This window comes from Cricetulus griseus, chromosome 5 (assembly GCF_003668045.3).
Source record: "Cricetulus griseus strain 17A/GY chromosome 5, alternate assembly CriGri-PICRH-1.0, whole genome shotgun sequence".
In the NCBI taxonomy this organism is placed as follows: domain Eukaryota; kingdom Metazoa; phylum Chordata; class Mammalia; order Rodentia; family Cricetidae; genus Cricetulus; species Cricetulus griseus.
In genome coordinates, this window is record NC_048598.1 from 180,237,896 (window position 1) to 180,288,364 (window position 50,469).

The following is a 50,469-nucleotide window of genomic DNA, read 5'->3' on the forward strand; positions in this document are numbered from 1 at the left end:
AAATACAGGGGATTTTATTAGGGAAAAGCCTTACTTACAGAGAGACCTAGCCAGCCGGCATGGCAGCAGTCCGTACAGCAATCCGAAAGTGAAACCGAAAGCAAAACCTGAATGTCCCTCACTCTATGTCACCATGTCCATGCCATCGCAGGCACACCTGTAGCCAGCCCCTAAGCAGGCATGTCTCAGCATGCCCTACAAGTGGGTGTGCCAACAGCTAGGTCATGTGGTCAAGATGTTTGTCTCTGTAAAAATATTCCCAAGCTAGCCCACATGGCCAAGTTGGTTGCCTCCAAACTAGGCAACATTGCCCAGACGGCAGCTGCTATAAGTATGTTTTGGTTTGGCAGCACAATGGCTTTCTTTTCCTCCAAGAGTGAGGCAGAAAGATGTGTGCACAAGAGACCACCATAGGTCTGAAAAAACGAATTTGCCCTTCTGTGAATGATTCTAGTGTACAAAACCCAAGAGAGTCCTATTAGGTCTGGGAAATGAATGCACAAAACCCAAAAAGCTCAGTCGTGGGGATCAAAAGAAGTCTAAAAATCTCTCAGAGCAGCCTGGCATTGGTGGTACATGCCTTTAATCCCAGCTCTCGGGAGGCAGAAGCAGGTGGATTTCTGAAAGTTCAAAGTCAGTCTGGTCTACAGAGGGAGTTCCAGGACAGGCTCCAAAGAAATATAGAGAAACCATCTCTTGACCCCCCCCCAAAAAAAAACCCTCTCAGAGCATCGCCAGCAGATGCTGACCCAGGCTAGCTTACTGTGAGTAGCCAGAATCAGCTTGGAGAAGAAGCACCGTGGAAGGGCAGCAGAGATAGAATAAACAGGAGAGTGAGAGACATTTTGCACAGGAGCATAAGAGTTGTAGTGAAACAGGACATTCCCAGGTGAAAGTTTCCACTGTGGCTGGTGAGAGTCTTAGCATGTAGGGAAGCAAAGAGAACAGATACGTAAAAAAGAGTAGAGGCCACTTTCCCAACCATGGATATGGGCAGAGTGTAGGGTGCCGATAAGGGGGCACATAGTTTGATATGGGGGACCAGCTTCCACGAGAGAGGCAGAGAAGACCCCAAGCCTATAATCTCCAGTGTCCGAGACCAAGGGATGATCAGATATGAAAGACATCAGCTGAATTTGTATTCCCTCAAGCTCAAATCTGACCCGGACTGGGGGAAACTTATCAATGCAGGAACCTGTGTGGGGGAGAAAATGAAAAACAGGAGGCACGAAGAATGAGAGCGAGTTGGAAAAGCTGATCAAGCTCTGAATTTATTAAAACGAAGGGAAGGGTTTTTATAGCAGTGGGGGCGGCACTGCTTTCTAGGGTGGGATGGCAGGAAAGGACCGCCAAGTCAGGCAGGAACTGTAAGGAAATATGCTACCTCTGTCCTGCCTGCCTAACTGCAGGTGTTCATTTGAGAAACAGCTCTAAGAAGAGGAAGCAGATATTTAAGCTTAGTTGTTCTCACAATTACTCAGGCATTACTCAGGCTCATTACCTGTTAATTAGGTTTGGTCCCGGCACAAATCAGGAGCCAGAACTCTGGGACCCCTGAGACACGGTCATCCGTACTGGGATTTTTGACTGGTCCAAAATCTCGAGAGACTATGGTCTCGATAAAGTCCTGACTTATGGAAGCAAGGAAGGTGCAGGCTTGCCAGATATTGCTGTGGTGGATGGAAGAATCCACAGATCCTTATTAGGAAAAGTGACCTGGTTGAAGTTCACAGGGTCCTGGTACATCTCAAGAGTGCCAAAAGCAGGAGAAAATGCCTGGGAACCCGGACAAGTCCCCTTTCACCAAAAACGTTGTTATTTCATAAAAGTTTAAAAATTAGAAAGGAGCTGTGAGACGTGCCAGCACAGTAGAACATGAACGATAGAGAGTAAATTAACCAGTTTATTACAGCACAGGAGAGCAAGAGAGGGAGAGACGGAGTGGGGGAGAGGAGACAGAAAGGTAAGAGAGACAGTGTAAGTCTAAGAGAGCAAAGAGGGACAGAGAGGTAAGAGAGCACGGGTGCAGGAGAAGAGAGTGTAAGTGGCCGGGTCTGTCTTTAAAGGGGTCCTTTACAGCTGCAGTCAGACTCAGTTCCCATGGAACCCTGGGCTGACCAGGGTACTTCCTGAGTGGATTCTGCCAGGTGACTGGGGCAGGCTAGCATAAGGCCTGAACCTTTCACTGCCTTTTAGTGTTGTTGACCGTGTCTTTTGCTTCTCAGTTTCAGGAGGTCCCATTTATTAATTGTCAATATTAGTGTCTGTGCCACTGGTGTAATGTTCAGGAAGTGGACTCCTGTGCCAGTTCATTCAAGGGTACTTCCCACTCTCTCTTCTAAGAGTTCCGTGTGCCTGGATTTTGTTGAGATCTTCGATCCATTTGGACTTAAGTTTTGTGCATGGTGATAGACATGGATCTATCTTCAGTCTTCTACATGCCAGAATCCAGTTATGCCAGCACCATTTGTTGAAGATGATTTCTTTTTTCTATTGTATAATTTTAGGTTCATTGTCAAAGTTCAGATGTTCATGGAGTGTGGGTGTAGGGGAAGCTGTAGCCACGCCTAAGGGATAGCTTCTTATGGTTTGTGGTTGGGATTGGTAGGAGGTGTTCAGGATTGGACACCTCTTTCAGATGACTTTAGGGTTTAGTTAAAATAGTTAGTTAGGATGTGACATAAGCAGATTGTTATATCTTCTTATATTTTACCTTTATGATTGTTAATTTTGGATACTTTATACTGTTGAGTTTTAATCCTCTTTTAGACTAAAAGGCGAATTGTGGGGGAAGCTGCAGCCACGCCTATGTTTTCTCTTTCGGTTTCACTTTTGTACTTGCTAGACACACTGCGGCCACGCTGGCTGGCTAGGTTGCTCTGTAAGTAAGGCTTTTCCCTATTAAATACCCTTATATTTCTACCTGAGTCCGTATTGGTAATTTCCCACTATATGTGGGTTAATATCATGGTCCTCAGTTTGATTCCATTTGTCCACCTGTCTGTTTTTATGCCAATACAAAGCTTTTCTCAGGATTATAGCTCTAAATTAGAGCTTGAATTCAGGGATGAGGACGCCTCCTGAACTTCCTTTATTGAACAGGGTTGTTTTGACTCTGCTGGGTCTTTTGTTTTTCCATATAGAGTTGAGGATTTTCCTGTCAAAGTTTGTGAATAATTGTGCTTGGATATTGATAGGAATTGCATTGAATCTGCAGATTACTTTTGGCAAGACTGCCATTTTTACTTTGTTGATCCTACTTACACATGAGCATGGGAGATCTTTCCATTTTCTGTTATCTTCTTTAATTTCTTTTCTTAATGACTTAAAGTTCTTGTCATGGAGGACTTTCATCTGTTTGTTTAGAATTACCTCAAGATATTTTATGTTGTTTGTGGCTATTGTAAAGGGTGATGTTTCTCCAATTTTTTCTCAGCCAATTTATTGTCTATATATAGTAGGGCTAATGATTTTTTTGAGTTAATCTTGTTTGCTGACAGTCTGCTGAACATGTTTATCAGATTTAGCAGTTACCTGGTAGAATTGTTTGGGTCACAGACCTTAAGAGAACAATTCCTAGATCAGATGGAAAAACAAAAGACCCAGGATAGCCAAGGAAGACAAAATAATTTGTTCTCACTTATAAGTGGATATTAGACATATTTTGATAACCAATATACAGTCTACAACCCCAGAAAACCTAAGTAGCAAAGGGGACACTAAGAGTGACATACATGTGTCTGCCTATGAAAGGGAAAAAGGACAAGGTTAATGGAGTAAAGTGGGAGCTTGAGGGGCGTGGGGGAGGGTGGAATTGGTGAGGGGAAGAGTGGGGGGAAATGTATATATAGTTCAATGAAAACAAGTCCAAAAAAGAAAAGAAGAAATAGAGGAAAACATCTTACCATGGAAGCTGTAATGTGCCATAGTGAGTTGTGCAGTGAACTCTTGTTTTCCACATATCTTTACTTGCAAGTGTTCATAGCGGGGTCATTAGTCTGGATCAAACTTCTGGTTTCGTCTACACAGGTGATGCTAGAAGTCCTCTTGGTTATCCTGCTGTTGCCTCATGCTGTGAGATCCTGCATCTTTTGGTCTGCAGTGGCAGTCTCTACGGTGCTCCAGGAGGTAACATATGGGGTGGATCTTGGGGTGTACCAATACATAATCCTGGTTCATGGCCTGGATAATGGCACGATGGTCAGTCTGCCAGGTCTCCCCTGTCCTTACCACCAGGGTGAGCTCTCCTGCCTTGTCCTGGTCAGTTCTTCCCTTGCAGAGATTAGCAAGGGCTGAGCCAGTTCTCCTGCTTTCATGTCCTCAGGGTCAGATGTTCCATATCAACACCTTCAGGGTCAGCTCTACCTGGTGTAGAGGCCATTTTCCAGAGTACTGTAGCTGATGAGGGGCAGGACCACCTCTCCTGCTCTTATGACTTCAGGGCCAGCTCTCCCACCTGCCCTATGCACTGATGAGTTGGGGTGGATGTAGCAGGGTGTGGAGGTCTCTCCCTTGCCCATATGGAGGTCATTCTTTGTCAAACAGCAACAGCTAGTAACAACAGCCATATCACAACAGAGATAATGAGATCCAGGATCTGTGTCTTACAGCCTTGGGAATCAATAGCCAGAGTAGTTCCAGAATAGCCATCTCTCACTGTGAGGTAAAGACCTATAGTCACTCAGTTTAAAAGGGGGTGCCCCAGTCATCCCTCTCTGGAGCCCGAGATCTTCCTGGAGAGCATCTGGCCTTTATTCCATGAAGAAGGCTTGCAAACTCTTGCTCCACTGTCAGTGAAGGAGTGGGCAGTAGCAACAGCAGCAGTAACAATTGTAGCTTGAGGAAATGTCAGGAGAGCAAACAGTGAGAAACCTTCACCTCCACAGACTCATACAGTGGCCTTTCGCAAGGTCTTGGAATGGACTCTTTCTCTGTTAACATTGTTTGTCCTTAGTAGTTCTCTGAAACCATGGAGGAGGATTTTCTTCAATGATGTTAAACTCTTTAACAGTTACATTTCCTTCCTCAGCATCAGTCTGAATGCTCTCCTGGCCTGAATTTTCCTTTGATAAACATATTAATCTATTATCTTTAAATTCAGTGTCACACAAGCATATACAAAGAATGAAGACAGATTCTTGCTCAGTTTATCACACAACTGGACCCTCTCCTAGGTCCCCATGGAGTTCATATTAATCTCTGTAAGTTCATGAGCTGGACAATGATTTTCCTCATTTCTTTCATTATTCTTTTTTTTCAAGCCATTTTTAATTTATATAGAAATCAATATCATTTTACACACCAATTCCAGTTCCCTCATCCTGCTGTCCTCCCAATTCCCCCACTATCTCCCCATCCCTCTCCTCATCCACTCTTCAGAGAGGTTGAGGCTTCCCATGCAGCATCATTAAAGGCTATTACATCATTTCGGGTAACATTGAGGCCCTCCCCACTGTATCTATACTGAGAGAGTATCCCTCCATAGTGAATGGGTTTCGAAAAGCCAGTTTATGAACTAGGGATAAATACTAGTTCCACTTCCCATAGACTGCTCAAACCCCACAACTGACACCCACGTTCATGGGGCCTAGTTCGGTTTTATGCAGCTTCCCCAGCTTACATTCTGGAGCCTGCAGTTCAGCTATGTCTCTGGTTTATCCAACATAGTGCTGACACCTTTACTGGTCACTCTTCCCGCTCTACAATTGGACTCCAGGAGTTAGGCTCTGTGTTTATGCAGTGAATCTCTGCTTCTGCTTCCACCAGCTACTGGATGAAGTCTCAGACATTTGAGGTAGTCATCAATCTCATTATAGGGGAAGGGCATTTAAGGTGGCCTCTCCACTATTGTTTAGATTCTTAGTTGCTGTCATCTTTGTGGCTTCCCGGGAATTTCTCTAGTGCGAGGTTCAAGATTAACCCAATAGTGGCTCCCTCTATCAATGTATGTCTTTCCTTGCTCTTCTTCTCTGTCCTCCCCCCACCCAACTCTCCTGATTCCTCATGTTCTCCTCACTCATTTCTTCTCTCCATGCTCAGTTGACTCAGGAGATCTTGTCCATTTCCCTTTTTGAGGGGTCCATGGATGTCTTTCTTAGGGTCCTCCTTGTTTGCTTGCTTCCTCTTAATATTGTCTTCCAAGCTTCCCACGGGACAACCCATTAAGATCTTTTTCCAGCATTGAAGGTCTTTTCTAACTTATAGCTCCAAATCCTCCTACAGAAACAATGTCAGTGTCCTCCAGGAACCTAACCACAGGTTTATTTCTGCAATGGCTCTCAATTCTTGGTACCAATGTTTGTCGTCATTACTTTTGTGATTCTGACAAAATGCCCAACAAATGCAAGTCAAGGAAGGATGGGTTTCTGTCTGCCAGCAGGACAAGATACTGTCTATAATTTTGGGGTAGACAAGGCAGCAGAGCTTGAAGTAGCTGGTCACAATGCATCTGCTGTCAGAGACAGACATGCCTAGGATTGGAGGAAGCCTTGAAGAGTGAAATCCTGAGTGATTGTGAATTGTAGCCATGTACACAAGCATGTTGGGAACTCCAAAGTTTTGGACCCATGGGACACTAGTAAACCATTACCCATATGAGCCAGGCTGAAGACAGATGAAAAAATTTTCTTTAAGAATCTGAGTTTCATTGTTTATGAATAATAGACCTCCATGTGCAAAGACTAGTGTAGGCTTCTTCCTCCACCCAGATGTTTACATCCAGATACTACTCACCTAGGGATCCATCCTATTGAGACTATCCAATTCGGTCTTCTGTGCTGTACCTAATAAATACCCTGCAGTTCCAGACTCTGACATAGTGGTTAGATAACTCTGCTTTGTCTCAGTTTCTATGCATGTATATTAGCCTTTTCTCTATTCCCTCACCTCCATACCACTGGCACAAAAGAAAGAACAACCAAACAAGTGAAGGAAGCACTCGAAACAGTTCAAGGCATGAAAGCTGAAATAGATACAATAAAGAAAATGCAGAATGAGGGGATGCTGGAAATAGAAAGGCTGGGTAAACTATCAGGATCTAAAGATGTGAGGATAACTAATAGATTTCAAGAGCTGGAAGAGAGAATCTCAGTTACTGAAGACTCGCTAGAGGATATACATTCATCGACCAAAGAAAATCTCAAGTCCAACAAATCCCTAACACAAAATATCCTGGAAATATGGGACACCGTGAAAAGACCAAACCTAAGAATAATAGGTATAGAAGAAGATGAAGAAATACTTCTCAAAGGTACAGAAAACATATTCAACAAAATCATAGAAGAAAATTTCCCCAACCTGAAGTAGGATATGCCTATGAAAGTACAAGAAGTTACAGAACACCAAACAGACTGGACCACAAAAAGAAGTCCCCCCCTTTGACACATAATAATCAAAACACCAAATCTACAGAATAAAGAGAAAATATTAAGAGTAGCAAAGGAAAAAGGCCAAGTAACATATAAAGGCAAACCTATCAGAATCACACCCGAGTTCTCAATGGAAACTCTGAAAGCCAGAAGGTCCCGGATAAATATCCTACAAACACTAAGGGAGCATGGATGCCAACCCAGACTACTGTGTCCAGCCAAGCTTTCAATCACTATAGTTGGAGAAAACAAGATGTTCCATGACAAAAACAGAGATTAAACAATACATATTCACAAATCCAGCACTACAGAGAGTTCTGGAAGAAAAACTCAAACCCAACAAAGATAAAACTCACTCACAAAAACATAGGCAATAGATAATCCAATTCTACCAAACACCAAAAGAAACAGGAAGGCAAAATACAAACACAATGACACCACCAACAATAAATCCAAAACAAACATGAACCAACAATCAATGGACATTAATAGCCCTCAATGTCAACTGTCTTAACCTGCCTATAAAAAGATACAGGATAACAGACTGGATATGAAGACAGAATCCTTCCTTCTGATGTATACAAGAAACATACCTCAACTTCAAAGACAGGCTTTACCTCAGAGTAAAGGGTTGGGAAAAGATTTTCCAATCAAATGGGCCTAAGAAACAAACTGATGTAGCAGTCCTAATATCTAACAAATTAGACTTCAAACTAATATCAATCAAAAGAGATGAAGAAGAGAATTTCATACTCATCACAGGAAAAATCCATCAAGATGAAGTCTCAGTCCTGAACATCTATGCCCCAAATACGAAGGCAGCCACGTTTGTAAAAGAAACATTACTAAAGCTCAAACCACACATTAAACCCCACACACTTGTAGTAGAAGACTTCAACACCCCCTGACACCACTAGACAGGACCATCAGACAGAAACTTAACAAAGAAACAAAGATCTAATAGAAGTTATGACCCAATTTGGTTTAACAGATATCTATACAACATTCCATCCAAACACAAAAGAATATAGCTTCTTCTCAGTGCCACATGGATCCTTCTATAAAATTGACCACATAGTTGGCAAAAAAGCAAACCTCCACAGTTACAAAAGAATTGAAATAACATCATGTATCTTATCAGATCACCATGCATTAAAGCTAGAATTCAACAGCAATACGAATTGCAGAAAATGTACATATTAGTGGAAAATGAATAACACCCAATTGCACCATTCCTGGGTAGAGGAAGAAATAAAAAAAGAAATTAAAGACTTCCTAGAATTTAATGAGAATGTGGACACAACATACCCAAACATATGGGACACTCTGAAAGCAGTGCTAAGAGGAAAGTTCATAGCACTAAGTGCCCACATGAAGAAACTGGAGAATAGTCACACTAGAGAACTGACAGAAAAACTGAAAGCTTTAGAACACAAAGAAGCTAAGTCACTACAGAGGAGTAGATGCCAGGGAATAATCAAACTGAAGGCTGAAATCAATAACGTAGAAAGTAGGAAAACATTACAAAGAATAAATGAAACACAGAGTTGGTTCTTTGAGAAGATCAACAAGATAGACAAACCTCTATCCAAACTAACCAAAAGGCAGAGAGAGAGCATGCTAATTAACAATATCAGAAATGAAATGGGGGATATAACAGACATTGAGGAAATCCAGAGAATCTTCAGGTCATACTTGAAAACCTGTACTCCACAAAATTCGAAAATCTAAAGGATATGGACAGTTTTATGGATAGATATAATTTACCAAAAATAAACCAAGAACAGATAAACAGTTTAAATCGACCTCTAATCCCTAATGAAATAGAAGCAGTCATCAAAAGCCTCCCAACCAAAGAAAGCCCAGGGCCAGATGGCTTCACTACAGAATTCTACCAGAAAATCAAACAAGTGCTAATTCCAGTACTCCTCAAACTGTTACGCACAGTAGAAGCAAAAGGGACATGGCCAAACTCTTTTTACCAGCCTACAAACACTTTGATACCCAAGCCACAAAATGATACAACTATAAGGGAGAACTACAGACCAATATCCCTTATGAACATCGATGCAAAAATAATAAAATATTGGTGAATGGAATCCAAGAACACACCAGAAAATCATCCACCATGATCAAATAGGATTTGTCCCAGGGATGCAAGGATGGGTCAACATATGGAAATCCAGTAATGTAATCCACCATATAAACAAACTGAAAAAGAAAAACCACATGATCATCTCACAAGATGCTGAAAAAGCCTTTGACAAAATCCAACATCCCTTCATGATAAAGATCTTGGAGAGAACAGGAATAACAGGAACATATCTAAACATGATAAAGAAATATACACCAAACCAACAGCCAACATCAAACTAAATGGAAAGAAACTCCAAGTGATTCCTCTAAAATATGGAACAAGACAAGGCTGTCCAATCTCTCCATATCTCTTCAAAATTGTACTTGAACTTCTAGATAGAGCAATAAGATAAAAGGGGATCAAAGGGATACAAATTGGAAAGGAAGAAGCCACACTTTCACTATTTGCAGATGATATGATTGTCTACGTTAGTGACCCAAAAAACATTACTAGGGAACTCCTACAGCTGATAAACACCTTCAGTAAAGTAGCAGGATACAAAATTAACTAAAAAAATTAGCCATATTATATACAGATGAAAAATACAATGAGAAAGAATTCAGAGAAACATCACCCTTCACAATATCCACAAGCAACATAAAATATCTTGGGGTAACACTAACAAAAAAGTGAAAGACATGTACAGTAAGAACTTTGAGTCTGTAAAGAAAGAAATTAAAGAAGATACCAGAAAATGGAAAGATCTCCCATGCTCTTGGATAGGTAGAATCAACAGAGTAAAAATGACAGCCTTGCCAAAAGCAATGTATAGATTCAATGGAATCCCCATCAAAATCTCAACACAGTTCTTCACAGACCTTGAAAGAACAATACTCAACTTTATATGGAATAATAAAAACCCAGTATAGCCAAAACAACTCTGTACAATAAAGGATCTTCTAGAGGCATCACCATCCCTTACTTCAAGCTCTATTATAGACTCATAGTTATGAATACAGCTTGAAATTGGCACAAAAATAGAAAGATAGATGAATGGAATTGAATTGAAAAACCCTGATATTAACCCACACATCTAGGAACACCTTATTTTTGACAAAGATTCTAAATCTATACAATGGAAAAAGAAAACATCTTCAACAAATGGTGCTGGCACAATTGGATTCGGCCATGCAGAAGATTACAGATAGATCCATATCTTTCACCATGCACAAAACTTAAGTGCAAATGGATCAAAGATCTCAACATAAATCCAGTAACACTGAATCTTCTAGAAAAGAAAGTGGGAGGTAACTTTGAACAAATTGACACAGGAGACGGCTTCCTGAACATTACACCTTTAGCACAGACATTGAGATCTGCAATTAATAAATGGGACCTCCTGAAACTGAGAAGGTTCTGTAAGGCAAAGGACACAGTCAGTAAGATAAAACGACAGCCCACAGAATGGGAAAAGGTCTTCCCCAACCCCACATCTGACAGAGGACTGATTTCCAAAATATATAATGAACACAAGAAGCTAGGCACCAAAACACCCATCATTGAAATTAAAAAGTGGGGTGCAGGAATAAATAGAGAATTCTCAACAGAGGAATCTAAAATGGCTTAAAGACATTTAAGAAAGTGCTCAAAATCCTTGGCCATCAAAGAAATGCAACTCAAAACAACTCTGAGATACCATTTTACACCAGCCAGAATGGCTAAAATCAAAAACAACAAAGACAATTTATGCTGGAAAGGATGTGGAGAAAAAAGAGCACTCCTCCATTGTTGGTGGGAGTGCGAACTTGTAAGACCACTTTGGAAATCAGTATGGCGGTTGCTCAGAAAATTACAAATCAGTCTACTTCAAGATCCAGCAATTCCTCTCTTTGTATATACCCAAATATGCACGTTCATACATGAAGGACATACGTTCAACCATGTTCAAAGCAGCATTGGTTGTAATAGCCAGAATCTGGAAACAACTTAGATGCTAGATGCACCTCAACTGAAGAATGGAAAGAGAAAATGTGGTCCATGAATACAACGGAGTACACTCAGCGGAAAAAAGCAATGGAATCTTGAAATTCACAGAAATGGAAGGAATAGAAGAAACCATCCTGAGTGAGGTAACCCAGTCAAAAAAGACAAACATGGTATGTACTCACTCATTTATGAATTTTAGGAATAGAGGAAAGGATTACCAGCCTACATTCCTATTTACCAAAGGAACTAGGAAACAAGAAGGACTCTAAGATAAAAATGCATGGACCCCAGGAATGGGAAGGGGCAGGATCTCCTGAGATAATTGGAAGCATGTGGGTAGGGGAAAGGGAGCTGGCAGAATGAGAGGAGGAGAAGGGGAGGGAAAAGGAGGAAATCGAGGAGCAGAAATGTTGTGTGGGGGGAAGAAAAGAGGAGAGCATGAATAGAGATACTGTATCAGAGGGAGCCATTATAGGTCTGAGGAGAGATCTGGCACTAGGGAGATTTCCAGAGATCTACAAGGATGACATGAACTGACAATCTAGGCAATGATGGAGAGGATAACCTAAATGCCCTTCCCCTATAATGAGACTGATGACTAATGTTTATGCCATCCTAGAGCCGTCATCAGGTGGCTGATGGAAGCAGAGGCAGACACCCACAGATATACACTGAACTGAACTCTGGAAACCAGCTGCAATGAGGGAGGAATGAAGATCAAAGGGGTCGGGACCAGGCTGGTGAAACCCACAGAATGAGCTGACCTGAACAAGGGGGAGCACGTGGACCCCAGACTGGTGTCTGGGAGGCCAGCACAGGACTGATCCTGACTCCTGAACGTGGATGTCATTGAGGAGGCCTCTCCACTCTAGGGGGCCCCTGGTAGTAGATCAGTATTTATCCCTGGTGTAAGAAAGGACTTTGAGAGCCCATCCCACGTAAAGGGATGCTCTCTTGGCCTGGACACATGGTCGAGGGCCTAAGCCCCTCCCTGGATGATGTGGTGGACTTTGGGGAGCCCCCATCAAGGGTCATACCTACCAGGGGAGTGGAGGGGGTTGGGTGGGGGCAGGAGGGAGTTTGGGGGGAAGGTTGGGAGGATGAGGGAGAGGGAGAAGGGATTGACATGTGAAGCAAGTTTTTCTGTATTTGAAATAATAAATCAAAACAAAAAAATCAGCAGCTTGGGCTTCCAACATAGACAGCATACCAAGAGCTCTTGAAGTATCTTCAAACCATCAGCATCAGATTAGGAGTACTGAAATATCCAGTCTAGTGAAACGAGCAACTGCTATATCCTTAGCATCTCTGTATGAGGCCTGAGACCATATCATGTAAGCCAATTTAATATGCCCCTTTTAAGACATTTTCATCCCACCTATTCTGTTCCCCTAGAAAGGTATGGCTAACATAGTCATCCTCACACAGAGTACTTCTATAAATCTAGGATAACATTTTCTAAAAACATATTATTAAAGCTATTCAGCTTGATGCTGAACAACTTTTCACATTCTGGTTTGTCATTTGTTGCCTTCATTGAGGAAGGTATTCAATCATCTCTTTGACCATTTTTTAAGTAAGTTATGTGACTTGGTACTGTGGTATAAATTCCTAACTTGGGACTGCACTCTGCTATGTGTTGGATATGAAATCTTATTCTTAGCACTCAGAGTTTCATATGCATTATCACCTGGGTCCAAGTTTTGGAATGATATAGAAGTTTTCAGACATGGCTTATCTAGCAGGTGTAGGGCCTCAGGACTATACATGGGGGCTTCAGGTTGTCATCCTGACTTCTCTCTATGACCTGGTCAGAACCTTAGAGCAAGGAAAAACCATAAGCTCAAATGAATGACTCCTCTCTTTTGTGGCTAGAGTGAGAGGTTTTGGAACTTCTGGGACGTGGAGACTTGGTAGAAGAAATGCATCCCTAGAGGCATCTTTAAGAGTTTATAGCCTATTGCACTTCCGGTTCCTCTCGATGCCTCCTGTATGTGGTTACAATGTTAGCTCTCAGCTTCCTCCTCAAGCTCCTTGACCGCCTCCTTCCCCACCATTACAGACTTTTCCCTTGAAGCCCTAAGCTAAAATTAACCTTTGGTCCCGTAAATTGGTTTGGTTAAGATATCTTATTCCAGCAAAAGAAAGGCAAATAACAGACTCCATGAGTAAAATCTTTCAGGTATTTTATCATGGTCCAAAGAATAACTAACAAAATTCTCCGTGGGGTGTGTGGTCTCTGTACACTTCCTTCCTCTTAAGTTTCTCCACACTTTGTTGCTTTCTCTGTTTTAGAAGCATTTCAGTTTTCAGGAAGTGTATTTGCAAACTTTTGCTTTTGTACTCTGAGCTTCGAGTGCAACATCTAAAACAGTGATGTGTCCTTTCAAAGGCCAAGGTCAAAAGGCTTTTCTAGAAGTGCTAACAGACTATGTAAGTAGCTTTGAGGCTTGAGTCATGTCAAGGGCTCTGAGCTTCTGTTGTTTGAGAATCTCATGTTAAGAGAAAATTATAAAAAACAGACTTATTTCTTCAAATGCATTTACACACATCTATTCTATATTTTTATTATAAATAGCTATGCATCAATTCATCCTTTCAGACTCAAGCTCTTTCCTCTAGAGAAATCCATTTTCTTTTTGGGATCTGTGGTAGAATCAACATTTTCTCAGACACCAAAGATTCAAATCTACTTCTGTAAAACCAAATACTTTTAAACACTAATTAAATTGTATTTGTCATTTTTATATTTATCTTTCTGGTTAATTCATAACTTGACAAAAATAAATGTATTGCTGATTTAAAAAAGGAAAAGAAACATATCTCTGTCTGAGAAGAACGAGTGTCAGGGTGTTCTCACATGGTGGAGAGCGCCCTGATCATCCTGATGACCCCCATCCCAGCAGTGAGGCCACTTTTCCTCCAATCATCAGATGAGAGCCTGAGTTGTCCATGTTGCCTTCCTTCCTCTGATGGGATGAGATCCCCTGAAGCAGGGCTGTCTTCACTGCACACTGGAGTCAGTGATGGGGTGAGATCCCCTGAAGCAGGGCTTGTCTTCACTGCACACTTGACTCAGATTCATGTCTGTCAGTTCTTTTAGGACAAATGTGTACTGAATAACCATTTTGCTGCTATCTTTCAGTGAGCTAAGCTCTATAGCGACACTGGAGCAGACACAGGACTGGGAGGCTGGGCTGCTTTGGGACACCTGTGCCTCAAAGACTCCTTCTTCTCCTTGCTGAACTTCTTTATAAATAACTGCAAGAGCAGAGAATCAATCAATTCTCCCTGACATCCCCTGAACCAGCCAGTCTTCCATTACCCAATATCCTCTTCTCTTCCGTTTCTCTCAAAGGACGCAAATTTTTATTGCAGAAGACACACTTGTAATACATTTTTTTTTTTACAATTTCATCCTTCCAAATATCCTACCAAAATGAAACTTAACAAAGTTACTGAAAATGAGAACCACTTTCTATTGGTGAACATGAAGTAACCAGGCCCTTTCCAGGCCACTTCCCCAGAACTCACAGGACACCACTGTGTTCTGTCCACCATCACAGCAACACCACTCCATCACAATCCTACAGACCTAGATCAGTACCCAGTTGACATGGTGCTTTCATTGAACAAACATTTTCTCCTGTCTTCCAGTGCCCAGCACCCTTCATAATGACTATGTATGCGATCCCACAACACTTGAGGAAAATGCTACATTCTGGTTCCTGTAAGAGCCACAACTTGAGTGGTCTGAGCTTCAGATAAAGAACCTGAGCTCAGAATTAGCCAGAGGTCCTACACATGGTGTTTCTTCTACAGCAGCCTATGTAAGACACCTAGAAGCTTGTAGGAAAGAAAAGTGAATAATAGATTAAAAGAAAATTCATCACACACATTTTTTGTGGAACTGTACAAGCTAACCACTAAGAAAAAAATGGAAAAGAAACAAAAAGTTACACATTACCCATGAGTGGGTTAGGAGCTGTTTGCAGAGAACTGATACCCAGAGTGTCACTAGCATCAGTGACCTCATGACTCAGTGCTGGGGCCTCATGCCCATGTTATTACTGACACCACAGCTGGGGCAGCACTGGGTCTGTTGCCCATAGCCTGTGTGACGATGACATAGAGACTGAAGGTCATCGGGTCATGGATCTCTGCACCTGCCTGGTTTGCTTGTTTTACCTAAGTTGAACCAACACAGTGCTGTAACCCAGACTCTTACTGAGTCTCTGCGATGAGTCTAGGGCTCCACAATCTCAAGGGGCCTTTGTTTCTCAGGATATGACCCTGGTCCCCATACAGAATCATCTGCCCTGTGTGACTCTAGGCCTGGTGTTCAAGTCAGAGACATCCTTCATGAAAAACTTGTGTAATGTGGCTGTAGAGATAGCTCTGTGTTTCAAGTTCTAATCACACAAGAACAAGGACCTGTGTTTAGTCCTCGGTAACTATAAAGAGAGGTAGGTTTGGTAGGGAACCAGTAAGCCCACCTCTGAGGCATATATCATTGTGATGACTGGCACTCACTGGGCAACCAGTCTACGCAAGTTGTGAGATTCAGAGCCAGTGATGAAACTTGTCTCAAACACATGATGCAGAGTGATAGAGGAAGTCACCTCCTACCAATATGTACACAAACACAAAGATACACACACACACAAACACACCAACCATATATATAGAGAGAGGGGGGGAGGGAGGGGGAAGGAGGGAGACCAGAAGGAAGGAAGGGAAAGAAAGACAGAGAGAGAGACAGCAACAGAGGGAAGGGTTATAATAGACACACATATCCACAGATAACTGAAATTTGAGTAAATAAACCTGTGGACCCTTCAAGGATTCTGGGACACCACGCCTGTAGAAAGAATCCCCGACTGTGACATGGAGCAGCAGCCCAGACACAGAGGAGTCCAGTCCTTTATACCCTTCTCTACAGGTTCTTCTTGACCCAGAGGAACCTGTGCTCTCTGCGCCCCCTGCTGGTCCTGAGCATCCTGCAGGGAGGTTTGTGTTTGAGCTCACAGCAGCTTTCACTCACTGTGCCTCTTGCACAGTAATATGTGGCAGTGTCCTCAGACTTCACACTGTTCATTTGTAGGAACAGTGTGTTCTTGGCATTGTCTCTGGAGATGGTGAATCGGCCCTTCACAGCGTTGGCATAATAGTTATTACTACCATCATTACTAATGGATGCGACCCACTCCAGCTCCTTCCCTGTAGCCTGGCGGACCCAGTTCACGCCAAAGCTACTGAAGGTGAATCCAGAGGCCTCACAGGAGAGTTTCAGGGACTTTCCAGGCTGTACTAAGCCTCCCCCAGACTCCACCAACTGCACCTCACACTGGACACCTGCAAACACAGAAAATTCTAGTCAGAAAACTGTCACAGAAGCTAATTATTTTTTTCTTTCTCTCTTGTGAACAGAACACACAGCTGTCTGTCTCCATAAGTTACCTTTTAGAATAAGGACAAAGAAAACTAATTTGAGTCCTGAGTTCATGGCAAGTGGCCTGTGTTCAGTGCTGATCACAGAAGGGGAGGATCTGAGAATCCCGGGCTGGGCTACTGTGTCAGAGCTGCAGGTTCAGGGCAGGGCTGGTTTTCATGGGCACAGAGAAGCCTCATTTGCATGTCTTCCTGCTATAGCAGGCTCTAAAGACGGACCTGGGATGATCAGAGCAGATAAAGGAATCAGTTGCACTGATGACAGACACAGAAATTGACAGAGTAACGTTTCTCTGTGCACACATTTTCCATGTGAAGAATTCACCACACTTAATTTAGTTCCTTTTTAGGATACACACAGCACACACTGTGTTTGCACACTGTCATGTCTCCTAATTATTAGTGAGAATTTGAAACGCTGCAACCAGTGTTGTATTTTTAGATATGTGCTCAGTCTCTCCCTCTGTCTGTGTTGGACACGGCTTCTCCCTGAGGTGGAGAGTGGACAGGTTCATTGCTGCCTCTAACAGAACTCCTTCCCTTCGACAGGAACACTTGAGACTTTCTGGATTTTACTCTTTTCTGACAGAATGCTGTCCTAAGGCCTCAGGAAGTCTACATGTGGGGCACTCCTTTTTACTGTTTGTCGTCCTCTCAGTGGTTCCTATGGAGACATTTTATATTTTCTGTACTCACTTTTTCACCTCCTGAGTTTTCCTTATGATCACTTTATAATCCCCACTCTACTTTCCATTTTCTACCTCACACTAGGTAATGCATTACTGTCTTAGGCCAATTTTTATTTCTCCATATTCATATAGTCAACCTAATCGGACATTTCATAATTTTCTATAACAACACACAAATTTATGGCATTTATATGACATTAATTTTAGTTTCCGCAGTTCTCACACTTCCTACCTACCCATCTAGTTTCTCTCACACACCCAACTTTTCCTTTCAAAACTCCAGCATTTCCCTGTACCCTGATCCTCTTCTCCTTCACTTAAGATGTCTTTTCCTGCCTTTTCCTTTCTAGTTACAAAGCCTACATAACAGAAATCAGAACACCCAACAGTCACAGTCTCAAATTCATTCTGGATTCTCTCATGGCAGGAAAGCACCTTCCCAGTCTTCAGTATGCTGTGTGAGACCACAGAGGAGAAGAATTTGCTCTGTGCCTTGGAAATAAACTCCACTGGGGAAGTGAGTGCAGAGATGGAGCCAACCAGTTCAGTCAGCTCTCAGAGAATGTCTGTTTGGTGCTTGTTGGGGAGACCCCACATCTGTGTCCATTTATGTGTGTGCATGATCTTTGTCCTCAGAGTGGCAGAGGTAGAGACTGGTGTGAGCATTAGTGATCCAGCCATCTCATTCAAGCAATGATGGCCTCCTATACTGTGAGGGCAGTGTCCCCCATGCCTGGTGCTCTGATTTTTACTTGAACATTTTTCAGTCGTTATTCTCAGTATATCTCATATTGGGGTTATCTGATATTTTCATTGTGGTAACAAAAATCTGGGAAGAATTATTACAAATATGAATGCACATTGCTCTTACTATATTGAAGCACTTGGCATGAGTCTATTTAGCAAGTACTTTTGTGTTTGGTTACTCTAGAATTTGTTTGTATTAATATTCTATATTTCCTTGTTCCTTGAGTTTCTCTTTTCCATAAGTCCCCTAAAGGAAGCCTCTAAGAATAGGCAATTTTCTAAGGTAAATTATTCATACTGAAGGCAATCATTTTTATAATTTTCTTCTGTTTGATAGGAGGATTCTTATTCTTAAGTGTTTGGTCAGTCACTTGCTTACTTATGTGCTCGACAAATGTATACTCATTTAGTGGGCTATGTTATCATGAAACAAACACACACAAAGCATCACATCAAAGGAAGAAACAGATATGCATAGGTGGATGAAGTGAATCTCTGACTTCCTGTCATTTTAGAAGGTCACCCTGGATGGACTGGACTAACTATGTATACCAATCTGATATAGAAGTATGAGATATTTTCTTGTCATTGTCTTCCCAGTGACAGGATTAAGAGTGTACACCGCCATTCCAAACACCTCATGGAGCATTTCAAAAAATAATTAGTTGGAAAACATTTTATTTCACACAAAATATTATGATCATTATTTCCCTTCCTTCATCTTTTCCTAGAACCTTCCTGTCAACCAATGTGATCAATTCCATCACATGCTGAGTTTTAAAGCTATTTAGAAGATTGGCTTCATGTTATTAATTTTCATATTGGCAATAATTGGTTTAAAAACCAATAATTGAATATGTGATTTTCTCTTTTAAAAATCATTTGCTTTTTTAAGTACCAAGTACATGAATTCTGTGTAGTACAGCTGTTTGTCTGACCTTCAAGGAGCCTCTCTATCTGACCTTCAAGGAGCCTCTCTCTTTTACACACCTTTCTCCTGCAACTTCAAGGCCAGCCCTGGTTCTACAGTCATTCCAGCCCAAAGTAATTGAGCCTGAGTTTCACTCATGTTCACTGATATGCCTCTGGATGAAACAGAGTCTTGGAGCACACTCAGGACTTCAGAATCATCTGTGGAAATAGAGGTGCATTTACCTTCACATGGAGTTATGTGGGTGTGGTAAGAGTTCCCATCTAGCTAAAAAAATTCCCATGAATCTAACACATCTTAATCTTAGCAAATAAGCTCCATGGAGCATTCTGATTATATGTTTGGAAAGAGTACTTGATCAAATATGTTGATCACTATTTTTGTTCCCATTTTCAATACAATCTTTAGAGTGTATAAGTGTATATTCTAGGTGGGTTCATGAATGCTTCCTTACTATGTTATATCTTCATTGTAAACTCTTAGAAACACAATATTTTATATACAATAACATGTATGTGCTTGTATGAAAAGCCAATATAATTTATATAGGAATGTCTCTGACTAACGTAAGCTTTAGTATTAATATGAGTATATAATGTATTGTTTTATAGTTTACAATAGTTTCATTAATGTGTAAAGTGTGTACTGATAGAATTCAGGATGGAGGAGATGGCTTTGTGGAATGGGGCCTGCATCCCAGTATGAGTGTCTCAGTTTTATCCACAGCACTCAGATTAGAAGCTGGACATGAAGGTGAATCCTACAGTCCCTGCCCTGGGAGATATCCATTTGTCTGGTGATACAGATGTTGGTTTTATGAAAACTTTTCTACCTATGTGTGTTGGTCATGAAGAAGGTTTCCAATCAGAGGATGTGGTACAAGAAGATGTCTGTTTATGAGGACATCACCTCTCAACTTTGTGTTCCCTGGGGTATCTGAGAACCTGCTGATCTCATGGATGCACTTTAACAGGGAATGACATGGTAATAATCTTTAACAGGGAATAGCAGTATCACAAAATAGTATTTATTAGTCAAAATATGAGGAATATGGCTAAGAAATATTAACATTTGTATCCAGGCCTCATCTATATCACCTAAGAACTCATAAATGTGAATACCTACCAGCGCTGGAAGGGGAAAATTACAGAAATATTTTATTATAATTATGTGTATGTATTTCTGTGTGGGTAGTTTATATTTAATGGTTACAAAGTCAGTGCATCTGTCCTTATAGATGGTTATGAGCTGCTATTTCATATGTCAGGAAATGCACATAAATCCCCAGTTGCTTCTTTAGTGCTGAATGGGTAATCATGTTCTGAAGAGTCTACACAGTAATAGAGCTGAATGAACCTGCAGGATATTTTGTAAATGACAGCCAGGCACCAAGAGAACACAAGGACCTATTATCAAGTGTACTCTAGGAATTGGATGTCAGGGAAATTAAAATTATAGAAGAGTGTCCTTGATTTGTACAGTGTAATTGTAAAGATTACTTAGTTACATGAGAGGGATTATCTAAAATACTGTGTTTATGACTGTTGACCACAGTTAATAAGAACCTCTACTGGTCTACATATATGGAGGTAGTAGAATTTTATGAGTTAACACAAAAAAAGAGACTGGTCATTCGATATGTTGTGGGCTAATTCCTTAGGACTTTATTGAAAGCTATTTTTTTTACCAAGATACACATGTGCAAAATAGAATCTGTCAAACAGGATAACCAGCTCTATCCTTTTATGGAATCTTCTGGTGTAGAAGAACAACACTATTGGAATTTCGGTTCCCATGGCTACTTGGCAAAATGATACCAATTTAGAGAAGCTGTGGATTCTATACCACATATACAAAAATGAAATGGATGAAGAAAAGAGTTTTCAAAATCCCAAACCTCTTTACTCAACTTACCCTGTCAGCAAATGTAAAAAATGCTGACTCCTTTTGAGATATCCTGCACATAAGTAAATGTATAAACATAGGTGAACATATATGGTTTATATAAAAATATGCACCATTGAATGGGATAAAGAGCAGCAATATCTCAGATGCATTGTGGGTAAATGTTTTGTTCTAGTATGTGAACACAGAAATTGAGTAGAATATGCCAGAAGAGAGGTCTCTAGAGGATTTCCATGGATGGAAGAGGAAACCACAGGTGCTGACATAAAATCACATGCCCATGCAGCAGAGTCCAGAATTTTCTAGATTCTGAAACCACCCCAGACTTGTCATGGGAGTCTTCCTAGGACCCTTGGCCCCCTTTTGGTCATGAGTGTCACTGTAGTGACGTTTCTAGCAGGCCCACACTGGAGTTCCTCACTGTGTGTTTCTGGTATAGATATTCATGGCTGTGTCCTCGGTTTGCAGATTGTTCAGTTTTAAGAAAACTTGCCTCTTGGATGTGTCCCTGGTGATTGGGAATGGGATTTGAGAGCTGAGTTTGAATCAGTGCCTCCAACACTGCACTTTACTCCCATCCACTCCAGAACCTCTCCTAGAGGCTGGTGAACACAGTTTACACCATAGGCAGTTAATGAGAACCAAGAGGCAGTGCAGGGGATCTGTGAGGGTTATGAGGCCAGATCCTGACTCTGTCAGCTGCACCTGTGACAGGACACCTGAGACAAACCAATCACGATCAGTCATACAATCTATAATGACCTGCCTGGTTCCCTCCTGAAAATCTGCACACTTACAGCTTGGAAAGTTCACCAGGCATAGGAGCAGCACCAAGACAGCCATGCTCTTCTGGAGGCTCCAGTGAGAAGGAGATGTGGCTACTCATCTAGGCCTGGACTTTCAGCCTGTGCCTGAGGCGGTTTTGCATTGGGGGAGGATTCTGAGATGATAAAAGGAGGCACAGGGCAAGTTTTATAATTATCCTTTCAGGTGTCTGACATTTGCCTATTGCGTATAATTGCCTATTGAGTAAAATGTATACTCAGAAAGTTTTTGCTAGTTCTATCTGAGTTTCTCTTGTGTGATATAGAAGAAATATTATCAGTCACATAGTGCAAGCCTGTCAAGCAAAAATGGGAATCTTTACAGTGAGTCCATGCTCATGCCATGAGGCAGGAACACGGTATCATATACTAAATGTGTTTGAACATCTCTGAAAAATCAAGAAGTGAATTCAGGACCGGATTTGGGGCTCTTAGTGATCAGAAATGATATTTAAGAAACTGAGTAGGGATCTCAAGAACTTTGTGGTAGGGAGGTTAAATCAAAGCAAACACAGAAAGAGACAGAAAAGGTTAAGGAGCAGCATAGGAAATCCACACCCTCAGCTGCTGACACCCCTCTGAGTCTGGACAGCATGTCATTCTCACATATAGTGTGAAGTAGAGTCACAAAATTTTCTGGAATCTCGCTATTTTGTTCAACACCACACACCGGAATGAGAAGGTAAAAATAACAGCAGACTGTGCTTATGAGCAACACAGTGTCTGCATCACACTGAAATGTGGAAGGCAGGGTCAGCTGAGCTGTGTCCTCAGCCTCTGGTGTTTGAGAGTCACTGGGATCTTAGGCAGGATGGGGAGCTGGAATGTCTGCAGAGACTTGGTCAAGGGAAGGGAGAGTCAGAACCTTAAGTCAAACCCTCAATCCCAGTCTCCCTGGGCACTTGAGCCCTCAGAAGCTCCCTTGGTCAGACAATGCTCTGATAAACTTTGTAATGTAAACTATTTATAGTTTTTGAGAAAATTTGCATTTCTCAAGCTAACTGACCCAGACTTGCATAGTCATACAGCAACTGAGATAATTCTACAAAAAGACACCCATACAAGGACAGACAGGTATATGTATATTAACATCCAATGCTATTTGTAAATATTGTGTTTTCATCTATGTCCTGCATTCTGCTTACAAACAAACCCCATGCTCATTTGAAATATACTTTGATTACATGGATGCATCCCACTTCCCTGTCTCTGCTTCCTCTTTCTCTCCTTTGACCCTCTGACCCCTCCTACTCTCATGTCTCATTTTTTCTTCCCTCCATACTTCTCTTTTATAGTGGTATATTATTTATGATTTATTAAATCTTCCCTGATGATTCAGAAAAGCAAAGGCAGCTACAAGCCTTAGAAACCAAGCAGACACTTTTAGTCCCAGCAGCCATATGCTAGCAGGTGATGGTACACACCTTGAATCCTAGGAGTCAGATTTAAGAGATAGAATGTTCTCCTTTACTCCAAGGCCACACAGATTTACAGAAAAGTGAATTTAAAAGAGAATTAAAACTCACACCTTAATCCCAACATTAGCGGAGTTTATAAGACAGAATCAGTGTCTCAAGAAGAGGCATTCATTTTTCCAGCCACGCTCAGCAGAGGTTAGTCTGAGGCTTGGTGAAAGCTCATGGAGACAGGATCAACCCATTCAGCCTGAGGTAGAGGTCAGAAGCTACTGGGTAGCTGCTTTGCTTTAGTGACCCTCAGCTTAAAGTTTGAACTTCAATATCAGTCTCTGGGTCTTTTATTAATTCGAGTTTCACCCTGTTTTCCTGCACCCACTCTGCTTCCCTAGTCTACTCACCCCGATGTGAGATTGTTGGGTCCCATCACCTACTGTGAGTCATTTTCTGAGACCCACACAGTGCTTGCTGATGTCTTACTAGCAAACACCCATTTTTACACAGCACAGCCAACTCCATTTCCATCCCCTCAACCCTTGGTTTGATTCCTTCTTTGGGTACATGGCACTCATATCACTGGTTACAGTCACCTTATTCTTTTGCGTTTAATATCCATTTCTGTAGTGATTAGAGATGTTGGCTTCATGCAGTCTCTTCTGTCCACATCATTCGTCAAGATAAAGCAGCCTGGTTGGAGGAATGGGGCCGGGAGATGTCAGCATCATGAGGACGTCACCTCTCTACTCAGTGCTCCCTGAGTTTCCTGTTGTCCTGATGACTCCAAACTTAGACAAGTGACAGAGTGAGTTTTCCATGAGATGAAAAATGGAATTGAACTCTTTGATGAGAGAAACAGTGTCCTGACCTTCAACGTGAAGTAGTCATGTTTCAAACACAGTATTTGTTAATCAAAATGAGATACTTATGTCTGAAATATTACCATTTGAATCAAGGTCTCATATATGCTACACAAGAACTTGACCATTGGAATATATTGCAACATTGGATGAGAACTTTAAAAAGTACACTGTTTATGCTATGTGTCTATGTTTCTCTGTGGGTAGTGTACTGATCACAGAGTCAATGAGATGCCACATGGTCCCCTAGACTGTCACTGGTTCTGAGCTGCCCTGAGTCTAGGGCTAATAATCTTCCTGTTCTTTTGTGTCTTCAAGATCTGGTGCTGCTCACCACACGTAATCACGTCTGCCTTGTGTGACGGTCTGCACTTTGTGCAGGTCAGATCTCCTTACAAATTCAAAAAGCAACTGTAATAGGGCTGTGGAAACAGATTCTGCAGTTCAAGATCTTGCCACACTGGAATCCTTGAGCAGGTTCTGAACTCAAAACTTAGATCTTCATAACTGCAAAACAGCCGGGTTTGGCAGTCAACAATTTATGGCATCTAAGTGATACGGGTACAGCACAATCACTAGTACTCACTGGCCACCCGTGTAACCACTTGCCAATTCCAGGCAGTCATAGAACTTGTCTCAAGAAATATGTTGCAGTTTGTACAGAGCATCATATGTCACACACACACACACTCACACACACACTCACACACACACTCACACACAAACAACTAATATGTATATGAGAGAGAGAGAGAGAGAGAGAGAGAGAGAGAGAGAGAGGACACATAAAGACAAAGGGGGCTGTAGGAGTGGACAGGAAAATCGAACAAGAGAATAAGAGAGGAGAGAAAGGTGTAGAGGCAGAGTGGAGAAGGGAGAAACAGTATAATAAATAAGTAATAAAGCCCTTTCCGTGGACTCATTGCAGACCAGGTGAGCCACCCCCTGCTTTTACCCAATTCTTGTCCTAAGCGCCATCCACCCAGATCCCTCCAGGCTCGTCCCTGATTGAAACAGACACGTCCAGGCAGGGAGGAGCTCCCCGAATCTGGGTACAGGCCACTCTTCATTCCATTCCCGGCGACCGATCCACCAAGAGGCCTAACGCCATCAGAGTGAGGAGGCTACGAGGAGAGGCAAAACCATCCAGAGCTTCGGACATTGAATTCCTGGCCCACACACACTACAGAGTAACAAGAGGAGATAGAGAGATCCTACCTGCACTCACTGGAAAAAGATATGGGAAGAAGACAGAATAAGAACCCGCTCAACAACAGAAAGACCAATATGACACCACCAGAATCTAGGGACTCCACTCCAGCAAGATCTGAAAAGCCCAACACAGTGCATGAAGAAGAGATGGACCTCAAAAATTATCTGAGCAAGATGATAGAGACCTTCAAAGAGGAAACAAGAAAATCCCTTAAAGAAATAGAAGAAAAAGTAAGCAAAAAATTACACGATATGGAGGAAAAGACAAACCAAAATATTCAAGAAATAAACAAATCTCTTAAAGAAGCTAAAGAAACCCAAGATAAAACAACCAAACAAGTGAAGGAAGCTCTTGAAACAGTTCAAAACATGAAAGCTGAATTAGACACATTAAAGAAAACACAGAATGAAGCGATGCTGGAAATGGAAAGGCTGGATAAACGATCAGGAACTAAAGAGTGAGTATAACTAATAGAATCCAAGAGACAGAAGAGAGAATCTCAGCTATTGAAGACTCGCTAGAGGATATACATTCATCAACCAAAGAAAACCTCAAGACCAACAAATCCCTAACACAAAATATCCAGGAAATATGGGACACCATGAAAAGACCAAACCTAAGAATAATAGGTGTAGAAGAAGGTGAAGAAACACTGCTCAAAGGTACAGAAAACATATTCAACAAAATCATAGAAGAAAACTTCCCCAACCTACAGAAAGATATGCCTATGAAAGTACAAGAAGCTTATAGGACACCAAACAGACTGGACCACAAAAAGAAGTCCCCCCGACACATAATAATCAAAACTCCAAATCTACAGAATAAAGAAAAAATATTAAGAGCTGCAAAGGAAAAAGGCCAAGTAACATATAAAGGCAAACCAATCAGAATCACACCCGACTTCTCAATGGAAACTATGAAAGCCAGAAGGTCTTGGATAGATACACTACAAGCACTAAGGGAGCATGGATGTCAACCCAGACTACTGTACCCAGCAAAACTTTCAATCACTATAGATGGAGAAAACAAGATTTTCCATGACAAAAACAGATTTAAACAATACATATCCACAAATCCAGCACTACAGAAGGTTCTGGAAGGAAAACTCCAACCCAAGGAACATAACTACATGCACAAAAACACAGGCAATAGATAATCTAATATTGCCAAACACAAAAAGAAGCAGGAGAGCAAAATCCACACACAATGACACCACCAACAATAAATCCAAACCAAACAAGAACCAACGAACAATGGACATTAATATCCCTAAATGTCAATGGCCTTAACTTACCCGTAAAAAGATATAGGCTAACAGAATGGATACGAAGACAGAATCCATCTTTCTGCTGTTTACAAGAAACACACCTCAACTTCAAAGACAGGCGATACCTCAGAGTAAAAGGATGGGAAAAGATTTTCCAATCAAATGGCCTCAAGAAACAAGCAGGTGTAGCAATCCTAATATCTAACAAAATGGACTTTAAACTAAAATCAATCAAAAGAGATGAAGAAGGGCATTTCATACTCATCACAGGAAAAGTCCATCAAGATGAAATCTCAATCCTGAACATCTATGCTCCAAATACGAAGGCACCCACATTTGTGAAAGAAACATTACTAAAGCTCAAACCACACATAAAACCACACACACTTATAGTAGGAGACTTCAACACCCCCCTTACACCACTAGACAGGACCACCAGACAAAAACTTAACAAAGAAACAGAGGATCTGAAAGAAGTCATGGCCCAACTGGGGTTAACGGATATCTATAGAGCATTCCATCCAAACTCAAAAGAATATACCTTCTTCTCAGCACCACATGGCACCTTCTCCAAAATTGACCACATAGTAGGCAACAAAGCAAACCTCCACAATTACAAAAGAATTGAAATAACCCCCTGTATCTTATCAGACCACCATGCATTAAAGCTAGAATTCAGCAACAATACAAATGGCAGGAAACCTGCAAACTTTTGGAAAATGAATAACACCCAATTGCACCATTCCTGGGTTGAGGAAGAAATAAAAAAACAAATTAAAGACTTCCTAGATTCTAATGAAAATGCAGACACAACATACCCAAACTTATGGGACACTCTGAAAGCAGTCCTAAGAGGGAAGTTCATAGCACTAAGTGCCCACATGAAGAAACTAGAAAAAAGTCACATTAGAGAACTGACAGAACAACTGAAAACACTAGAGCAAAAAGAAGCAAACTCACCAAGGAGGAGTAGACGCCAGGAAATAATCAACCTGAGAGCTGAAATCAATAAAGTAGAAACTAGGAAAACATTACAAAGAATCAATGAAACAAAGAGTTGGTTCTTTGAGAAGATCAACAAGATAGACAAACCTCTAGCCAAACTAACCAAAAGGCAGAGAGAGAGCACACTAATTAACAAAATCAGAAACGAAAAGGGGGATATAACAACGGACACTGTGGAAATCCAGAGAATCTTTAGGTCATACTTTGAAAATCTGTACTCCACAAAATTCGAAAATCTAATGGAAATGGACAGTTTCCTGGATAAATATCACTTACCAAAATTAAATCAAGATCAGATAAACAATTTAAATCGACCCATAACCCCTAATGAAATAGAAGCAGTCATCAAAAGCCTCCCAACCAAAAAAAGCCCAGGACCAGATGGCTTCACTGCAGAATTCTACCAGAAATTCAAACAAGAGCTGATACCAATACTCCTCAAACTGTTCCGCACAATAGAAGCAGATGGGATATTGCCAAACTCCTTCTATGAGGCTACAATCACTTTGATACCCAAGCCACACAAAGATAAGAATAAGAAAGAGAACTACAGACCAATATCTCTCATGAACATTGATGCTAAAATACTCAATAAAATATTGGCTAATCGAATCCAAGAACATATCAGAAAAATCATCCACCACGATCAAGTGGGCTTCATCCCAGGGATGCAAGGATGGTTCAATATACGAAAAACCATCAATGTAATCCACCATATAAACAAACTGAAAAAGAAAAACCACATGATCATCTCACTAGATGCTGAAAAGGCCTTTGACAAAATCCAACATCCCTTCATGACAAAGATCTTGGAGAGAACAGGAATAACAGGAACATATCTAAACATGATAAATGCGATATACACCAAACCAATAGCCAACATCAAACTAAATGGAGAGAAACTCAAAGCATTTCCTCTAAAATCAGGAACAAGACAAGGATGTCCACTCTCTCCATATCTCTTCAATATTGTTCTTGAAGTTCTAGCTAGAGCAATAAGACAAGATCAGGATATCAAAGGGATACAAATTGGAAAGGACGAAGTCAAACTTTCACTATTTGCAGATGACATGATAGTCTACATAAGTGACCCGAAAAACTCTACCAGGAAACTCCTACAGCTGATAAACACCTTCAGCAAGGTAGCAGGATACAAAATTAACTTAAATAAATCTGTAGCCCTACTGTATACAGATGATAAACTCAATGAGAAAGAAATCATGGAAACATCACCTTTCACAATATCCACAAGCAACATTAAATATCTGGGGGTAACACTAACCAAAAAAGTGAAAGACCTGTACAATAAGAACTTTGAGACTTTAAAGAAAGAAATTAAAGAAGATACCAGAAAGTGGAAAGATCTCCCGTGCTCTTGGATAGGCAGAATTAACATAGTAAAAATGGCAATTCTACCAAAAGCAATCTACAGATTTAATGCAATCCCCATCAAAATCCCAACACAGTTTTTCACAGACATTGAAAGAACAATACTCAACTTTATATGGAAAAATAAAAAACCTAGGATAGCCAAAACAACTCTTTACAATAAAAGATCCTCTGGAGGCATCACCATCCCTGACTTCAAGGTCTACTATAGAGCCATAGTTCTGAAAACAGCTTGGTATTGGCACAAGAATAGACAGATAGACCAATGGAATCGAATTGAAGACCCAGATATTAACCCACGCACCTACGAACACCTTATTTTTGACAAAGGTGCTAAATCCATACAATGGAAAAAAGATAGCATCTTCAACAAATGGTGCTGGCACAATTGGATTCGAACATGCAGAAAATTGCAGATAGATCCATACTTGTCACCATGCACGAAACTTAAGTGCAAATGGATCAAAGATCTCTCCATAAACCCAGCCACACTGAATCTTTTAGAAGAGAAAGTGGGAACAACCCTTGAACAAATTGGCACAGGAGAACGATTCCTGAACATCACGCCAGAAGCACAGACACTGAGGTCTGCAATTAATAAATGGGACCTCTTGAAACTGAGAAGCTTCTGTAAGGCAAAGGACACAGTCAGTAAGACAAAACGACCACCCACAGAATGGGAAAAAATCTTCACCAGCCCCACATCTGACAGAGGACTGATTTCCAAAATATACAAGGAGCTCAAGAAGCTAGCCACCAAAACACCATACAATGAAATTAAAAAGTGGGGTGCAGAACTAAACAGAGATTTTTCAACAGAGGAATCTGAAATGGCTGAAAGACACTTAAGAAAGTGCTCAAAATCCTTGGCCATCAGAGAAATGCAACTCAAAACAACTCTGAGATACCACCTCACACCTGTCAGAATGGCTAAAATCAAAAATACCAATGACAACCTATGCTGGAGAGGTTGTGGAGAAGAAGGAACACTCCTCCATTGCTGGTGGGAGTGTGAACTTGTAAGACCACTTTGGAAATCAGTATGGCGGTTGCTCAGAAAAATGGGAATCAATCTACCTCAAGATCCAGCCATTCCTCTCTTGGGTATATACCCAAATACTGCTTGTCCATACAACAAGGACATATGTTCAACCATGTTCATAGCAGCATTGTTTGTAATAGCCAGAACCTGGAAACAACCTAGATGCCCCTCAACTGAAGAATGGAAAGAGAAAATGTGGTACATTTATACAATGGAGTACTACTCAGCAGAAAAAAGCAATGGAATCTTGAAATTCGCAGGCAAATGGATGGAACTAGAAGAAACCATCCTGAGTGAGGTAACCCAATCACAAAAAGACAAACATGGTATGTACTCACTCATATATGATTTTTAGACATAGAGCAAAGGTTTACCAGCCTATAATCCTCTACCCCAAGGAAACTAGAAATCATGAATGACTCTAAGGGATAAATGGACCCCAGGAATGGGAAATGGCATGAACTCCCGAGCTAATTGAGAGCATGAGGGTAGGGGAGTGGGTGCTGCCACAATAAGAGCACAAGATGAAGAGTAGAGGAGAAGAAATGGAGGAGCAGATATATTGAGTTGGGGGAAGAATAGAGGAGAGAGAGCAGGATGAGAGATACCATATCAGAGGGAGTCACTATAGGTCCGAGAAGAGATCTGGAACTAGGAAGATCTCCAGAGACCTATAAGGATGACACGATCTGACAGTCTGGGCAGTGGAGGAGAAGTTGGCCTAGAAACCCTTCCCCTAGAATGAGATTGATGACTACTCTCTATGCTATTCTAGAGTCCTCATCCAGTGGCTGATGAGAGCAGAGACAGACATCCACAGAAATACACTGAGCTGAAATCTGGAACTCAGTTGAAGAGAGGGAGGAATGAAGAACGAAGGGGTCTGTACCTGGTTGGAGAAACCCACAGAAACAGTTGGCCTGAAAAAGGGAAAGCATATCGACCCCAGATGCTCTTTGGGAGGACAGTACAGGACTAATCCAGCCCCCTGATCATGGATGCCAATGGGGAGGCCCCTGCACTCCTGGGAGCCTCTGGAGGTGGACTGGCGTTTTGCCCTGGTGGGTGGGAGGGACTTCGAGAGCCCATCCCACTTGAAGGGATTCGCTCTGTCTCTGAACACATGGGGAGGGGCCTAGGCCCAGCACAGGAAGATTTGGTGGACTTGGTGGAGCCCTGGTTGGGGGCCCTACCCTGCCTGGGGAGTGGCGGGTGGATGGGGTGGGGGAGAAGGAATGGGGGTGGGGGAGGGAGAGGGAGAGGGAAAGTACATGTGAAAATATTAATAATTTAATAAAAAAAGAAAAAAAAAGTAATAAAATCACATACAATAGTAAATGGAATTTTGGATAAATATTTGGACCCTTCAAGCATTACTACACACCACACCTGTAGAGAGAATCCCTGTGTGAGATATGGAGAGGATGCCAAGGCACAGAGGTGTCCATCCGTGTTTGCCTCTCTGAACAGGCTCTTCAGGAACCCACAGCTTTGTTGGTTCTCAGCGCCCCCTGCTGGTACCACATTTCCTACAGGGAGCTTTTTGTCTGAGCTCACAGAAGCCTTCACCAACTGTGCATCTTGCACAGTAATACGTGGCTGTGTCCTCAGACTTGAGATTGTTCATTTGCAGTTACAGGGCGCTCTTGGCATTGTCTCTGGAGATGGTGAATCGGTCCTTCACAGCGTCGGCATAGTTGATGGTACCACTGTTTTCATTAATACGTGCGACCCACTCCAGCCCCTTCCCTGGAGCCTACCGAACCCAGTTCATCCAGTAGCTACTGAAGGTGAATCCATAGGCTACACAGGAGATTTTCAGGGACATTCCAGGCTGCACTAAGCCTCCTCCAGACTCCACCAGCTGTGCCTCACACTGTCCACCTGCAAACACATACAATTCTGATCAGAAAACTGACACAGAAACTTATTTTTCCCTTCTTAATGTCTACACAACACATAGTATCTCCTATCCACTAATTAATTACCTTTTAAAGTAAAGACAAGGAAAAGCCAAATAAGCCCCAAGTCCATGGTGAGTGGCCTGTGTTCAGTGCTGATCACAGAATGGGAGAACCTGGGAATCCAGGGCTGGGCTCCTCAGCCAGAGCTGCAGGGTCAGAACTGGGCTGGTTTTCATGGGCAGAGAGAAGCCACATTTGCATGTCTTCCTGCTAGAGCAGGCTCTGGAGATGGACCTTGGAACAGGGCACTGCTCAGAGCAGTTATAAGATATCTGTCACACTGGTGACAGATACAGAAAAAACAGAGTAAATTATCTCTGTGAACATCATTTCAATATTAAGGATTCACCACACTTTGTAGACTTCCTTTTCCTGTTTATATTTTATCTAAAAATTTTAATTGGTTTTTATTTAAATTAAAATCAACCATATTTTATAAACCAAACCCAGTTTCCTCTCCCACCTTCCCTTCCATTTCCCCATCAGCCCCTCCATCCCACCCCCTCCATCCACTCCCGAGCGAGGGTGAATCCTCCCATGGGGGATCATCAACGTATGTCACATCATTGGAGGCAGGACCTAGGCCCTCCCCCATGTATCTAGGGCGAGATTATTCCTCTATATGGAATGGACTTCCAAAACCCTTTCGTGCACTAGGGATAAATACTGGTCCCACTGCCAGAGGTCCCATAGACTACCCAGGCCTCCCAACTGAAACTCACATTCAGAGGGTTTGGTTTGGTTTTTTGCTGAAACCCCAGCTGTCAGATTGGGGTCCCTGAGCTCACACTTGCTCAGGTCAGCTGTTTCTTTAGGGTTCCCCAGCATTGTCTTGACCTCTTTGCTATCACTCCTCCCTCTCTACAATTGGATTCCTGGAGTGCAGCTCAGTGTTTAGCTGGGGAATCTCAGCTTCTGCTTCCATCAGCTACTGATGAAAGCTCCAGGATGGCATTTAAAATAGTCTTCAATCACATTATAGGGGAAGTGCATTTAAGGTAGCCTCTCCACTAGTGTTTAGATGATTAGTTGGGGCCAACTTTGTGGATCCCTTGACATTTCCCTTGTGCCATATTTCTAGTTAACTCCATAATGGCTCCCTCTATTAAGGTATCTCTTGGCTTACACTTATTTCCCAATATTGCAGTAGAACTATGTTCCCATGGACATAGCAAAGGACCCCTTCACATCCATCCAAACATGTATTTTCCTTTTTCATTTAGTAAATAGCATTCATTCCTTTGATTCCAAGGTAAGTTTTATACTTTTGTCTTTAATATGCATTTGTCTGCTGATATAGTTGTAAGATTCATGAAACATTTTGCTACTTCTATGATTGCTTCCTTGCTTCCTTCAAGATGAAGGAGCCCAATCACAGGATGGAGGGCAAAAGATGTCTAGTCATGATGACATCACCTCTCAACTAGGTATTCCCTGAGGTATCTGTTAACCCTACTGACTCAGATAAGTGACAGACATGAGGTATTCTTGAGAAGAAAAACAATACTGATGTCTTTGGTACTCTTTAATTAGTAGTAACCAGTTAATAACCTTTAAGAGGGAGTAGTGACATTACAAGCACAGTATTTATTAGTCAAAATGAGGTATGTTTTGAAATGTTGACATTTGAATCAAGGCCTCATATATACTACACAAGAACTCTTAAATTTGAATACCTCTAAGTGCGTGATGAGAAAAAGGCACAGAAATGCCTTAATTTTATTTATGTGTATATGCTTGTGCAGTTTAAGTCTCATGGTGATTATGAGCTGCCTATTTCATGTGTCAGGAAATGCACATAAATCCCCAGTCGATGGGAGAAGTACTTCTGTGTATGTTTATCTTATTTATTGTTAATTAAAATGCTGCTTGGCCAATGAGACAGCAAGTTTGATGGGACTATGAGTCAAAGAGGATTCTGGGAAATGTAGTAGAGAAGTGGTGATCCAGGCACGAAGTGACATAGCAAGGAGACTCATGTTTCTAGAAGGAGAAACAGGAAGCATCCTTTTTTCTGCCTGTTCACCTCCTCCAGCAACAAGATGTAGGCCACCAGCAATGAATGACACCAATAAGGCATCCAATAAGATAAGTCCTATAAAATATATAGATTTATGATAATTAAGACTGAGCTAACAGATGAGAATCCTAGTCATTGGCTAAGCAGCATTGTACCTAAAACAAGTTTCTGTGTATTCATTTGAGCCTAACTCAGGCGGGCGGCTGGCGTAAAGCTCACATGTGGCGGTGGGACTCTGACGGCTTTTGGCAGAAAGATTTATCATAACACCCAGTTGCTTCTCTACACTGGATGAGCAATCATAACTTTCCTTCTCATATTTAACTCAGCTCTGTTTTACACACTACATCGAGCCAGAAGAACCAAGAGGTCTACTTGTAAATGACATCCAGGCACCAGGAGAACACAAGGACGTCTTATCAAGTGTACTCTAAGAAATAGATATCTAGGAAAGCAAAATTATGGTATGCCATCCCTTTTTTGGACAGTGAAAGTGTGAAGATAGTTACATGAGAGGGATTATCCCAAAGAAGGAGTTTATGACTGTTGACCACAGTTAATGAGAATCCATACTGGTCTACATATATGGAGAGGGTAGATTTTTATGAGTTAACCCCCACAGAAAAACTTGTCATTTCCACATGTTGTGGGATAATTCCTTAGGTCTTTGCCTGAAAACCATTTTTTACCAAGATGCAAATGTGTAACAAGGAGTCTATCAAACATGATTATTAACTCTAACCTTTCATAGGATCTTCTTTGTATAGAAGAAGGAATCCATGACTTATTCAGGTTCCAAGATCTCTTGGGAAAATGGCATTAATTTAGGGAGGCTTGATTTCTCTATCACATGGAGAAAACTTAACAGGATGAATTACAGATTTTTAAAGTACCCAAGCTTATTTACTGAACTTTACTGCTTTATTATCAAATCTTTCAGAACTCATGATTCCTTTTGGAATCTCTCAGTCTCTCTCAGTCTCTGACTCTGTCTCTGACTCTCCTCCCTCCCTTCCTCCCTCCCTTCCTCCCTCCCTCCCTCCCTCCCTCCCTCCCTCCCTCCCTCCCTATGGAATGTATAAAACTATGTGGCATTGAAAGTGTTAACAACCAGCACCTGGATATCTTAGAGGGCTTGTGAGAAAAACCATATGTTCCATTTTGTGAATACAAAACTTGAGTAGAATATGACAGTAGAGGGGCCTCTGGAGGATGTCCTTGGCTGGAAGAGGAAACCACTAGTGCTGACATAAAAACACATGCTCATTCTGAATAGTCTTGAATTTGTCAGTTCCCAAGAAACCCCAAACTGATTATGGGAGCCTCTGTAGGATCTCATTGACTCCTACTGGTCTGGAGTGTCTCTGTCGGGAGTTTTTGTTCAGGCTACCACAGGAGTTTCTTCACTGTGTTTCTGGCACAGTAATACATGGCTGTGTCCTCAGATTTCAGATTGTTCACTTTTAAGAAAAGTTGACTCTTGGAGGTGTCCCTGCTGATACTGATTCTGGATTGCAGAGCTGAATTATATGCTGGGCTTCCAACATAACCTATTCCTCCCATCCACTCCAGATCCTTTCCTGGCGGCTGGCGGACACAGTCTACATTATAGCTGGTTAATGAGAACCCAGAGACAGTGCAGGTGAGAGACAGGGTCTCAGAGGGCTCCACCAAGCCAGGTCCTTTCTCCTTCAGCTGCACCAGAGACAGGACACCTGGGACAAACCACATCACTATCAGTCATACAACCCATAATGAAATGCCATGGTCCCTTTGCTGAACCCCTGAACACTTACATCTTGGAAATGTCAACAGGCAGATGAGCAGCACCAGGACAGCCATGCTCTGCTGGAGGCTCCAGTGAGAAGGAGATGGGGCTGCTCAAGTAGGCCTGGGCTTTCAGCCTGAGCCTGAGGCTGCTTTGAATTGTGGGAAGATCCTGAGGGGATAAAAGGAGGCACAGGGCAAGGTTTCCATTCTTCCCTCATGTGACTGTGATTTGCCTCGTGCTTCTCAGAGGAAATGGTAACAAAATAATCAGGGATATTTGCCTGCTCCTTTCTGGGTTCCCACTGCATATAAACAGGAATTTGGATGACTTACACTGTGTAGGCCTTGGGTTCAATCAGAGAACCACACTCAGCTCTGCAGAGAGAAGAGGGCACCACATCAATAGTGAATATCTCTGTAAATTCCAGCACAGTGTTTGGGATGTGATTTAGTCACAAGATGAACTTCAGCCTTTTATTGTTGTGAAATAAGGATCAGGGATGTAATTAAATTCTTCTCTTGGCCATTTAAGTTAATGTTATTACTGTGACTCACCTAGAAAATCCAACTTGTGAGGAAGCAACTCACAAACATTTAGGACATGTCACTTAAATGTTCATCTGAGAGGAGACCCAAGACACTGATTTTGCTGTCATGTCAGTGGTCGCAGTGTATTCACCTGCCAACTCGGGGACACCACACCTGGAGACCAGTCTTGCTACCTTCTGTTTTCAATGTGTCTGTATCTCTTTCCATTTCTTTTACTTTTATGTTTCTCTTCTTTTGTCTTTACAAGTCAAAGCACCCTAGCATAGCAGGTCCGTGAATATGATTCTTGCATGTGTGAGGGATGGTAGATAAGCTTTTTATACCACTTCTTAAAATGCAGTAGGATGTAGCCAGGCTTGAAGGTTCTGTTAATTGAAGTAATAAAACGTCAGAGAACTCTAAGTTTTGGCCAGAAGTGGAGAGCAGGGCATGCTTGCACAATGGGAACAGTTTGCATTGTGGTCAGGATCATCACAGAGAACAAGGGATTGTGGGCTTTCCTCCATGCCTCAGAGATGTAAATCACCACAGAAGGGAAGAGAGTAGCTCTAAACAACCTGTTCAGTAGCTCCCAGACATCATCCACCTCTTCTTTCTCAGTTGACACCCCATACATTGCATCCCTCACTCCTCTGTGCACACTCTGTGCTGTGAGTGGTAACCGTGGAGAAATGTCTAAACACTGGGGTGCCGCCTCCTATGTAGGTTCTGATGGGCAGCCTCCACTATGTGTGCTGTGTTCTGCTTGTCCATGTTGCCCTGTTGTTGAGAATATTTTTCAAACCTTATGTGTAATGTGTCTCATCTTGGGGTTGTCTGGTTTTTCATTGTTCTTGTAGAAACTTACAAAAGCACAAGATGATTGCGTGTTGTTCCTAACATTTTGGAGAAGTGGTATGATATCCCCTGAGTCAAGAATTTTTGTCTTTCATGACATAAGTAATAGTTAGTGTTCACATTTTTCCTCTCTGGTGAGATTCTCTTCTCCATGAAACTGTCTGGAAGGAAGTGGTTATGAAAAGTCACTTTCTAAGGGAATGTCTTCTGGGTAAATCTGCACATTACTCATAATGATCTCTTATTTGAGAGTAAATCCTTGTACTTGCGGGTGTTCTGTCAGGTATTTGTTTATGTCTAGTGGACCCTTGGATGCTCAGTTAATGGTCATGTTTAAATGACTGTACAGGACTATACATTACTGTGGTGGTTAGAATTTTGTCAATGCAGTGAAAGCAATGATCACTTGGGAACTGGAAACCTCAGTTGGAAACACAAAGCCAGCCTCAGTTTACCCTATGGGCAAACATCTGGGGCCATGTTAGCAACACTGAAATGGCAGCATTTTCCTTGTAATTTTGAGGAAGGTACTGGAGAGTGTACCATTTGATCCAGGAAGAGGGAATTTATTGCAGAAGAAGACATGTTGTGAAGATTTAGACAGAATAAAGCTCATTCCAAACAATCTGTGATTCATTCATCCCCACTTCCCTCTCTCCTCTTCCTCTCATCCCTGATGGTCTTTTTTGGCTCTACTTTGTTTCATGCCTCTCCTTTCCTCCCCCGTCTCTGCCTCACTGACACCCTTCCTGCTTCCTCATTTCCTCTGCCCCTGCTCCTGTTTCTCTCTCACTCCCAATCCTCTCACCCCTTCAGTCCATTCTCCTTTTTATGACTATATGCAGGGAGTTGTTGCAACTCTACTTGCATAATTGTAATGGCTGCACTGCATCTATACGACAGCACCAACGCTATCACCTTTCTCCATCAGGTTCTTGCTACCCTTCTTGGGTTCAGTATGTAATATATCTGTTTTGGGGTAAGTATCCAGCACTCACATATTATCAGTATAAGGGCAGTCATGGTTCCATGTTTCAAATGTTAAAGAACTGTTTTTTATTTTATACCATGATTAGCTCTATAGAAAATGTTGAGGATACCAGGTGGGTGGACATCTGGATGCCCTCTCCCCTACATACTGGATAACTGAACTGGCTTTCTTTTGTGCAAGTCTCATACAAGGGAGCATAACTAGTGTGAGGTCATGTGTGTAATGACCATGTGATGTTCAGAGGACACCATTTCATAGAACTCCTCCCCAATTTCTGGTACTTTCCTTCTTTCAACTCAGCTTTTATTGATGTGTCTTGAGCCTTTGTGGGAGAGACATGAAGGGGTGGGGATGTGGGGGATATTGGGGTTTTTATGTAGACATTCTATCTGTGGATAAACACTCACAGGGTTGTGAACAGTCCTAGACTCTGCAAAGATGGAACCTGACAGATGGAGAGTCACTTTACTTAGTGATATGTCTATTAGTTGATTGTCTTAGTCCTTGGGTGACTTCAGAGACATGCGTATGTGGGCATCACTAGTGGGAATCTTTTATGCTATCAACAGAGGACATGAACTTGGGAGGAAAATGTGTTGTAAGGGCCAAGGAGTGGGAATTGGAAGGAAATAGTTGAGTGAGTATATGGCCAAGATACATCGCAAATGTTCATGTTTTTCAAATAAAATGAGAAAAATGTTGTCAAAATAGTAAAATGTGTTAAAAATCCATCACTGTAGAACATTAAAGGCCTCCTGCTCCAATGATCTGATGAGCAGCTGTTGGACCATCTGTGGCTTCCTTCCCTCACAAATGGAGTCCTTTAAATCTGTACTGCATCCATGAACACTGGAGTCAGCCCCATCTCCATCCTTTTTCTTCATCAGTTCCCAACAGTGTGACTGTTTGTGTGAACACATCCTCCTTCTCATGGCCCCTGAACTCCTCAGAGACACTGGGAAAATACATTCTTGGAAATAGGAAACCTAATGCCCTGAGGACAAATCTTTTAACCACTGCCTAGAAGTCCAGAGAAACACAGACTCTTACCAATGTGCCTCCTGGGTCCTCCCTCTGCTGCAGTCTGTCACTCTTTCTCTAGACACTCACAGCTTCTCCAACCACTTCCTCTCCTCTCTGAGTTTCTCAAATGGTGCAAGACTTCCTTTCTTCCTTTCCTGTTTTACATTACAAAGAGAAAATATCTAAAATATTTTTGCCTTTAGGAAGATTCATCCATTTAGTAACGATGTGAATAATGGGAATGATATTTTATTAATAATATTATGTAAAAAATCAGGTTAAGGACCGGAGCCTGTAATTTCCATTTAGCATCCACACACCTCATCCTCAGGGGAACTGATGTAAAGTGAGTGGGTGTGAATAAGGAAACCTTATAATGAATGAATGAAAGAATGAATGAATGAATGTGTGTTTAAAGGAAAATTCTTTAGTGATGGGAATTCAGGGGAATGTAGTGATAAAGCATCCATTCAATATATAAATGGAAAGATGAAGATTGGAAAGATCCACGGCAGTTCCTAGCTCCATTGAACAGAGTGACCCAACAGCTGTCCTAGGTAAGGTGAGGCACAAAGGCACCTTACCTGGTGAGTAGCCCGGGAGCCTATTACAGGCACTTGAGGCTCAACTTCTTTAACCAGCTACATGGCTCTCTGAGTCTCTATGCAGGAGCCTTTCTAGGATCAATGGATTTACACACATTATGACAAGCTAGAGAATTAGCTCAGTGTTTGGTCTGTTGTGTACACAGTGTGTGAGAATTATGTTGCCTGGAATGCTTTCCAAGACACATGGTCATTGACCATGCCTGACCTTCCTGTTTAAACTGAATCTTCTCTGAGCCCAGGGGACCCCAATCATAAGAGTCCTTATATTATTTCAGAATCTGATCCTGTTGTCCACAGTAGAGACAGTTCTATGATTTGATGGTGTCCATCTTATTTGGGTCACAGTACACTCTGTATTTAAATCTACACATCACAGTTGAAAATCCCGATTTGAACAGTACAAATATGCCTACACACATTAGTGTAGAGTGATTTTCTGGAAAACTCTTCTGTGATGTGAAGAGGCAGCCCAGATGTAGGGAGTGCAGCCCTTCATGACACTCTGCTCTTGCTCAGTGTGACTCTGACCTCCTTGGTTTCTCACTGCCCCCTGTATTCATAAGGACACCTTGCAGGGGGCATGTGTCCAGACTCATGCTTCAATCTTCTCAATGTGACTCTTTGACAAAGTTGTAAACAGTTATGTCATTGACTTTCAGACAGTCCGTTATGAGGTACAGAATGCACTTGTAATTGTATCTGGAGATGGGCAATTTGTTCTTTACATAATTTGTGTATTTATTTTAGACACCAGGCTTACATGTATGACACCACTCCGGCCCCATCCTGGAGTCTGGCCAACCCTGTGCATGTAGCAATCACTACAGGTGAATCCAGATGCCACACTGTAGAGTTAGGGTGCTGCCCCAGTGTGCACCAATCTTCTTGCAGGCTCCACCAGTTTCAGATCAAACACCTGTAAACACCGAGTCTCTGGTCAGGAAACTGTCACACATGGCCCCCGTCCCTCTCTCTTCACTCACACACTCAGCTTATCTTCATTGTCACAGATTGACTTGTAAAGAGCAAGAAGGAAAATCCAGCTGAGTCACAATTCAACAGTGAGTGTTCTATGTTCTGTGTTTATCACTGAATGGACAGACCTGGGAATGCCAGGATGGGCTGCTCTGCAGGATCAGGCATGGGACGTTTTCCTGAACGGAATGAGGCCCTGGTTGCAAATTTTCCTGCTATATATGTTCTCTTGAGCTGGCATGAAAAGGAGATTATGCTCATTTAGAGCTCATAGCTATGGTGGACACTGTAGCAATGAGAACATTGAAGAAAATCTAACCTACAATGTGATTGTGTCCTGTATCTATTCAACACTCAAACTTCCCGAGACTCATTCATGTCCTCATGGATCCTTAGATAACAGAGTTCCATGTTTACAGTGCAGCAAGGAAGCCTGGTTCTCAACAATCTTGTTTACAGTTATATAGAGCACCATATATTGTTTCTCTTCAGAAGAATATCTGAGGCATGGGAGCTTCGTACTCAGAAACTCTTCCCTAGAAATTGAGGGATCTCACAAGTATGCCTCTGCTCCTTCCCAGTTTTGGCGTTTTAAATTGTCCCAATTAGAAATATCGACATCAAATGTTGAATGCCTTGTCTTTAATTCATTGTATCCTCACATATTTGGCTAGCACTCTATTGAGCCTGCTGTTTTCAGATCATGTGGAATCCTACAGTATAACTTGGGGACCACATGACCTCAGAGTGTGGCCACACCAGGTGGTTCCTTTTCATCACACCTATGCATCTATCCTTGACGTACATCCTTGGATGAACAGAAGACACCAAGAGGAAAGGAACTTGACGATGTCGTTCATCTCTCACAATGTGTGATCCAGCAGCACAAACTCTTGAACTGTTCTCTCTGATCAAGCGCATGTTCTTTGTAGACTCTGGTGACATCAAACTATGTTGATGATTCCCTGTCTCCAAAAGGACAATGTGAAATGTGAGCTTGAGGGAACTGAGTTGACCACTAGGAAGCATCACACAGGTAAACATTTGTCACAATCACTCTCTCTCTCTCTCTCTCTCTCTCTCTCACACACACACACACACACACACACACACACACACACACACACACACACACACACAACACACACACAGAGAGAGAGAGGGATGGATAGACAGGACAGAGGGGGACAGCAAGAGGGATGGAGAGAGAGAAAGGAAGAGGAGGCAGGAAGAAAGAGGGAGGGAGGGAGAGGGGTCAGAGGAGGGTGAAATTGTATAAACATAAATACAAAGGCACATATCACAATGGAAATAGATTTTAAATAGAAATTAGGACATTTCAAAGATTATTACAACATAAGTGCAGAGAGAATCCCTGAGTGTGATATGGAGAGGCAGCACAGACATTGAGGAGTCCAACCCTGTTTGCCTCTCAGAAGAGGCTCTTCTGTGGCCAGAGCCCTGTGTGCTCTCAGCGCCCCCTGCTGGTCCTGAGACGTACAGGGAGGTTTGTTTCTGAGCTCTCAGCAGCATTCACTCACTGTGTCTCTTGCACAGTAATACATGGCCGTGTCCTCAGACTTGAGATTGTTCATTTGTAGGTTCAGGGTCTTCTTGGTGTTGTCCCTGGAGATGCTGAATCGTCCCTTCACAGTGTCTGCATAGTAGATTAATAGACTCGTACCACTAATGCTTGAGACCCACTCCAGCCCCTTTCCTGGAGGCTAGCAGACCCAGTGCATGTAATGGTCACTGAAGGTGAATCCAGAGGCTGTACAGGAGAGTTTCAGGGACTTTCCAGGCTGTGCTAAGCCTCCCACAGACTCCACCAACTGCACCTCACACTGGACACCCGCAAACACAGAAAATTCTAGTCATAAATCTGTCACAGATCCTATATTTTTTCTTTTTTCTCATCTGCACAGAACACACAGCAGTTCGTCTCCATAAGTTACCTTTTAGAATAAGGACAAGGAAAACCAATTTGAGTCCTGAGTTAATGGCAATTGGCATGTGTTCAGTGCTGATCACAAACAAGAGGACCTGGGATCCAGGGCTGGGCTCCTGTGTCAGAGCTGCAGGGTCAGGGCTGGGCTGGTTTTCATGGGCACAGAGAAGCCTCATTTGCATGTCTTCCTGCTATGGCAGGCTCTGGAGTTGGGCAGTGCTCAGAGCAGATGTAAGACATCAAAGACGATGATGTCAGTTTCAGGAAGTGACACAGTGTGGCAGCTACAGGTGCAGCTTTCCCTTGTTAAGAGTTCACCATGTTCCACTTAGTTCTGTCTGTGTCTGTGATCTGAGCATGCTGTGTGCATATACAGGCATGTCTCCTCAGTATGAATGTGAAATGCAACGGCTTCACACACAGTTTTGTTTCTACACAAGAGCTCTGTCTGTCCCACTGCCTGGGATGGACCTGGATCCTCCTGGATTAAATTCTTGGTCTTGGTCAGACTTGCCTACAGCGTTTGTCATACTTCCTTCTCTATGATAAGGACATGGGTTTTCTTATTTTCCTTTTGTGTCATCCAAACACGGGTTCTCACAATTCCTTTTCCTTGGTGAGCACATGTGAGTCTTTCCTGATGTTTACTCATTGCTGAGAGCATTTTGCTCAGGAATTTGAGAGTTGCAAATGTGAGATCCCCTGTCACTGTCTGTCTGCTGCTCAGTGTTTGCTGTGGATTCAAATGCCTATTTGCAGCAAACTCAGTTGTTTTGATTCCTGATTTTCTTCCTTAGATTTCTTAAAATTCCTTCCACTGTCCTCGTCATCTTTCCACCAGGAAACAAATAACTGTCTTTCTGCTGTTAGACTTTTTCATTTCCCAAACTTGATACAATTAGCATATCCACGGCTTTTCATTAATATTTAGCATGCCTAGAACATTAAACTATATTTTAAATGAAGTGCATAGTTAGAACACCTTAAACAAGAGTAGAAACATGTACACACATACTCACACACACACACACACACACACATATATAGTATATCAAAAATAACATTAAATTTGTATCACTATACAAATATACATATCAAAGTAAAATACTTGAGACTAGAAGTTGTTTTTTAGTTCAAAAATAAACTCAAGAATCCAGCCTCTAATCCCATCAGTTCTATATCCCCTATTTTCCATTCATAATGAAACCCCTGAATATAATCCCATTTTTTCAGCTTCTTTCATGAAAAATGACTAAAAAAACCTTGTACCCGACCCTACCCAATGATGACAAACAGCCATAACCCTCTTAGTAACAAAACAAATCCCATTTACCCTCTCTCTAATGTGGGTGTTGTGTTCACTAGATGGCTTCTTGTCGTCTCTGGGTGCATGGTTCCCTACAGGTCCCTGAGAAAACAGGGATGATGGTCAAGTCCTGGAAGAGCTAGCTGTATCATTTTGTTTAGTCTCTCGTGATGGGACAGTGTAGAGCTCATCTGAAATCTTGGCTTGAGAGTCTGTGAGGCTGGACCATCTCAGATAGCAACTCTGAAGTTGTTTGGGATGCAGAATTTTGAGGAAACTGTAGCAGGGACACTATGAGAGCCTGGATTATCTGGGATCTTTGTCTTCACTGGTGTTTGGTTCATTTTTTCTGAAAACACACAAATTTGTAAAGGTAACATTTACATCTGCTTTAAAGCAAGTATGGAATGTGCAATGTATACAGCTCAGCTAAAGGTGACATTTTATTCTATGTTTGAGCAGGTAAAAGGCATCTGCTAATCTTATAAATTTTTTTGAACTGCATAACCAAACCTCTATCCACACCATATGAAAGGATGACATTCAATAATAAGTCATGAGGACTCTGAAGCCAACAAGATTAATCATGTCTCATTACGTCTCATCAGAGTTGGTCCCAGGTAGAAGGATGAGCATATATGTCACCATTTTTGTAGTTTTTAAATTTGTTTTATTTGTATTTGTAGCCAATATTTTCAGGTGGTTTCCCCCAATCAAATCTGATCTTCCTTAATTGATAAGAAAACCACAGCTTTTAGTTTCTAGTGGAAATAAAGGCACAACCTCTCCCTCAATGCAACATACATTTCTGACTTCCATTTTTAAGTTAAGACATTTGAAAACTAGGTAGGTTGGCTATTTATCAATTTCCATAATCTAATGTCTCTCAGCCCCTATTAATTTTTATATTAGCATAAGAAATTCAAATCTAACACAATACCATATAAGATCAAGAAACCCTGTGTATTTCCCAACATTATGTAGCTTATTCTTTTTGTATTAATTTATTCTTTCTTTAAAGAAATTGCTTATTATTTGTAAACTGATTATTTTTTCTATGATTGTATACACACACATTTACTGAATCTGTTGAAAGGTTTTCATGTTCTGGAGTGTTTTATTACTGTCTGCAGCATTCTCTGACAATGTGAGCCAAGCCTTGAGCCTGCTGTGCAACTGTGCAAGTGGCACTGGCTGGCTCAAGCCCCCAGGCAACTGCATGGAGTGCTTCTCTCCTCATAGCGTGCCTGAAAGGCTGTGGACTAGAAAGCTGTCTCTGGCTCCTTGTTGGTATGTTTGAATAGCTTTTAAGCTTTCTTGGTTCCTATGTGGAAATAGGCACCCCCATGTTGCATTCCTTCTTTCCTTTGCTCAGAAGTCCCTCCTATAGCTCTTGCCTGGATATTGGCCATTCAGCTTTTTATTACATCAATCACAGCAACACAGCTACTCAGTGTTCAAATATCTAAAACATAGGCAGGTCTCTGACAGGGGGAGGATGGCAACATTCATGATTTTTGCATTTCATGTATCTGTTACAAATAAATTCAACATTGTTGAGTAGCTGCTGAGTTTCAAGACAGTGGGACACAATGGTCCTGTGTAAAACAGACTTCCCACCCTAGAAGACACAGGCAGTGTGAAAGCAATGCCTGAAGAAAACAATCCATTAGTATGAAAAACAGAGAGAGCAGGAAGATCTACTGCCGTTAGAGAAATTCAGCAAACCTATGTACAAGGGGAAAAGGCCAGGAGAACTCACTCACAAGCATAAACATTGTCAGTATGTCTGTCCCTAAGTGGCTGATAGAACCATGTAAGGGCAAATTGACAGACACCTCAGGGACACAATGAATGTTTTCTGCCTTACAGTACAGTGTTTTCATGGGTGTTCATTCACCTGTGATCCAAACAAGACACGTGTCAGTAAGCAGATGTTACGGTGTGCCCACAGCACCTCCATACATCATTGTTAAACAATGTAACTAATGTGAATTCTGTCCCTTCTTTCACTCAAGGACCAGCCCCAAGCTGATGATGCCTAGGAGAAGGAGCACAGGGATGTGAGAGCTAGAAGCGCCATTCAGTGAGGGTGTCTTCATGAGGATTCACACCTCAGACCTTTAGACAGGGGATCCAGCAGTGACACAGAGTGCAGTAGTGAGATGAGAAAATTAAACTGGAAATGCAAAAATCCATTTCTTTGTCTACTCACCCATCCGTGAGCTACTGGCTGTGACTGAACCTGATTTCCTTCAGGAACCCTAATATGCTGTCTGAACCACTGAGAAGTTTCTCCATGGCTGGATGTGCAGTCACAACCTTCCCTCTCATGTTTGCAGCAGCTCTGTTAACCACAGCATGAATTCCATATAGAGTTGAATGAACCTTAAAGGACATATTATGAGTGAAAGCCAGTCACTGAGAGAACAAAAGGACTCTTATCAAAGTTACCCTTAAAAAACCAACAAAAAAGTTCTCAGATTAAGTAACATTGAGAGAAGGTTGTCCCTGTGTTACACACTGTAGACTGAGAAGACTAGACAGTTGTATTGGAAGGACTATTCAAACCATGAGTTGTGTGGATATTGAACATAGTTAATATGATGTTATGTTCTTCATATATGCAGAGAATTGATTTTATAAGGTTATCACCCCGATACATTAATTTGTAGTCGCTCAACAGTGCACTTGTATGTGAAAACTATCATAGTTGGGGTAAATGCAATCGGTTTTAAACATCATTTAAGTACAATAGTGTAGGAATGTAACAAAAAATACAGACAGTAGAGAAATATACCTGTTAGGATCATGTCTTGTGGTTCTTAGATACACAGTACTCTAGCAAGGAGTCTTCATAAATAACAACTGCACAGATTTTTTATTTTACATCATTAAATTTCAACATTTAATTATATGTAAAATTTCTAAAATGTAAACAATGGCTTATCACATTGCTAATTATACCACTGTTAGATTCATGATTATACTATGAATCTATTTTTTTAAATACCTGGAGTCTTCTCATCACAATTGCAATGCCATTATAGTCAATATTTTTATTTTTTATGTGAGAGTTAAGAAATTTACAAAGTTCATAAATCACTGAATAAACTGGATAGGAATAATTGTTAGAAAATGGTTTAAAGTGAGAGCCGAACATAACAGATCTGAGGCTACCAGGTACTGATGAAATTTATTTCCATGTCTGCTCTGACTGATTCAGGTTCAGCCACTTTATCTGGGAACATCTTGCAGGCTAACTGGTGAGGTTCTTCAGTTATTTCTATAAAATCTACTTACAGAAAAATCTATAAATAATTCATGCAGTAGCTATTTTCATTTGTTTTTTAACACTTGACGCCAAGCTTGATATTTATTTCCTCATGGTCAATCAGAATTAGGGAAAGATCATCGCAGGAATATGTGTGTTCTTGTCACACACGATCAGGGCACATGCTCTGAGAACACTTACTCTGGTGTTTTTGACATTGAGGTGGTGATTGCCAGGATTCTGCATCTATAACACCTGGCTATGTTTTCTGTGTAACTCCCTAGATGGAATAAAAAAACAAAGTCGGGAGCAGAGAATTTCAGGGACTGTCTATGCAGAGTTGGTTCTTCTGTTCTACTCCAGGGGGGCACTTGAACTTGTTTGTTTAATAATTTATTACTGCAGTATTGATGTGTGCATGGGCCTTTGGGACATAGTCTTAGACTCTCAGTGTCAGGTTGTATATTTTCTTTGTTGAAAGGGAAATTCTGGAGAATTAGAACCTCTAGCCATTGTCTTTGCTATAGTTTAGGTCTAGCCAATCGTTTAAAAGTGTCTTCCTGCTCATTCCATGACCTCAACATTCCTGTGTGCTGATCCTCAGCCTGACCCTGGGTAACAGGACAGTGGATCTGTTGCTCTCAGCTTTGTGTGGACTGTTCAGTTCACTGCTGTGAGTCCTGATATCAGGAATCTGAGAATCTGGTCAATACTGTCCCCATAGTTTCACCACACAACTGCTGGTGTCACAGAAGCCTTCTATGGGAAGAACTTCAGAGAGATAGGACCAGGTCTGGAGCTGACATCAGCTGGGATGTGCACACAGACGGCTGATAATGATGTGTTTTGGGGGATCATGACACACCTGGGGAGGAACAATTATTTGAGACTCTGATGTGAAATTCTACTTTTACAAAGGGAAATATATAAAAATGTAATTTGTCAAAAATCAAAACAAAGTGAACTTTCTTATGTGCTCTTGGTTGACAAGAAAGAAAATATGAATATTCAAGTGTCCAAGATTTCATAACATTAACACAGGATAGGAGTCCTTTTTCTATCATATGTAAGAAAAAAAAAGATCAACCCACAAAATACAGATTACTCAAGATTTCTAAGCATACTTAATACACTTAGAGTTCACAAGTATAATAGATTGTGGTGTCCTGTGGAAATGCACGTACATATATGAAATAAATTGAATTGCTTTAAGCAGATTTTATACACACACACACACACACACACACACACACACACACACACACACACATATATATATATATATATATATATATCACCATAAATTATATGTCAACCTTTCTTACAATAAGAAAAAATAATAAATTATTTTGTGGGGAAAATCCATTGGTTCTAGTACATGTAAAAATACCAAGTTTATAAGGCTACAACAGTCAAGAGGGATCTCTAGTGGATTTTTTTTATAGAAAGTGGACACCATAGGCTCTAAAATTAAAGCAAGTGTTCATGCAGCATAGTCTAGTACTTTCTAACTCCTGAAGCAACCCATACTGGTCCTTGGAGTCCCTGTTGGTCCTCTCCTCCCCCTGTTGGTCGTGACTATCCCTGCATTGAGGATTTTGTGCAGGCTGACACTGGATTTCTCTCACTGTGTTTCTGGCACAATAATACAGGGCAGTGTCCTCAGTTTGCAGATTGTTCAGTTTTAGGACAACTTGACTCTTGGAGGTGTCTCTGGTGATGCTGATTCGGGATTGGAGAGCAGAATTATACCCAGGGTTTCCATCCCATGATATTCCTCCCATCCACTCTAGACACTTTCCTAGAGGGTGGCAGACCCAGTTTACATCATAGTCAGTTAAAGAGAACCCAGAGACAGTGCAGGTGACAGACAGGGTCTCCTAGGGCTGCACCAGGCCAGGTCCTGACTCCTTCAGCTGCACCTGGGACAGGACACCTGGGGACAAACAACATCGCCATCACTCATACATCCCATAATAATATGCCTGGGTTCCTCTCCTGAAACCCTGAACACTTACAGCTTGGAATGGTCACCAGGCAGAGGAACAGCACCAGGACAGCCATGCTCTGCTGGAGGCTCCAGTGAGAAAGAGATGGAGCTGCTCAGCTAGGCCTGGGCTTTCAGCCTGAGCCTGAGGCTGCTTTGCATTGGAGAAGGATCCTGAGAGGATAAAAGGAGGCACAGGGCAAGGTTTCCACTCTTCCCTCTGGTGAATGATGTTTGCCTTGTGCTTCTTATAGCAGCTAGTGTCAAAATAATCAGGAACATTTTCTGATTCTGTCTGGATTTCCAGTTTTATGTAAAGGGGAAATTTTATGATCCACCCTGTGCTGGCATTGGATGCCAAACATTAAATTAGTTCACATTCATAAGAGAATGCCCCATCTTCAATGCAATGAATTTCACTGTGAATTCCAGCAGAGTCTTTAGAAGGATTTTGGTCATATGAATTTAGTCATCCCTCCCTCTGGACTCCTATATGTGAAATACAGATACTGGAACTACTTAGTCTTTTCTCTTTGTGTCAGTGGAGTTAATCACTTCCATATCCCTCACCTAGAATCCAACTTGTGAGAAAGCAACTCACAAGCATTTAGTGCATGTAATTTTTAATGTTTTTCTGAGAGGAGACCAAAGGGACTGACTATGTTGCCATGTCAGTGGTCTTGGAATCACCTGCCCAGTAAGATACACCATGCCTGGAGATCAGTCATACTACCTCCTGCTTGTCTGTCTCTGTGTACTTTTATATTTCTCTCTTAGTCTGATTACTGCTTTAAGACCACTAGAAAACCATGTTAACCATGGTCCTTAATATGACCAATGCATTGGAGAGGTATGGGAAGGTCTGCCCTTCACAATGAGGACACCATGAAAAGAAATAGCATGCTACCAGGCTTGAAGGTTATGTTAAGTGAAGTAATGAAAAGACAGAGTACCCATTGTGTAAATGTACCATATTTCCTCTATCCATTCTTCAGTTGAGGGGCATCTAGGTTGCTTCCAGGTTCTGGCAATTACAAATAATGCTAGATGAA

General features: G+C 41.7%; 1 long non-coding RNA gene, 1 pseudogene and 2 gene segments (V, D, J or C); 1 reads left to right on the forward strand and 3 right to left on the reverse strand.

Annotated features, from left to right (window-relative positions):
* Positions 1-2,846: 2,846 nt before the first annotated feature.
* LOC113838590 lies at positions 2,847-4,128 on the forward strand. The gene is made up of 2 exons (XR_003488707.1): positions 2,847-2,881; positions 4,030-4,128. It is a non-coding gene; the product is annotated as an uncharacterized LOC113838590 (long non-coding RNA).
* A 12,238-nt stretch (positions 4,129-16,366) lies between these two features.
* On the reverse strand, positions 16,367-16,936 carry LOC113831602. The segment is given in 2 exon segments: positions 16,367-16,785; positions 16,891-16,936. Coding segments are annotated over 2 exon segments (465 nt in total).
* A 14,730-nt stretch (positions 16,937-31,666) lies between these two features.
* On the reverse strand, positions 31,667-32,199 carry LOC118239019 (annotated as a pseudogene).
* A 3,336-nt stretch (positions 32,200-35,535) lies between these two features.
* On the reverse strand, positions 35,536-35,991 carry LOC113838587. The segment is given in 2 exon segments: positions 35,536-35,864; positions 35,946-35,991. Coding segments are annotated over 2 exon segments (375 nt in total).
* Positions 35,992-50,469: the final 14,478 nt, after the last annotated feature.